At 45.8% G+C, this 71796-nt stretch overlaps 1 protein-coding gene across 1 annotated transcript; it reads left to right on the top strand.

Moving 5' to 3' along the window:
• Nucleotides 1–21512: 21512 nt before the first annotated feature.
• On the top strand, nucleotides 21513–51162 carry BST1 (bone marrow stromal cell antigen 1). The gene is made up of 9 exons (XM_062212886.1): nucleotides 21513–21871; nucleotides 23068–23194; nucleotides 24821–24956; nucleotides 28817–28899; nucleotides 33037–33113; nucleotides 33447–33539; nucleotides 37968–38054; nucleotides 39641–39700; nucleotides 50403–51162. Exons 1-9 carry the CDS (start codon nucleotides 21696–21698, stop codon nucleotides 50527–50529), a joined length of 966 nt encoding a protein of 321 aa, XP_062068870.1. The 5' UTR covers nucleotides 21513–21695; the 3' UTR covers nucleotides 50530–51162.
• Nucleotides 51163–71796: the final 20634 nt, after the last annotated feature.

The raw sequence follows: 71796 nt of genomic DNA, 5'->3' as shown, positions 1-71796 counted from the left end.
TGGTCAGGCAGTGGGTCCCCGCCCCCACCTGGGGAGGCAGCAGGTCATGGTCAGGCAGTGGGTCCCGCCTCCACCTGGGAGACCTGGACTGAGTTCCTGGCTCCCAGCTTCATCCTGGCTGTTGCAGGCATTTGCAGAATAAACCAGCACACAGAAGATCTCTCTGTTTCTACTCCCCCAGCCCCCCAATACACACACACTCTGTTTCTGTCTCCTGCCCTTCAAATAAATAAAAGTAATAAAAAATTTTAAAGGAAAGAAAAAATAAGCCTAATTTCCCTGAAATTAACTCCAACGCATTACTAACAGGAAAAAAAAAAAATAGTGCAACAGAGAAGTGGAAAAAACATGTTAAGAGGTATTTGATTGATAGACAAACAAGAAATATAGTCAACTCTAATTTTATCTGGAAAATACACTTAAAACGATAAGATTCCATTCTTTTCCCAACAGACTGGCCGATAATAACAAGTTTTGGCAAGGATGTAGAACAAGAACTCTCATACACAGTGTCTCAGCTTGTTTCTGTTGTTATTAACACAATAAAACAGGCTGGGTAAGTTATAAAGAAAAAGAGGTTTATTTTGTCTCACAATTCTCATCCAAGGCCAAGGGGCTGTCTGGTGAGGACCTTCTTGGTGGCAGAGTCCCGAGGGAGGGCAGGGCAGGGCAGGGCATCACACAGGGAGGGGCAGGGACCTAAGCAAACTTTTACAGCAGACCTACTCTTGAGAAATCTATTAACCATTAATCAATTAACCCACTCAGGAGAGCAGAGCCCTCACTCTTACAGGACCCACCTCTTAATATCTCAAATGAGGATTAAATCTCAACATGGCTTTCAGAGGGAACAAACCATAGCACAAAACTAGTAGGATTATAAACTGACCCGGTTACTTTAGAAAAAATATCAGAATTACTTAAAGAAGCTGGACATGTGCATAATCCTATCACCCAGCAATTTTACCCGTATTAGTTGGCTAGAGTTGACATAACAAATACTATAGACTGGGTGGCTATTAAATAACAGTTCTGGACGCCAGAAGTTCAGGTTAGTTTCTTCTGAGGCCCCTACCCTTGGCTTGCCTACTGGAAGTGGCCTCACATGGCCATTCCTTTGCGCATGTGAATGTCCATTGTCTCTGTGCATCCTAATCTCTTCTTACAAGGGCACCAGTCAGGTTAGATCAGCGCCCCCACTTCATCTTAACTGAACCATCTCCTTAAAGACCCTTTCTCCGAAACAGTCACACTCTGTGGTTAGAACTTCAACACATAAATTTTGAGGGAAAACACTACCTCTCGGCACATTAGCTTGAGAAAGTTTTATATATATTTAGAAACACTGGAAATAATGGGTAATTCAAATGTGGTGTATTTCTAAAACAGAATACTATACAGCAGAGAAAAAAGAATAGTACATGTGTTACACTTACAGTGTTAAATAAAGTTATATAAATAGTTAAATAAAGTTATAAAAGCATACAGGCAATATAGATTAAGAAGGGACCCGTATCGCTTGCCTTAGGGCTATAGTAAACTAAAGAGCAAAGTCTTGGATAGCAAAATTCGGGGCAGTGGCTTCCCTGGGGAGGAAAAGGGAATACATTCAGAGACCCAGAGGCTTTAAAATGAATTTTAGCGTTGTTGCTTAACTTGCAGTTGGGTATATTTTGCGACAGAAAGTACCGCTTCTCTGTCCTCTGCTCTACGGCCCCTGGCATTTCCAGCGCTTCCCTTCCGGGCACACTTGCCTGTACGCCAAGGAAGCGACTCCGCTTCCGGGCCAAGGTGTCCCTGGAAAAACCCAGCCGGTGTTCACGGCCCCTCCAGCCCAGGCCCGCAGCTCCGAGGACGCCCGCCTCGCGGCCCGCACAGGGCCGGCGTGTCCTCCGGTCACTTCCTGTGGGCCACGCCGGTCCTCGGAGCAGCCCCTCCGCGCGCTGCGGCTCGTCCCGGCCCGCGGTCAGCCTGGGCGAAGGCGCGGTGAGGTCAGGCGAGCTCAGCTGGGACCGGGAACCTGCACGGCCCTCACGGACCCGGCGCCGCGCCCTGCTGGACCAGCACGGGGCGGACACACGGATCCACGCGTGTGCAGCACACACTGGCGTGTGACACAATGGTGACACGCACGCCCGTGTAGCTGCAGACACACTGGGTTACCGCCATGACTGCACACAGTAAGCTCTGCGAGTAACCGTGCCCAAACTGAGTTTAATTCTCTACAATTCTTGTGCAAAAACCTAGACGTCCCTTGGGAGCGTACTGACGGGCAGGGCGCGGGACGGCGGCCGGGGCCGGGAGCTGTGCTTCCCGCGCCCAGGCTTCTACAGCGGCGGCAGCCTCCCCTCCGCGGCCACCGCGCAGCGACCGAGCCCGCACGCGCCCCGCCGGCGCCCGGCTGCAGCGGGTCAGACCGCCCCAACATTCAACTAACTCCCGCGGGACAGGCAGATACCGCGAGACTTCCACAAGCGCGCCCGAGAAGGCAAGGCGGGTCCCCGGCCGCGGCCGCGTTCTGCGCATGCGCAGAGGGCTGCCCTGGCCCTTTTCCCGCTGGCTGTGGGCTAAGGGGAGGCCGGAAGTGGGGTTTCCAAGGGGAGGCCGGAAGTGGGGTTTCCAAGGGGAGGCCGGAAGTGGGGTTTCTAAGGGAGGCCGGAAGAGGAGTTGCGGGGTTAGGGTTGGGGGATGTAGTGGGCCGCGGCCCAGCTGCCGACACGTGCAGCTGGAGGCGCGGGGGTGGCCGAGTCGTGTCGGCTGGGCTGGAGGCGAGAATAGCGAGACATTGCAGGGTTTTATTTTATTTTACTTTTTGCGAGGAGATAGGTTCTGACGTTGCTCAGGGGCCGAGTCGAGGCGTGCTGGAGAGCGCCGCAGTCGGGTCTGCTGGGAGATACTTTAATGTGGGCGGAGGGTCAGGCCGAAGTCTTTGAGTCGCCTGCTCCTAATCTACTTAGAGCTGCTGATGAGCCCAGTGTAATACTGATGAAGACGGCAGTACCGGAGACCGAGGGCCATGGGCTGAGTGTGACAGGTGGGCAGTGCCTTCCGGAAGGCGGTGAGCCCTGCCAATCCTCTTTTGAGATAGACTACCTCAGACGGACGAAAGGTAGAGACAGAACTAGCATCCTTGTGTACCCACCACCCAACTGACAGTAACTGACGGTGTGAGTGATGGAAGTCCTGTGTCAGCGCCACCCCCGCCCCATTCTGCTCTTGCCCAAGGTAGCCACTTTCTGCGGCATCTTTATGTGTCTGTTTACAGAACCACGTTTCTACCATTTCTTAACTTTGCAAGCTGCTTATTTGAAAGAGTATCGTTGATGATCGCAGTATACTGTGCTGTTTGCATTATTTTAATGATTAGTCATGGGTATATCCTTTTGCAGCCAGTTTACTTAGTAAACGTGGTTTCTAAGACTTGCCAGTATTGTGATAAGAGATAGAAGAGCATTGAAAACAGATGAGAATCCTTACTAGAACTTTTAACTATGGGAATTAGAGTCATAGTCGTCTTTCATCTATACAGGGCAACTGTATATCTGATTCAGACTGTTTCAAGATTACCGTGAATTGCTCTCAAACTTTCTTATTCACTAAAAAGGGTTAGGTGCTGTTGTTTTTTTTCCAGCAGTGTAGTTCTGTTCAGATATGTTGATGATGCACATCATGCTCTCACATCCAAGAGGCACCTGCCATAGACTCTTTAGTCCTGCTAATGTCCTTGGCAACCAGAGTACATAAAAATCTTTAAAGAAAAGCTTTGCCTCTTTCAGGCCAAGGTTGACTATTCGGCACATGTCATCTTTCAAACATTTAGCCAAGATTAATCCAGGGACTTCAACCAATTTCCTCCCAGGTGCCCACCTTTTAAAGTATAGCTAGGTATCATATTCAGTGGTTCTGTAGCTACTCAACCATAGTTAACACATTTATTACTTTGACTTCCTCAGAGAACTCTTGGTCTGCCTCATTTGTAGTAAAAAAATAACCTTTTGGGGAACACAGAGGGCAAAACTATACAACTTTGTAACCAGAGCAGGAATACAAAATAATGGTTTTAATGTACCCAGGATTTGTTCCAGTTGGGCATGGTAAGACATGCAGAAGTGAAAATGAGTATCATGAAGAAAGAAGTATTTATATCTGCAGATTCCTATAAACAATACAGGGTGCCCTGTACCATGCTGCGATGCCACACTGGGAAGCACCAGGAGTTAGTAGTTTGATGAAGCACAATAGAACTGCTAGAAAAGTTTAGTTTCATGGGAAAGAATGGGCAAAGCTTAGGTAAGCAAGTTCAGTATTGACTAGTTGAAACAATTTCAGCTGGCTTTGGGCATAAGAGCTTTCCCTGGTTGCCTGGTACCTGGCCCTGCAGTGATTAGAACTGGGCATTATTGGCCAGGCTTGTAAGAACTCACTGGTGAAATCTGAAGTTACTGGATGCATAACAATCAGCCAACACTTGGAAAAGCAATACCTTCCCAGTCAGCAACGCCTCACACAGAAATCAGAGCATTGAGAGTATAGAAAATAAGAAAAGTGGTTAATGTAAAAAACCCTAATAAAAGTCTTAACACACTAAATATGTGTTGAATTCCTAATAAATAAAATTTTCCTCTCCCCAAAAAGTGAGATTGCTTGATGGAAAAGTAGGTAAGGAAACTGTTGTGTTGGTGGCAATAAGACCCAAATACACTAAAATTGAAGAGAGCAATGCAATAAGTGCACAGAGTTAAGCTTGGCCTAGCTGTACTCGTCCATGGCTTGCTGTTTTCAGCTTGTGAAGGTACTTTGCAACTCCTGGTACCAAATTCCAGATTACATACACCATTATTTACCAGTCTTTTCCTTTTTTAATGTTTTATTTGAGAAGGAGGGAGACAACTCGTGTCTGCTAATTCTCTCCCCAAAATGCCTGCAAAGGCTGGGGCTAAGTTGTGGTCACAGTCTGGAACCCACCACCACCTCCTAGGTTCTGTCTTGCAGGAAACTGGATCCAGGAGTTGGAACCAGGAATCAAACCCATGTACTTCAGGCATCTTAACTACCGGGCTCCTACTTACCAATTTTATTTTATTTTATTTTTTTATTTTTGACAGGCAGAGTGGACAGGGAGAGAGAGACAGAGAGAAAGGTCTTCCTTTTGCCGTTCGTTCACCCTCCAATGGCTGCCGTGGTAGGCGCGCTGCGGCCAGCGCACCGCGCTGATCCGATGGCAGGAGCCAGGTGCTTCTCCTGGTCTCCCACGGGGTGCAGGGCCCAAGCACTTGGGCCATCCTCCACTGCACTCCCTGGCCACAGCAGAGAGCTGGCCTGGAAGAGGGGCAACCGGGACAGGATCGGTGCCCCGACCGGGACTAGAACCCGGTGTGCCGGTGCCGCAAGGCGGAGGATTAGCCTAGTGAGCCGCGGCGCCGGCATACTTACCAATTTTAATTAAGATGATTTGCCCTACATAAATAGGCTTAAGCCTGTGTTAAGATAGTGATAAGACCAATAGGTCTTTTGTTTCCCCATGCATGATCTTGGGTATCATAAAGGTCTTTAGCCAGCAATAACATTACTCTATATTATGATGCCTTAATATCATGTCTCTGGTCTTATTCATGGGTCAAGGATATAGTACAAGAAAGTTCTATAAAAATATAGCATCAGTTGCAACCAGATAGTTCACCTAGCCATGGATAACCTCATTGGATCTTCACTAGATCAGATCATTAACTGGCATTCTTAAAAATTATTCCCATCAAAAAAAATCTAAGAAATTTTCCAACCACTTCAAGAAGTTCCTGTACAAGCCAGCAGTCTGTCAGATCAGCTAGTTTGTGTCATCATCAGCTAGACACTCAAATCACCGACACATCAGTGGGCACAAGCTGTCTCTTTTGTCAATGTTCTTCACATTATATGTATGACCCATTAGTGAGCCATGGAATCAGTTCTAAGAGTTATAATAAACATTTTTTGAAACAATATCAGAGTGCTTTTTGTAGATTCTTTGCCTGAATTGTACACATTGCAAAAAATACCAAGGTCAATTTTTACATCTGAAAAAGATATTAAGATATGACGAATAGAATATGTATTGGCTAAGAAGTTATTTTCAGTCATTTGCTCAGTGGTATTTTATCTGGTTTTTATAAAAAAAGAATGTTTTACAGTCTAGTTTTTTTTTTTTTTTGACAGGCAGAGTGGACAGTGAGAGAGAGAGAGAGAGAGAGAGAGAGAGAGAGAGAGAAAGGTCTTCCTTTGCCGTTGGTTCACCCTCTAATGGCCGCCGCAGTAGCGCGCTGCGGCCGGCGCACCGCGCTGATCCGATGGCAGGAGCCAGGTGCTTATCCTGGTCTCCCATGGGGTGCAGAGCCCAAACACTTGGGCCATCCTCCACTGCACTCCCTGGCCACAGCAGAGAGCTGGCCTGGAAGAGGGGTAACCGGGACAGGATCAGTGCCCCGACCGGGACTAGAACCCGGTGTGCCGGTGCCGCAAGGCGGAGGATTAGCCTGTTGAGCCACGGCGCCGGCCTACAGTCTAGTTTTATAGTAACATGATTTGCAACTCAATGTGAAGTCTGAAATATTCAACTGAAATTCAGTTGTAAATTTTGAGTTCATTTTTTGGAAAACTTATCTGGAGTGTATATACATTTGAGTTAGTAGCATTATAACATTGTAAGCAAAATGGAACAAATTGCCATTAAAATGGATCATTTATTTATTAAAAGAAGGAAGTAATGAAGTGAAAAACACACAGAAGCTTGTTCAAGTTCGACTCTTAGATCTGGAAATGTGAAGTGACAATACTGAGAAAAGTAGTGACCATAATCTGCTAACTTCAGCTTCAGTGGAGCCACATTTCAAAGAGAAAAAAGTAAGTGCAAGATGTTATAATGAAGATTGCTTAAAATATGGCTTCATCAGCCGGCGCCGTGGCTTAATAGGCTAATCCTCCGCCGTGAGGCGCTGGCACATCGGGTTCTAGTCCCGGTCGGGGCTCTGGATTCTGTCCCGGTTGCCCCTCTTCCAGGCCAGCTCTCTGCTGTGACCCGGGAGTGCAGTGGAGGATGGCCCAAGTGCTTGGGCCCTGCACCCGCATGGGAGACCAGGAGAAGCACCTGGCTCCTGCCATTGGATCAGCACGATGTGCCGGCCGCAGCGGCCATTGGAGGGTGAACCAACAGCAAAAAGGAAGACCTTTCCCTCTCTCTCTCTCTCTCTCTCTCTCTCACTATCCACTCTGCCTGTCCAAAAAAAAAAAAAAATATATATATATATATATATATATATATGGCTTCATCAAATGTGAAAAACCCTATGAAAATGACAGACTACAGTGTGTTCTTTGTAATAATATTCTTGCAAATGAAAGCTTGAAGCCTTCAAAATTAAAGACTTTAGAAACTCAGTATGCTGAACTTACTGATAAGCCTCTTGAATATTTTCAAAGAAAGAAAAATAGTATAAAATTGTCAACACAACTTGTTAGTTGTTCTGTTAGTAGGAAAGCATTGCTTTCATTTAGCTGCTTATCGTGTGGCACAAGAGAAAGTGGTTCACACTGCTGCTGAAAAATCATTCTACCAGCATGTTTGGGTGTTGTGCATGCAATGCTTGATGATAAATCAGCTGATAAAGTAAAAGCTATACCTAATGATAACACAACGTCTCTTCACATTTCTGCTATTGCAGAACATTGAGAATCAATGCTTATTTCTTGCTTACAGTCTGGTATAGATGATGCAGTCCAGCTGGATGAAAGCATTGGTTTTGGAGGATGCACGACTCTTTTAGTTTGTGTCAAATATGCATGGCAAGATGATTTTTGTGAGGGATTTTTTGCATTTTTTTCATTTAACTTCACATGTGAGTGTAATAGATATTTTTATGGAGTTAGAAAAGTGCTTTGTTCATCAATATAAATTAAGCCGGAGGCCGGCGCCGTGGCTTAACAGGCTAATCCTCTGCCTTGCAGCGCCGGCACACTGGGTTCTAGTCCCGGTCGGGGCGCTGGATTCTGTCCTGGTTGCCCCTCTTCCAGGCCAGCTCTTTGCTATGGCCCGGGAAGGCAGTGGAGGATGGCCCTGCACCCACATGGGAGACCAGGAGAAGTACCTGGCTCCTGGCTTCGGATCAGCACGATGCGCTGGCCACAATGGCCATTGGAGGGTGAATCAACGGCAAAAGGAAGACCTTTCTCTCTCTCTCTCTCTCTCTCTCTCTCTCTCCTCTCTCTCACTATCCACTCTGCCTGTCAAAAAAAAAAAAAAAAAAAAAAAGCCGGAAAAACTGTAAAGGAATTACAAGTGATGCAACAGCAAGCATAACTGAAAACAAGGCAGAGTAATTAAAAAATTACTAGAAGTTACCAATGATACAGTGTGGAATCATTGCTTTACACATTGTGACGCTTTAACATCCAGAGAAATTCCACAGAACTTTATGGGAGTATTAAAAAATGAAGTGAAGTGAAATTGTTATTTATTAAAGGAAGTTCACCAACTAGCCGACTTCAGACATTTTGCTCAGAGACTGGAACTAATCAGATTCATTTATTGTACCAGACCAAAGTTCATTGGTTGTCTCAAGGGAAAATACTGAGCCGAGTTTATGAACTCAGGAATGAGATTCATGTTTTTCTCAATGGAAAAAAAAATCTCATTTCACAAGTGTTTTTGAAGATGATATTTGGGTAATGAAATTGGCATATTTAATCGATATTTTTGGTATTCTTAGTGAGCAAAGTTTAAAATTACAGGGGAAAAAACAGTGATATATTTAAACATCCCAAATGTATCAAAGGATTCCGAAAGACATTATTGTCTTGAAAATAATCAGCCTAGTTACTACATGTTTCCAAGATTTTTACAACATATTGAAGAAAATATTATTACTGAAAATATTTTGAAAGCGACAAGATTAGAAATACTGTTGCATCTCACTCTCTATTTCAAACTTTTAACCTTTCCTTTCCAGAGAGCGATTTGAGACTTTAAGGGAAAACAGTTGGGTAAAAATCCATTTGCTTTGTGAAACCCTGAATCAGTGATCGAGTTAAATTTGGTGCCTGAAAAAGAGAATGAATTACTACAACTTGGTTCTTCCTATTCAGCATTTTGGATTTCATGTCAGTATTTTGGATTAAGATAAGACTTTCCTTTGCTAAGTAGAAAGAGTGTTCTGCTGTTACTGCCATTCACAGAACTTGCTTTCTAGTTTCACAGGTTCACAGATAATTTTTCCCCAAATGGATTATAACCAGGGCTGCACTCTTATGTAACTTAGATGATTTAAATATGAGATAGGAGGCTTTTGACTTGATGAGACTTGATACTCTAAAGGACTGAGACTTTGAGGGACTTTGGGTGAATGAATTTTAGGTGGGATGGATGGGAGTCTTTGAGGGCCAGAGGCTGAACATCACCCCTACCCACCCAAGATGTCTACATCCTAATCCCTGAAAGTCATGTTACCTCACATGTTAAAAGAGATTTGCAGAAGTAATATATTGTCACAGAAGGACACAAAACCTCTGGGTCAGAAACACAATTTCTCACTTACATAAAAAGAAGTAGTCGAAGCAGCACTATGTATCGGTTCCTTGTGTTCCAATTCCGTTAGACAAAGAGTTTGCATGCAGTGGGTTGCACCAGAGAAGAAGAGCTCCAAATTTTAAGAGACTCTGGATTTCTGTGGAGCTGTGGCTTACTGACCCATGTTGTCCTCCAAAAGGAGACCACTCTCCTGCAGTATAAGCAGATGTCTCTGAGGAGGAAAGAAAAGAGAGGCTTTAATCTCCCTGGAAGCCTGTACGGAAGATGTCTCCAGCTTCACTATACTGGAATATTTCCTTATACAGACATTTTTCTTAACTTGGATAGAAATACCTTTATTCAGGATTTAGATTATATACCAATGTGAGCTATTTACAGAAAACTGTTCTCCAACACTTAATTTCAAACATTACATGGGGAAAAAAATCTTACTTTCAATAGAATAGAAAATCTGAAAAATAAAATATTACAGTAGGCCAGGCATGAGAGCAGATGGCAAAGAACTGCCACTAAAGACCACAATAAAAATAAAAATCATTGGGGCCAGCACTGTGGCCTAGCAGGTGAAGCCACTGCCTGCAGTGCCAGCATCCCCATATGCACGCCGGTTTGAGTCCCAGATGCTCCACTTCCGATCCAGTTCTCTGCTATGGCCTGGGAAAGCAGTAGAAGATGGCCCAAGTCCTTGGGCCCCTAGACCCACGTGGGAGACCTGAAAGAAGCTCCTGGCTCCCGGCTTCAGATCAGCACAGCTCCAGTCCAACTGGGGAGTGAACCAGTGGATGGAGGACCTCTCTCTCTCTCTCTGCCTCTCCTCTGTCTCTGTGTAACTGACTTTCAAATAAATAAATAAATCTTTTAAAAAAATAATAAAAAGGTAAAAATCACCTTGTGGGATTAGGGAGTACCCAAAGAAACAGAAGTTGAAATTAGTTTGAGAAAGATGGGTTGTACAATATAAGTTGCTTCATCAGCTGCAACAATATGACGAAGTAACATTAAGTAGTGCCATTTGTGGGAAGCTTACAGAGGTTACCTGACAAAATTAGTTTGTATAAAGTAAAAAAGGCAAAGCAATTTGCCACACATTTAATAATTATTCCTGGGAATATGGCCATAATTGACAGGTGTTAGACATCACCAATCATTGGATATTGGATGGCTCAACTATATACGGAATGCTCACTTACTAGGTATTACGCACAATATCTGTTTCAGTGGAGCATTCAGCCCTGGTGGCAGAGTAATAAGAGTTAGTAATCCAATTTAATTATTAAAAATTATATACTCCAGAGAAAACAAATGAAATAAAAGGAATAATAGTGGAGGACATACCCTAAGGGGGTTAGGAAAGACCTCTTTAAAGAAGCAACATTTAAATTAGTCTTATTTTAAGATTTAAAATAAAAAAAAGATTTAAAATAATAGCTATAGTAGATCTTTTAAACCTAATTTAGATCCTCTTCTCTGCTTAACTCCTTGAATTGTTCTCTATGTAATGACAGAAAGACAGAGGCCTGAGAGTGGACTATGGGGCCCTTCAAGATTTGGTCCCCAGTACTGTCCTGCCCTGCCTCCTCACTAGTCTTTCTCTGGCATGTATCTTACAAATATTATAAAGCTTATGTCAGATTTATCATCCACCTCTCCCTCTCACAACATAGGCCCCACTGTGGAATGGTCTGTTTTGTTCACTTTTGTATCCCAAATGTCTCTAGGATAGTTCCTGGACTTTAACAGAGGTTCATAAATTTTTGTTCAATGAGCATAAAATCACATTATGGTTTTATTAATATTTAAATATAAAAATCAAAGCATAAAAATTATCACACACAACAAACATTTAAATACAACAGAAAAAATATTATAAAATAAGTAATACAAGAACTAGGTAGGGCTTATTTAGTGAGATGGATATGCTTTCCTGTTTATAAGTTCATTCCAGTCTGGAACACAGGAAGATAATGCTACTTGCATACCTGCTGCACCATCCAACCCATTTCTTTCGTTTGTTCTTAACTTGGTTAAAATGGAAAAACCTAGTTCACACAAACTAGGCATGATAGCAGGCATGAGAGCAGATGGCAAAGAACCACCACTAAAGACCACAATAAAAATAAAAATCATTGGGGCCAGCACTGTGGCCTAGCGGGTGAAGCCACTGCCTGCAGTGCCAGCATCCCTATATGCACGCCGGTTCAAATCCCAGATGCTCCACTTCCAGTCCAGCTCTCTGCTATGACCTGGGAAAGCAGTAGAAGATGGCCCAAGTCCTTGGGCCCCTGCACCCATGTGGGAGACCCAGAAGAAGCTCCTGGCTCCTGGCTTCCGATCAGTGCAGCTCCAGCTGTTGTGGCCAATTGGGGAGTGAACCAGTGGATGGAAGACATTTCTCTTTCTCTCTCTCTGTCTCTCTTCTCTCTGTGTAACTCCTTCAAATAAAAATAAATAAATCTTTAAAAAAAAAAAAGAAAGAAAGCAACAAGAAGAAAGCGCGTCACTCCTTCAATATTTTGCTTGGAAATTTCAAACATATAGTCGTCTCCCTTTGCCCATGGTTATACTATCCATGGTTTTAGCTACCTGTGGTCAACTGCAGTCTGAAAACATTAAATGAAGGGTGGGTGTTTAGTTAAGAGCTAATTAGGATGCCCAGGTCTCATATCAGAGTTCCTGGGTTGGATGTCTGGCTCTGCTTCTGACCCCAGGTTCCTGCTAATGCACACCTTGGAAGGCGGCAGTAATGGCTCAAGGGATTGGGTTCCTGTCACTCATACCAGAGACCTGGATCCCACCTTTGGCCTTGTCTCGAGGCTGTTGTGGGCATTTAGGGGATGGCCCAGCAGATGGGAGCTCTGTTTCTGTCAACAACTTCTTCTTCTTTTTTTTAATATTTATTTATTTGAATGGTAGAATTACAGAGAGGCAGAGAGAGAGAGAGAGAGAGAGAGAGAGAGAGGTCTTCCATTTGCTGGTTCACTCCCCATTTGGCCACAACAGCCAGAGCTGCACAGATCTGAAGCCAGGAGCCAGGAGCTGCTTCTGGGTATCCCACGTGGGTTCAGGAGCCCAAGGACTTGTGCCATCTTGTACTGCTTTCCCCGGCCATAGCAGAGACTTGGATTGGAAGTGGAGCAGCCAGGACTTGAAACAGTGCCCATATAGAATGCTGGTACTGCAGGTGGCAGCTTTATCTGCTACGCCACAGCACTGGCCGCTCTGTCAATTTTTTTTTTAATGAAAAGAATATTAAGTAAAAAATTCCAGAAATGAACAGTTCATACATTTTAAATAACTTTTATTATACTATACTATAATTTATTTTAGTAGTATTCATCTTTTACTGCATCTAATATATAATTAAGCTTTATCATAGATATGTATATACAGGGAAAAATAGTGTGTATATAGGGTTCATTATTTATCTGGTTTCAGGCCATCACAGGTTGCTTTGGAATCTATATCCAAGGATGACAAGACACTACTAGTTGATTGCCAGCAAGTTATTTTCTATATAATTATATGACATAATTTAAAGTTTCTGTCACTATATATTCTCAGTTTCCTCTTGAGCCTTGACATCAAAGTATCTACAATTCATGATGATTTGAGTGTTATTCTAAGATCATTTGTTTGGTCTACCATGCTCCCTATCTGATATTTAAATTCCTTCTGAACCCTCATTGGCAGTCTTTAACAGTCATGTGTCTACTAAAAGTCTATTCAATGCAATTTAATGTTTTTCTGTCATGTTCTTAAAAATTATTCTATTATGAGGCCAGTGCCGTGGCTCACTTGCTTAATCCTCCTCCTGCGGCACCAGCATCACATATGGACGCCGGGTTCTAGTCCTGGTTGCTCCTCTTCCAGTCCAGCTCTCTGCTGTGGCCCGGGAGGGCAGTGGAAGATGGCCCAAGTGCTTGGGCGCCTACACCCGCATGGGAGACCAGGAAGAAGCACCTGGCTCCTGGCTTTGGATCGGTGCAGTGTTGGCCGTGGCAGCATTTGGGGAGTGAACCAATGGAAGGAAGTCCTTTCTCTCTCTCTCTCTCTCTCACTGTCTATAACTCTACCTGTCAAAAAAAAAAAAAAAAAAATTATTCTGCCTTCTACAAATTACCCAAATCCAAGCCTTTGATATTTTAAAGGTTTGTGACAGCAGAGTTATCATAGTTCTGGGTCGGAAAAAATCTGATGACTGAACTCACCTATTCTCTACTCTCACGTCTTTGGGGTGCCCTCTTTGTGGACTCGGATCAAGGTAAGCCAAGAACAGGAATCCTGTGTGTGGCAATGTCCCAAGTTCAGCCTTGAAACTGAAGGAAAAGGGCAAGCAGAAAGAGGGGGAGTTCCAGGTCTGTATTCGTTTCCTATTACTGCTGAAACAAGTTGCCACAAACTCAGTGGCTTGAAACGATGCAAATTTGGTTATCTTTTGGAGGTCAGAATTACAAAGTTAGGCCTACTGAGCCAAAGATGTGGGTAGTGTTCATTCCTTCTAGAAGTTTCCAAGAAAAGTGTTTCTTCACATTTCCAAGCTTCTAAGGTCCACCTGCATCCCTGTATAATGGTCCCTTCCTGTATTGCCAAAACCAGCGGTACAGTAGCTTCAAGAACCTGCCTGCTTCCACAATCACATCTCCTTCTCTGTGTCTTTGATCCATCTGTTTCCTTCCTACCAGGACCCTGTTGATTCCATTGGGCGCATTTTAGATTCTTAACCTGATCACAGCTGCAGAGTCCCTCTCACTCTGTAAGGTAACATACTCACTGGTTCTGGGAGCCAGGACGTGAACATCTAGGACATGTTTTCTGGAGCTATTCTTCGACCTCCCAAAGTAGACCGTAAACAAGGAAAATAGGAGATGGTAAGTGGCAAAAATCTTCAATGAATAGCAATAAAAGATGCTATTCTAAGACCTTTAATGCAGGATACCCTCATTTCATCCTCTAGTTGCTAAAAATTCTGCCCAACAAAATAAACAGTTTTCAATAAGGAAGCTCGGGAATTACTGATAACTTTTCATGTTCAGGAGAACAAAGTCCAAATATCTAACCATTGTGCCCAAGGCTTTTAAGATAGGACCTTAACTCTCCTGTCAAATGTCAATCTGGACCCTGTGTACAGCCAAACTAAATGCTCAATCTTCCCCAGGCTTTGCTTCAGGCAGTTAATTCCATCTCACATCTGTTTTGCCTGAACCCAGTATGTCAGCAGCCTATTCCTTATTCTAGATCTGCATTTTTTTTATGTCTCACTTTTTTTGTTCAACATATATATGTATTTTTTTGATTCACTAGGATATGACTTTGTTCCTTTGTATTGCTCAATAGTGTTATATTACTATCACAATTTAACCTATTCTTATTGGACATTTAGGTTGCTTGCAATATTTAGGCCTTACCAATTAAGCCTCTACAAATATTTTATACACAAATCCTTGGATGGATACATACTTCCTTTTTTTCCCCTTGGTAAATGTCTATGCATGGAATATCTTTGGTGGGTGCTGTGGTTTAGGTATGGTTTGTTCCTCAAAGGTTCTTGTCCTGAAAGTCTGCTTCCTAGTATGGTGGGTTTTTTGTTTTGTTTTGTTTGTTTTTTAAAAGATTTATTTATTTATTTGAAAGGCAAAGACACAGAAAGAGAGGGAGAGGTAGAGAATCTTCCATCTTGCTAGTTCACTCCTCAAATGGTCACAACAGTTAGGGCTGGGCCAGGCTGGAACCAGGAGCTTCTTGGTATATCAATTTGCTCTTTTATGAATTTGACTTTTGGTGTTATTACTAAAAACCCTTCACCTACAAAATTTTGTATTGTTATATTTTATATTAGGTCTATGATGTGTTTTTAGTTATTTTTTGTGTATTATATGAGGTTCATTTTTTGTCTATACAGGTGATTTTTTTTCTATACAGATATTTTTCTATACATATTTCCTTGTTGAATTACCTTGGCATATTTATTGAAAGTAAAATAATTGGGGCTGGCACTATGGTGCAGTGGGTTAATACTTTGCCTACAGCACTGGCATCCCATATCTAGTACTGGCTGCTCCTCTTCTGATTCGGCTCTCTGCTGTGGCCTGGGAAAGCAGTGGAAGGTGGCCCAAGTGCTTGGGTCCTTTCACCCACATGGGAGGCCCAGAGGGAGCTCCTGGCTCCTGGCTTCGGTTTGGCTCAGCTCCAGCTGTTGTGGCCATTTGAGGAGTGAACCAGACGATGGAAGACCTTTCTCTCTGTCTCTCCCTCTCACTGTCTGTAAGTCCACCTCTCAAATAAATAAATAAAATCTTTTTTTTAAAAAATGAAAATAAGTTAATTATATATGCATGAGTCTATTTATAACACCGATGTCAAGCTGCCTTTATTAGTGGTTTATAGTAAATTTTAATATCAAATAGTTAAGTCTAAAGCTTTGTTCTTGTTTCTTAAAATTGTTTTGGCTATTCTTGATCTTTTACTTTTCCATATAAATTTTAAAGTAGAAATTTTTACATTTTCATATAAACATGCTTTTTATTTCTATTTTATTCTCTTTTAAAATGATTTCTTTTCATTAAAAAGTTATTAGAAAGGAGAGAGAAAGGGAGAGATCTTCCATCTGCCAATCACTCCCCAAATGTCCACAGCACCTAGGACTGGGCCAGGCCAAAGCCAGGAGCTCAGAACTTCATCCAGGTCACCTTTGAGCCATCACTGCTGCCTCCCCTGGTGTGCATCAGCAGGAAACTGCATCAGAAGCACAGGGGCTTGAGAACAGAGGGAGCCTCTTCAATAAGTGATGTGACTGTCCCACCAAACATTCACCCTTAAGTGTCTATGTAAAAAAGAAATGTTTGAGGGGCCAGTGTATGGCATAGCATGTAATGCCACCATCCATGACACCTGGCATCCCATATGTGTGCCATTTTGTGCCTTGGCTGCTCCACTTCCAATCCAGCTCTCTGATAATGTCCTGGGAAAAACAGTGGAAGATGGTCCAAGTCTTTGGGTCCCTGCCACCCACATGGGAGAACTGGATGAAGCTTCTAGCTCCTGGTTTTGGCCTGGCCCAGCACTGGCCATTGTGGCCACCTAGAGTGTGAACTAGCAGAGGCAAGTTCTCTCTGTCTCTCCTTCTCTTTCAAAATAAATAAATAAATATTAAAATAAAATTATGGGGCCAGCATTGTGGCTTGGTGGTTAGGCTGCTGCCTGCAGAACTCACATCCCGTTTGGGTGCTGGTTCGAGTCCTGCTGCTCCAATTCCAACCTAGCTCTCTGCAAATGTACCTGGAAAAGCAGCAAAGGATAGCCCAAGTCCTTAGACCCTTGCACCCACATCAGAGACCTGGAAGAAGCTCTTGGTTCTAGGCTTTGGCCCGGTGCAGCCCTAGCATTTGTGGCCATTAGGGGAGTGAACCAACAAATGGAACATCTCTCTCTCTCTCTCTCTCTCTCTCTCTCTCTGTTTCCCTTTCCCTCTCTATAACTCTGCCTTTCAAATAAATAAAATCTTAATTTTTTTTGAGATTTTGATTAGAATGACAAAGATCCAAAGATCAACTCAGAGAGAACTGATATTGTTAACAGTGATGGATCTTTCAATCCATTAAAATGATATATCTCCCTAGGTAGTTAGGTTTCTTTCTGAATTATTTCAGCAGCATTTTGTAATTACAGTGTATGTGCCTCAGATATAATTCTTAAATTTGATACTAGTACTGGTTATCTGTTTTCTAAAAATTCATTACTATACACTTAAGATGTGTATATGTCCGTATCCTTGTTTTATTTTTCAATATGATTGAGTTAAAATATAGAAAATACCTACCTTAAAAGTTTAAAGACTTTCTACCAGGAAAATATCAACCATATATAATAGCAGAATTTTTTTTTAATGCACTCCCATCCACCTTTTACCCAATAGTGGTAAGCATTAACTCAAGGCTACTATTGACTTATCTATGCATGAATTCACTGACCTTTCTCCTCCTTCCTGGATTATTTTGAAGCTAATTCTAGACCTAATTTCATCTGTAAATATTTCAGTATAATAGATAAGGGCCATTTTTAAATTCAATACCACAATACCATTATTATTACTACAAATATTAACACAATTACTTAATATTTACACCATCTAATCAGAATTCAAATTTGCCTATTTGTGTCATTTTTTTTCATGGTTTATCTGTTCAAGCTGTTATCCAAACAAGCCCACAAAATGCACTTGACCCTCTAAATGTCTTTTCACTTAAAGATTCTCCTCCCTCTTTTTCTTTTCATTTAGTTGTTGAGGAAAGTGTCACTTGTCCTGAAGAACTTTCTCATTCTGGACTTTCTTGATTGCAAAAACTGGTTGGTGCTGTGCTCGTAAATGTTTAATGATATTTCCTAGTTGGGGTGAAATGAGGTAGAGGGACCCTACTTTGCAACTTGCTGATTTCTCACATAAATACTACTACCATAGCTGTTTCAAGCTGCCAACATGATGTCACTGAATGCAGAGTTGGGAAAAGATGCACATTGTGTAACGTTTCTACCACATAGATAAAACAGGTAAATATCCTCAGAGCACAAGTACTGGCCAAATGTAGTAAAATATTTAAAAAATGAGGGCATTTGGGAGTGTTTATTACCTTTGCTTTTGATATTTATTTGATTGTTAAGTGTATATGTACATATGTAAATAGATATGTACAACAAATGGCTCACAAGATTCCTGAAAATGTATCTGTCAAATACCTTCAGGCAGTTCCAGTACACCATGGCCTGTGATATTTTTTCACTTTTTCTTCAGGTCCCTGTGTTTACTGAATACAAGGAGTTAAATCTAAAATCCTGCTCATTTAAATTTTTTAAAAAAGATTTATTTGATTATTCTGAAAGTCAGAATTACAGAGAGAGAGAGAGAGAGGGAGAGACAGAGAGTCATCCATCCACTGGTTCAATCCCCAGATGGCTGCAATGGCCAGCACTGAGCCAGGAGCTGCATCTGGGTCTCCCTTGTAGGTTCAGAGGCCCAAACACCTGGACCATCCTCAGCTGCTTTACCCAGGCCACCAGCAGGGAGCGGGAATGGAAATAGAGCAGCCGGCCACAAACCAGCACCCATACAGGATCCAGCTTTGCAGGTGGTAGCTTCAACTGCTATGCAACAATGCTGGCCCCCCTGCTAGTTAAATCTAAAGGCTTGGTAGATTATGATACATTTACACTCAAGACAGTATTAGAAAAAGACAAAATGGGGGCCAGCACTGTGGCATAGTGGGTAAAGTTGCCACCTTCAGTGCTGGCATCCCATATGAGTGCCAGTTCGAGTCCCGGCTGCTCCACCTCTGATCCAGCTCACTGCTGTGGTCTGGGAAAGTAGTGGAAGATGGCCCAGGTCCTTGGGCTCCTGCACCCAAGTGGGAACCTGGAGGAAGCTCCAGGCTTTTGGCTTCAGCTCGGCCCAGCTCCGGCCATTGTGGCCATCTGGGGAGTGAACCAGCAGATAAACTTCTCTGTCTCTCTCTCTGCCTCTGCCTCTGTAACTCTGTCTTATAAATAAATAAATGGATAAATCTTAAATGAAAAAGACAAAATGAGGGAAAATAAGAAAGAGAAATATAAGAAAAGTAGAGACTATATGCATTCATGAATATATCAGAGGTGGAGCTATGTATTTCATGTTGCATCACACATCAGGAGAAAGTCATGTTGATGAGGGTTTATAAGGCATAGAAGACATTTTCTCTCATTAAAAAAAAAATCTCTTCCCCACAAATTGACAGTAAATACGATGAATGTAAACAAAGTGAAAAAGAATCCATGAAGGAAAAGAGAACAGGAGATTTGAGAACCAGAATTTAGGATGATGAAGGAGAAATGACTAGTGGAAGAGAAACCTAAGCTGGCTGAGAAGAAAGCTGTTTGAAGTCATAGGAATACCTAAAAGGAAGCAGGATTGGAAGAACTGTCTATTACTGAGAAGGAGGTAGGAGTAGAGACAGGGAGGAAACCAAAGGCATGGTTCAAAGTCTAAGAATGCCCTCTTTAGCCCTGTACAGCAGATTAGAACATACTCCGTAGAATAATTACATGTAATATTATGCAAAAGTCTTAAAAATATCTTGGAAAGTCCCTACGTGTCGCCTCAAGAAGCTGTTGGAAGATGTATGCCACGAAAGAAAAAGGGGAAGACAGGAGAAGTGGGAAACGGCATGCAATGCAGGAGAGATGGAGGGAGGCACCAGGGGGACAACTACACGGCAGTCAAAGGGGCAACAAGCTTAGATTGTGACAGGAAGCTGTACAGCTCTTGGAAGGATATCTCCAAGGGGGAGGGTGGAGGGACAGCCTGAAATATTGACTGATGTGATGATTTTGAATGCACCAAGAGATTTACCTGTCTTGCAGAGAATTTGCCATAATCTTAAGTACACATAGATTATGAAGGAAAGAAATTAATTAGGGAGGGGGGAGTGGTGTAGAGGGGCATTGTGGCCTAGTGAGTTTAAGCTGCGGCCTGTGACCCCAGTATCCCGTATGGGCCCTAGTTTTTGTCCGGCTGGCTGCTCCACTTCTGATCAAGCTCCTGCTAATGTGCCTGTGAAAGCAGCAGAAGAGAGCTCAAGTGCTTGGGCCCCTGCACCCACATGGGAGACTCAGAAGAAGCTCCAGGCTCCTGACTTCACCCATCGTGGCCATTTGGAGAGTGAACCAGTGGATGGAAGATCTCTTTGTCTCTCCCTCTCTCTGTGTAACTCTGCCTTTCAAATAAATTAAAAAAAAAAAAAATAGGGGCAGGCACTGTGGCTTAGCTGGTAAAGCCGTGCCTGCAGTGCCAGCATCCCATATGGGTACCTGTTTGAGTCCTGGCTGCTCCACTTCCAATCCAGCTCTCTGCTATGGCCTGGGAAAGCAGTAGAAGATGGCCCAAGTCCTTGGACCCTTGCACCTGCATGGGAGACTGGAGGAAGCTCCTGGCTCCTGGCTTTGGATCGGTGCAGCTCTGGCCATTGCAGCCATCTGAGGAGTGAACCAGCAGATGGAAGACCCCCTCCCCCCTTGGCCTCTCCTTCTCTCTCTGTGTAATTCTGCCTTTCAAATAAATAAAAAAATAAATCTTTTTTTGAAAAAAGGTGGTAAGGCAGGGAGACAATTACTATCTCTAGAGTACTGAAGAGATTTGCTACAGAGGAAATGTAATCAGAGAATGCTATAAATTCAGCCATAAATAACTTCCACAAGGTCATATCTAGCTAAATGCTGTGACAGAATGGTGTCTGGAGTGTATGGGTACAACAGGGTGCCTTTGGAAGTGTGGTGGGGTTAAAGCCAACATCTTTTGCATATGAGAAGTCAAATAATAATATTCAAAATGGAAACATCAAGAAATAGTATATAGGCATGCAATTTAGAAATGTGGAAGTAAATACGAGGAAAAAACTGTTGAAGGAATTAAAAATGTTTTATGGAAAGTGGACTTAAGGACAGGAGAGTATGGATTTTGGTTATAGAAAAAAAGAGATTCAAATAAACTAGTAAGGAGCCCCTGACCCCCATGTTTATCAAGCTCTTGCCAGGCCCTCAGTGTTCCTAGGGGTTGTTGGTGCACAGATCAAGGTCTTGGCCTTCCACGTGGAGCTCTATTAATCCTGGCTGTCTGATTTCTCACCCACTGGGAGCAGATTGTGATCCCAGACAAGTTCTTTAACTTCCTTGAGTTACCTCCTCTGCAAGAGGAGAGTTACCAATCTACTCGGAGGGATGTTAGGAAACGTTAAATGTATGTTGTACCTGCAGAGTGCTTGCCACATAGTAATAACTCAAGTAACAATGTGTTCCTTTTTGTGGTTATTTCCCGAAAACAACAAAAACCACTCCTCGGCCCGTGGGAAAAGGCCTTTGACAGAGGTGTCACAGTTGGAGCCAAAAAACTTCTGAAAAACAGAACCTACCCCGCCCTCGTCCCCAGCCTCGCTGCTTCTTTGGGGCTTTTGTCCCACGTGATGTTCCACACTAGTCTTGAAGTGCTTAAGAGAAGGGAGCGAGGGAGGTGTTAGGGCGAGAGTCCTGCCCGCGTTTGCTGTAGGGGAGCCTTCGGAGCTGCAGGGAAGATAGAGGGAGGAGACCGGGAGGCTGGAAGCTGAAGCCATTAGTCACCTCGATGGCTGCCCAGGGCTGTGCGCCGCGGCGGCTGCTCCCGCTGCTGCAGCTGCTGCTGCTTGGTGCGGGCGCGGCGGGCGCGCAGTGGCGCGGGGAGGGCACCAGCAGGAACCTGGAGAGCATCTTCCTGGGCCGCTGTGCGGAGTACAGCTCGCTGCTGCAGAGCCCGGCGGAGCGGTGAGCGGCCGGGGTGGGGCGGCGCGGCTCGGCGGGCGCCGGAAACCGGCAGAAAACCGCGGAGCGTGTGGGGCGGGGAAGCGGGGTCTGCACGTGTCGGAGCTCTGAAGGGAGGGAGCCGTGTAGGGGAGAGGCCCCAGAAGGAGAGGCGCAGTGGAGGAGTATGGGGTGTACAGCTGAGGCTGGTACTGTGTCTGGGTGAGGAGTGAGTTGTTTAACTGGGGGGGTCGGTCCACAGGTGAGGTTAGGAAGAGGTGAGTTCGAGTGATGGCCCATTGCCAGCCAGCGGATGCTTAGCCTGAGCCCGCAGACCCCGGGGTGTGGTCTCCACTTGGAGTTTCTTGAATCCAGGTCCTTTGGGAATTCAAGTTTCAGTTCCTCTAGTCTAGAGAACATTTCAGGTTTGGGTCCTTCTTCCCAGCACTGTGCTGCGGCTGATTTTTTTGTCCCTTCTTTGGCCCACGTTTTCCCAGTTTCATAATGGCCCTTTCTAGTGCCAGTTGTTCTTATTGTGAAGGACTTAAGACAAATAAAAAAGGGCAAAGAAGAATGTAAGGAGAACTTACAAATGTGGACGGAGGTGTTTTTTGAGAGCGCACATGGACCTCTGGAGAGAGGGCTGGCACCGGCAAGCAAGCTGAGCCTCACCTGCCCGAGCAAGTCTCACCTGCACTTGGTGCTCACTTCCGCTTTTACACGGATACCTCGTGTTAGGTGGCTTTCTAAGATTTATTTATTTAGTTGAAAGCCAGAGTTAGAGAGAGGGAGATACAGAGAGAGACACAGAGAGAGATCTTCCATCCGCTGGTACGTTCCCCAAATGGCTGCAACTGCCAAAGAAGCCAGGGACCTGGAACTCCATCCAGGTCTCCCATGTGAGTGCAGGGACCCAAGCTCTCAGGCCACCTTCCACTGCTTTCCCAGGTGCGTTAGCAGGGAGCTGGAGCAGCTGGAACCCAAACCTGTGGTTCATTTAGGATGCCAGCGTAGCAGGCAATGGCTTAATCCCTTGAGTCACCACACCAGCCCCATTGTCAGATTTCTAAGTCTGTCCGCTGAGCCATAGTCATTTGTTTTGTATTCTTTGATCTGCAGAGTCAACAGATAACAAAATCACATGTAAAGCCCTTGGAAAAGAGGAAATGCTTCAAGTCCCATTGTGGTGGTTTTTTTTCTTAACGTGTTCTTTTGCACAGGGAAAAGAACTGCACGGCCATCTGGGAAGCATTTAAAGTGGTGCTGGACAAGGATCCCTGTTCTGTGCTTCCCTCAGACTACGACCTTTTCATTAACCTCTCCAGGCACGCGCTTCCCAGAGACAAGGTAACTCTGCAACATCACCGTCTTGATGGAGGTAGATGGGCACAGGCGGCCATGAGGTCTGCTGCCCCAGCCTCCTGCAGTGTCCCCGAACACCCAGCAGCAAACTCACAATGCCCCGGCCCAGCTCCCAGCGGCCGTAGCAGCTTGGTCTCCATCAGTGATTCTGGGTCTCCTGCGTGCTTGTGGAGCGGGCACTTTCCCAAGTTAGCAGATCAACAAGGCTTCGCCACAAAGACCTGGGGACATCACCAGACCTTTCACACTGTACCTCCACATCTGGCCATTTCTGAGTGGCCTCCATTCCAACAGGGCAAGCGGCTGAACCTCTAGTGATTCAGAAAACCCCCAGTCTCAGTATCCTCCCAGGAGACCAGTCTCTTCTAATGCCTTAAGAGTATTCAGTGCTGGGGGCTGGCGCTGAGGTGCACTAGGTTAATCCTCCGCCTGCTGCGCCGGCATCCCATATGGGTGTCGGGTTCTAGTCCTGGTTGCTCCTCTTCTAGTACAGGTCTCTGCTATGGCCTGGGATAGCAGTAGAAGATGGTCCAACTGCTTGGACCCCTGCGCCCACATGGGAGACCAGGAAGAAGCACCTGGTTCCTGGCTTTGGATCGGCGCAGCTCCGGCTGTTGCAGCCATTTGGGGAGTGAACCAACGGAAGGAAGACCTTTCTCTCTGTCTCTGTCTCTCACTGTCTGTAACTCTACCTGTCAAATAAATAAAATCTTTTTTTTTTTTTTAAAAGAGTATTCAGTGCCGGTTTCCTTAAGAAAACCGTGTCTATATTCTGTACTTCAAGGTCTGATAAAGTGGAAATAAATGAGAAAATCAACATAAAATGCTTGAGTTTGCAGCAAGTTAGGTACTATTTTTTATTTCTCTGACATAATCATCCTTTTAAAAAATTATTAATTTTTATCTACTTGAAAAGCTGAGTGAGAGAGAGAGAATCAGAGAGAGAAAGTTCTTCTATCTGTTGGTTTATTCCCTAATTGCTCACAACAGCAGGGCTGGACTAGACCAAAACCAGGAGTCTAGAACTCCATCTGGGCTCCCACGTGGATGGCAGGGACCCATGTGTTGGAACCATCATCCTCTGCTTTTGCAAGATGCATTAACAGGAAGCTGGCTCAGAAGAGGAGCTGATGGGACTCCAATAGGCGCTCCGAAATGGGATGCAGGCATCTAAGCAGTGGCTTAACTTGATGCACCGCCGCCTGCCCAACATACTCATTCTTAACCCGACTCTTCCGTGTGTGTCAGTACTCCTGATTGGACCACCCGGGTTCAATTCCCAGCTCTGCTCCTGACTGCAGCTTCCTGCTAATGTAGACCCTGGAAGACAATGGCGATGGCTCACAGTAGGTACGTTACGTTCCTGCCACTCATGTGAAATACCTGGGTTAAATTTTGGACTCTCAGCTCCTGGAGAGCATTTGTGGAGTGAACCAGTGGTTGGAGTGCTATCTCTCTCTTCCTCTCGCTCTAGCTTTCTGTTTCTGCTTCTCAAATTTTAAAAATGAAAAATCAACCAAACTGGCTGCCTGACTTGTTCTGATGATAGTAAGTCATTGAAATTCCTTTTGCTTTTAATATATAGTAAAATTTTGTTTTGTTTTTCCTTAGTCCCTATTCTGGGAAAATAACCACCTGCTTGTTACTAGCTTTGCGGAGAACGGCCATCGCCTTATGCCCCTATGTGATGTTCTGTATGGCAGAGTTGGCGACTTCTTGAGCTGGTGTAGACAGAAAAATGGTTCTGGTAAGATTCCTGCACAAATAAAGTAAGAGCTCCCACTTGCTCTGCATTAACCACTTGGGACAAATGCTCTCAGATGCACTTATTTCACTTGATCCCCCCCAGATCCTCTGGGGTAGGTGGTAATAATAATTAATAATAATAACAGATGGACAGTACTTACCTTTTGCTAGATATCAAGCTGAGCACTTACAAGTATTAGCAGACTTGATCTCCGTAACAGCCCCAGGAAATACTATCGTATTCCCTATTTTTTTTTTAAAGATTTACTTTATTTATTTGAAAGACAAAGTTACAGAGAGAGGTAGAGGTAGAGAGAGAGAGAGAGAGAGGTCTTTGATTTGCTCATTCACGCCCCAGTTGGTCACAATAGCTGAAGCTGAGCTGATCCGAAGCCAGAAGCTTCTTCTGGGTCTCTGACGTGGATGCAGGGGCCCAAGCACTTGAGCCATCTTCTGCTGCTTTCCCAGGCCATAAGCAGAGTGCTGGATCAGAAATGGAGCAGCTGGGACTTGAACCGGCGTCCATGTGGGATACCGGCACTGCAGGCTGGGGCTTTAACCCACTGCGCCACAACGCTGACCCCCATAATCCCTATTTTGACAAATGAAGAAACTGAGGCATAGTGGCTAAGAAACTTTCTCAGTGGCTTGGAGCTAGTAAGCAGCAGAATAAGTCTGACTACCACGTTCTTTTCCAAGAGCAGAAAACAGGCTGAAGGGAATTAAAAGGCAGGAAGTGGTGGGACCATGGTTGGACCCTGTTCTGACAGATTCCAAGGCTGCCCAGATAGTTCAAGATTAAAATCACAAGGAAAGTTAGAGGCACAAGAGCTGGCCCGATGGTACTGAAAACACTCCTGAATCACTCAACTGTGGAGCCAGGAGTTGGTGGTACAGCTGTCCCTGCCTTTCGGGAGCTTCTGGCCTTGGGAGGGGCATCTCCTGCAGTGAGGTGTGCTCCAGAGCAGGAAGGACTGGGTGCTGAGGAGCAGAGAGACACAGCAGCCTTGCCAGAGCACCAGCGACACCGGAGAGGCCAACAGCGAGAATTCCCAACGTGAAGACTGTAGACTCCCCTACATCAGAGGCACTGTAAGAGTTCACCTAGTATCTCTTCTGCTTATTCCATTCATTTACCCAACTAAAATTCATAGAGTGCATACTATGTGTCAGGTTCTGCTCATCAGGACACTGGGAACACAACAGAGAATGAACCAAGAAAATAATACCCTACCCTCAGAGAAAGGAGATAAATATGTAGTCTGCCCCGAGATTATAAGGACTATGGAGAAAAACAAAAGAGGTAAAGAGGATGGGAACTGCTAGGTGTCAGGGGAAGGAAAGTGTTGCTGTTTTACCTAAATGCCATTGGATGGCCTCACTGAGAAGCTGATATTGGAGCAGAGACCTGAGCAGATGAGAAAGCATTTCCTAGTGGGAGAACAGGAAGTGCAAACACGGGTGCAAGTGTGTCTGGCATATTTAAGGAATAGCGAGGAGGGTCGTGAGTTACCAGGAAAATAGGGCTCTGAGGCCAGAGGAATAAAGGAGGGCCAAGTGGCACTGGACCCTGTGAGAACAAACTTTGTCCAGTGCAGGTCAGATGGACCTGGCCATTCTTCTGATAGAGAGTGACCAGGAAGCCTCAGTTTGATGCACCTGCAGGGGGTGGGGAGAATGGGAGAAAAGAGTGATTGAAAAAGTATGAAGAAAGAGTTTTCCATGGGGCTGACGCTGTGGCACAGCGGGTTAACGCTCTAGCCTGAAGCGCCCGCATCCCACGTGGGCACCGGTTCGAGACCCGGCTGCTCCACTTGCAATCCAGCACTCTGCTATGACCTGGAAAAGCAGTAGAAGATGGCCCAAACCCTTGGGCCCCTGCCCCCATGAGGGGGACCTGGAAAAACCTCCTGGCTCCCAGCCTCAGATCAGCGCAGCTCTGGCTGTTGTGACCAACAGGGGAGTGAAACATCAGATGGAAGACTGCTCTCTCTCTCTCTCTCTCTCTCTCTCTCTCTCTCTGCATCTCCTCTCTCTAACTGTGACTTTCAAATAAATAAATAAATATTAAAAAAAAAGAAAGTAAGAGTTTTCCAGAAAACCCTAGGTTATTCCTCCCTTGGTTCTCTCTGTGCCATCCTAAATGGTCTTCATTTCAGAAGGAAGTGAGGTCCAGCAGTTTGGGTCAGCCTGAATAATGATATGTTCATAGCAGAGAACATGGTGGAGCCACCCCCAGTGGTGATGGGGCTTTGTAGTTATTGATCTGGAAGGATGTTTGTGACATATGTATATCTTTAACAGAAAGATCAAGCTACAGAATATAGTGGTTGGTATGCTGCCATTCAATTAAAAATATGTATACACATTACATTTATGAAAATATATACATAGAAAAAACCAAGATGGTAAGCCCAACCTGTTAATAGCAGTTCTTGCCAGGAATATGAGATCATACTCTTTTTTTAAAGAATTTATTTGACAGGTAGAGTTATAGACAGTGAGAGAGAGAGACAGAGAGAAAAGTCTTCCTTCCATTGGTTCACCCCTGAAAATGGCTGCTACGACCAGAGCTACGCTAATCCGAAGCCAAGAGCCAGGTGCTTCCTCCTGGTCTCCCATGCGGGTTCAGGGCCCAAGCACTTGGGCCATCCTCCATTACCTTCCAGGGCCACAGCAGAGAGCTGGACTGGAAGAGGAGCAACCGGGACTAGAACCCGGAGCTCATAGGGGATGCCGGCGCTGCAGGCAGAGGATTAACCAAGTGAGCCATGGCGCTGGCCCCTCTTGTCGTGTATCCTTGTTTAAAAATAAGTTATATGTATTCCCTGTGAAAATATTTTGAGATAAGTAGATGATGGTATTACTAGTTGTTCACAGTCTAAACATAAAGACACTATAGAATAGACAAATGAAGAAACTAATGTTGGGACAAATCGCCCCTTAAGCCCTGGCTTCCAGAAATTGGGGAAGATGTACTGGGAAGCTAGGGAGTTAAATTCTAGCCCTCAGGGTTAAGAACCATCTGTGGATGAGCCTGCAGAAGTGGGATGTTTACCTGCAGGGAGTATTGCTTGAAATATGTTCAAATCTAGAGTCAAAGGAGTAATTACCACTTACTGAAGTAATGGTTAAATAATGGTCCTGTCTTAGCTAATGGATTCTGCCTTGGGGGACTGCTCCTTAAACATATTACCAATCAGGAGATTTGCACTTCCCCCATAACACAGCACAGTGCACATCTGCCCCATTGGGAGCACTCCCTGGAATGACTTTTCAATTGGCCCTTTCTCTCTCTCTCTCTTTTTTTAATAGAGTAGATGATGAGCACATCCCCTATCCCATAGAGCTGATGAATTGTGTCCTTAATTTTTTAAAAATTTAATATATTTTAGCATTGGCATATTTTTAAGTGTCATAAAATCTCTATTTTCTCATTAAGAAATATCAACTTGTTGGTTTCTTTTTCTTGTGTTTACTTCTAAGACCAGGGCTAACAATTGGATTTTCTCGCAATAAAGCAAAATTGCTCGTTTGTTTGCTTGTGGGGCTTTTAAAAGTCACTTTAGCAGAGCTGCAGTTGAGAAGTAAGCCAGCTAGCATGCGTATGTCAGTGTGCTGCCGGGCTCCCCCACGAGCCAGCTGCTCAGTTCTCTGCCTGCCGCACATCCGTGCTGAGCAAAATGACAAATGCTCAGATGTTTTGTATCATGGATTAGATGGGAGCCCATGCAAGTTAAATATGTGCATACTGTGCAGAACTCAGGTTAAATATATTCTGTGGTTGCAGAAGATATTTTAAATTAATTCTACCCTGATATAATCTCTGAAATGAAATGTATTTATCTATTTCCCCCGTAGGACTCGATTATGAATCCTGCCCTTCCTCAGAAGACTGTGAGAACAATCCTGTGGACTCCTATTGGAAAAGGGCATCCATCCAGGTAGTCCCGGGCGAGGTGGATCAGTGGCCGGCAGATGTGGGACTGTGGACATGGGACAGAGCGGCTCAGACGGCGATTCTTATCTGTCTTCTCCGAGCCTCACTTTCCATGTTCATTCTCTCTGCTCCATAAAGCTGTGACAGTTAAAGGAGATAAAATATTCAGATCTAATGCAGGGCCTGGCATAGAGGAAAACATTTGGTAAATGTTAACTATAGATGAGGCTATTACATAGTTGTTATTATTTCTGCTATGTCATGGTTATTAGCATTTCAAATTAGTGTGACATTTTTATAATTGAGTAAAATGGGTGACTTCTGCCTAGTGGGAGACCCTGGGACAGCTGATCTAGATGTGAGGGTCAGAAATGTACCAAAGACTGATACCAGGATGATAGAAAGTGATGGGAGGCTGAAGATGACTTGGAGACCCAGAAATGGTTGCCTAATGTAGGTTTGTTCCTCAGAGAATATTGTGGCCAGAATCGATGGTAACATCTATAGCAATAAAATGCCAGCGATTACAGCCAACATTCTCTGTCACCAGGGTTAGATTAAAGATTAGAAAGAAAGAGGATGATCAGGTCCGTAGCTCAGTGCCTTGACTGGATTAACCTCATTGTCCTCCTTGTCAGGATACATCCATCCACCATCACAACCCCTCTTCTGGGTCTATCCTTACCTCTTTTTTTTTTTTTTTTTTTGACAGGCAGAGTGGATAGTGAGAGAGAGAGAAAGGTCTTCCTTTTTTTGCCGTTGGTTCACCCTCCAATGGCCGCTGCGGCCGGCGCATCGCGCTGATCCAAAGCCCAAAGCCAGGTGCTTCTCCTGGTCTCCCATGGGGTGCAGGGCCCAAACACCTGGGCCATCCTCCACTGCACTCCCAGGCCAGAGCAGAGAGCTGGCCCGGAAGAGGGGCAACCGGGACAGAATCCGGTGCCCCAACCGGGAATAGAACCCAGTGTGCTGGCGCCGCAAGGCAGAGGATTAGCCTGTTGAGCCACGGTGCCAGCCTATCCTTACCTCTTTGATCCATCTTCCACTTCGGATCTCCAGGTATCCCCTGGGTCTGTTGGTCAGCTTAAGAGGGACTTCGGTTCTACCCTCTGCTATGGCTGCAGTCTGGAGCCAAGCAGAAGGTCCCCTCTGGCAAAAACATGGTGTTCCGTGCCTTGGTTCTCACTGCCCATCTTTGTGAAGACTTACTGGGAATCAGGAAGTTATGGATGTGTCGTCACTTGAAAGCGGGATCGTAGCAGTAATGGGGGTGCTGCTATCAATGTTTTGTGGAAAGGAACAAATACTCTGCCTGGAGAAACTGCCAGGTCTGCACCCCAGACCACCTCTGCTGTGTCCTCCAGGTCGGCAATGGGATCTAACGCCAACATTTTTTGAGCCTTTATTATACGTGGGTAATTGAAGCCAGAGAAGAAGTAATTCAGTATAGTGATGAGCGGAGGGTTTGAAACACCGCAGATATGCCTTCAGTACATGTCTATAGTTATACTTTAAGTATTTTCGGCTTTACAACAATTCTGTGTGGTAGACTCTCATTACCCTTGTCCTGTAGATGGGGAACTTGAGGTACAAAGAAGTCAAGAAACCTTACTGGGGCTGCAGTGTTGTATCTGCGTGCATTTTTTAAAGATTAATTTTTTATTTATTTTAAAGGCAGAGTAAGAGAGGGAGAGACAGAGACAGAGAGAGAGGTCTTCCATCATTGGTTTGCTCCCCAAGTGGCCTCAACAGCCAGGGATGGGCAAGGCTGAAGCCAGGATCCAGGAGCTTCTTCCATGTCTGCCACATGGGTGCAGGGACCCAAGCACTTGGGCCATTTTCCACTGCTTTCCTAGGTGTATTAACAGGGAGCTGGAACACAAGTAGAGCACCTGGGACTCAAATTAGCACCCACGTGGAATGCTGGTACTGCAGGTAGAGGCATAACCCACTCCACCACAACGCCGGCCCTTGCATGCATTTTTAAACTTTTTTCTTATTATCAATGTAGTATTTACTAAAGATAGATAATAAGAAATTACTTATTACATGCATTGTGGCATGGTGGGTAAAGCCCCTGCCTGCAATGCCAACATCCCATATGAGAGCTCTGGGTCAGGTCCCAGCTGTTCCAATTCTGAGCCAGGTTCCTGCCAATGTGCCTGAGAAGGCAGCAGATAATGGCCCAAGCACTTAGGCCCCTGCCATCCGCACAGAGACCTCAGTGAATTTCCTGGATCCTAGTTTTGGCCTGGCCTAGCCCTGGCTGTTGCAGGCTTTTAGGGAGTGAACCAGCAGATGAAGATTTCTCTTTCTCTGTCTCTTCCTCTTTCTGTCACTCTGACTTTCAAATAAATATAAAAAATGAAAAAGAGAAATTATAGAAAATTAAGTGAAGAAATTCACCATCCATATTCCTACTAGTTAAAGGCCTCTGTTAGCATATTGGAAGGATTTCTTTGGTGTGGCTGACATGGATTACAAGGTTTTGCTGCAGCTGGCATTGGACATCGCTTTCCTGAAGAGTAGACCCAACCACATCGAGCTCAGTGATGCATAATCCACCCTCAGCCCTGCCTTTATTCTGGTATACATATTTTTATGAGGAAAGTTACATGTTCCAAGAGGATTCTGAGCTGGGGGTTCTCTGGACTGTCTGTCACTTGGGAATTCATACTCAGCACAGCACACTCTGTACTACTGATCTTTCATTGGCTTTAATGTAAGCACTTCCTGTGCTAGTGTACATACTTTATACTTTGTACTAATGGCCAGTGAATGTTTCAGACATGTAAATTCCATCCTGTCCCTCCCATTCGAGTATTCAAGATTGGTTGCAGTATTTTTGTATTACAAACAAAGCTACACTGCACATCTCCGTGTACAACATTTGTGGTCCTTTATGCTCTTTGCCAAACATCACTTGCTTGCTTTTTCCTGAGTCTCCTGTTTCTTGTCATTATTTACATGTGGCTATACTGGCCATTTGTGAGTGAGGGTGACATGTGTAACTTCTGAGTAGAAGCCTTTAACAACCAGTCTGTGGGGCCAGCATTGTGGTGCAATGAGGAAGCTGCTGCTTACAACATCAGCGTCCCCTATTGTAGCTCTGATCTGAGTCACTGTTGCTCCACTTCCGATTTAATGCACCTGAGAAAGCACTGGATGATAACTTAAGTACTTGGGTCCCTGCCACCCACTTGGGAGATGTAGATGGAGTTCTTGGCTCATGGCTTTGGTCTGAGACCATCTGGGGAGTAAACCAGAGGATGGAAGATTTCATATTCTCTCTCTCATCTCACCCTTTCTCTCTGTCACTCATCCTTTCAAATAAACAAACAAGAAAAATTTTTTGAAAAGAACTGGTCTATGATTTATTACCTCTCCCTCGTTGCTTCCCTGAAAATCAGCAACTTTGCAGATGGAGCCATTTTCTCAGTTTGGGTCCTAGAATGAAAACACACGAGCAGAACCCCAGTGGGCTTGAGGTAACCACATGGGGGAAGCGTGAAATACGTCTTTGTTGCTTAATGATGCAATTTTGATGGGCTTTGTTATGGAACCATAACCTAGTTGATATGATGAAGCAATGCTGGATACTTGGTATCATCTATTTTTTAAATTTATTTAAAAGATTTATTTATTTGTTTGAAACTCAGAGAGACAAAGACAGAAAGAGAGGGAACTGGTTTACTTCCCAAATGGCACCAATTGCTAAGGCTAGGCCAGGCCAAAGCCATGAGCCTATAATTCCATCTGGGTCTGCCATGGGCATCATCCTCCACTGCTTTGCCAGGCATATTAGCAGGGAGCTGGATTGGAAGTGGAGCAGCTGGGGCTTGGACCAACACCCGCTTGTGTAGGATGTTGGTGTGGCTGCTGGCAGCTTAATCCACTATACCCAGTGTTGGTCCCCTAGTGTCATCTTTTTAGGGTAATTTCCCAGACACAAAACTACTGAGTATGTGAGTTTTCAACTTTCAAAGCAGTTTGCTTTCCAAATTCAACCAGTTTGCATTTTTTTGAGCCATATGAAATACAAAATTTATCATATCCTTGCAAGTATTGAGAATTTTCTATTAAAAATTTCATCTCATAGCAGAAAAATGATATAGTTGCTCAAAACACTTGTTTCTTGCAGTATTCCATGGATAGTTCTGGGGTGATCTACGTCATGTTGAATGGTTCAGAGCCAAAAGGAGCCTATCCTGTCAAAGGGTGAGCATTCCAACATCAACAAACAAACAGAGACTTCCAGCATGATTGCTTAGTTGTTCTGAATGGGGGCTAAAGAGAATCATCCTAACCATCAGCTTCATGCTTGCTTTTCTAAATGCAGGTAAAGGAAAGTGATGGAATAATCTGGTGATTAGAACCATATATAGTTAAGCCATTAACAGCTGATAAGTGCATAAAAAATAAGCAACCTAAAATTAAAAAATAAAAACATTCTAAAAGCTTTGTTGAAAACTGATGTGTAAATCAACTAACAACTGAAATAGAAGTACCATGTTGTTTCAGAACTTTAAGAATGTCCTCCCTCTTTCTCAGGTTTTTTGCAGATTTTGAAATTCCATACTTGCAGAAGGATAAAATCACACGAATTGAGATCTGGGTAATGCATGAAATCCGAGGACCCAAAGTGTAAGTTATGCTGCTACTGACGATGATAATGTACTTTCTGGGATGTGACATGATCAAGAATGTTTCACATTTTCAGTTTTGTAGAAATGATGTCATTTCCCACTTTTTTTAAACAAAAGACTTTTTATTTTATTTTATTTTATTTATTTGAAATGCATAGTTACAGAGAGAGGGAGAGAGAGGGAGAGAGAGAGATCAATCTTCCATCCACTGGTTCATTCCTGAAATGGCCACAACAGCCAGGGCTAGGCCAGTCCAAAGCCAGGAGCCTGGGACTTCATCTGGGTCTCCCACATAGGTACAGGGGCCCAAGCATTTGGGCCATCTTCCACTGCTTTCCTAAGCCATTAATAAGGAGCTGGATTGGAAGTGGACCAGCCAGGACATGAACTAGTGCCCGTGTGGGATGCTGGCATTGCAGGTGGTGGCTTTACCTCCTATGCTACAGTGCCAACCCCCAACCTTCTCTGGTTCTAATTGGTTGCTAGAGAAAGACACAGGCTTGACACAGGAAAAGCCATTAGCCAAGGGGAGAGAGAAAACCTCCTTTGTTCCGATACTCCTCTCAGCCACAGACAATTGTCTTCTTTTCTGAGTGATCTGGGCAGCTTTGGATAGGTGAGTTTCTCATACATTTGTGAGGATCAAAGCCAGTTTCTCTTTCTGGTCATTTGAAGTCCAGAAGCCCTCACCAGGAGTTCTCAGAATCACGCCAGGAGTTCTACAATGAAGACATCGTCCTTGGAAAAACAGCTCTGTCATCATTGACCAAGGAGACACTTAAAAAAATTTATTTATTTATTTATTTATTTGAAAGACTTAGAGTCACAGAGAGGCAGAGGCAGAGAGAGACAAGACAAAGAGGAGAGAGAGAAAGAGAGAGAGGGAGAGAGAGAGAGAGAGAAAAAGAGAGAGAGAGAGAGAGAGAGAGAAAGAGAGGTCTTCCATCTGCTGGTTCACTATCCAAATGGCCTCAAAGGCTGGAGCTAGGCCAATCTGAAGCCAGGAGCCAAGAGCTTCTTCTAAATCTCCCACATGGGTGCAGGGGCCCAAGGACTTGAGCCGTCTTCTGCCGCTTTGCCAGGCCATAGCAGAGAGCTGGATCGGATGTGGAACAGCTGGGAATTGAACTGGCACTCATATGAGACGCTAGCACGACAGGCCAGGGTTTTAACCCACTGTGCCACAGCACCGGCCCAGGCGACACATTTTAAGGTGTATATTTCCTGGGAAACCACTCGAGTTAATATACAAGTTCAAGCTCAAGCTCAGTCTTCTTGGCAACAAAGGGCACTGTCAGCACAAACTCACATTAAAAACAAAGCCGAACTGTAAGTTTCACAGATAAGCCAGAGAGGCCACAACCTAATTACATCTGGGCTGCCATATCAGCTTCACAGACACGCAGGGGCCTTATTCTTCAGAGGGCTGACGTCACGTGGGGGGAAGGATTGTCCCCTGAAAGTATTTCCAGCACAACCTCAGTGAATTCCTGTTGCCAGCCCCCAGGACTCCCTAAGACTCCTCACACAATGGGGGTTCTGTTTTCCCGTCTCTTGGGCAATATAAATTATGTAAGTTCCACCATCTGTCTCTTAGGCAAGAGGTTACAGTAAGTTGGGGACTAGGTATTACATAAGTTACACCAAGATCTGGGTTTCCCTTCCTGGAAGACAAATTATATTTATTGTTGCATGAAAAATAGCATGTATTATTTTTCTTGGTTTTGTGACAAGTTACCTTTGTCTAGAAGTTATGCTCACTTGTTGTCTTGGTGTATCTATCAAGGAAAGCTTGTCCTTTGAACCTGCTTTCCGTGACACAAGGAAATTATAATTCAGTAATATCGCAGCCATCATGAGCTAAGAAAGCAGCAGTCTTGGACTTCTCAGATATTAGAGATAATGCATGAGGACTGTATAAAGGTACTTCAGAAACTCTGTAAGAAAATGGAGTTAAAAGGTAAGTTTCTTTTGGAGCAAAACACCTTGAAACCCATTAAGTTCTTATAACACACAGTTTTCCATGAATATTTTGAAGACCCTTGAATGCATAGATTTAAATATTTTTTTGCACCAAAATAAACTTATCTTTTAATTCTGTTTCCATGAACTTTTGAACTACTCCTGTAGTTAATAACATTGTTTTATATTATAGATTGTTATTAAATGGATTTTAACTGCTCTTGTCACAAAAAACAGGGTGACAGATGTATTAATCTGCCTTATATAGTGACCATTGTGCTGCCTAAAAGGGTCCCATAGCATCTTGTTGTAAACTTCAAATATTCAAAATAAATATTATTTAAAAAATAACCCACCCATAGGCAAAGTGCTAAAAGCAACATGGTAGTACCTGATTGTGTGGAGGCCTCTTCTGGCGCCTTTCTTTAAAGAAGCAGTGGCATAACCCACTGACTGACCTCTGGGTCCAGGCACGCTGCTCTTCTGTTATTGCTTCCCAAGAATCCTACGTGGTGACCCAGAGATGGCAAGGTTCCACAACACGATGTGGCTGCACACTTTGTGCTCCCCATCCTGGAATCCCTGGAACCCCACTTCTGTGAAATCTCCTCGGACTGCTGGCTTCCTCCCCCTGCGTTCCCTCTCTGTTAGTTTTATAGTGCAGGTGCTGCTTACAAACACCGTCCCATTCCAGGGGAACTCAGGCAGGGTGCTGCCTGCAAGAACACAGATGGCAGCATTGTGCCCACCTCCGTGTGCTTCTGTCACATTGTGCCCACCTCCGTGTGCTCCTGCTTAACTGGGACCATCAGGAGGCAGGAGTCACTGTTGGAGAGAGTGAGGGAAATGGATGCTCTCCAGGGTGCACCATGGCAGTGCGTATGAAGAGCCTGAAAACGGCACCAAAGCCTGGGCACCAGAAAACCTACTTTAAGGAATTTATGCCTCAGAAACAATGAAGAACATGTACAAAGATGAAGTTTCAACAAGGACTGCTGTAGTGCAAATGGTGTTGAAATGTGGGAATCAACCTAGATCTTCAACAACAGGAGGCTGGTTGTGTGAGTTATGATCTGTTTATGGAAGGAAGACCATGCAAAAATTTAAAATAATGACAGAGGTGTGTGTCACAACACATACAATGACAAAACACATCATTCTGACTTTTTTCTTTCCTTAAGTAGAGAACTTTCACCTAAAGGTATCACGTGATGGCTTCTCTTGGGTATATCCAAATGGTCAATATTACTGCCCTTGTATTTGGGAGCCACGAGGATTACTTGAACAGAAGCACTGGGTTTTCCTACCATCAGTCTGAAAAGCAAGGCAGTGCGTGACTTATGGACAGGTGCACACACAGCATGGATAAAAGCTGTAGAAATGGGTGAATCATGTCTGCGTATACAGAAGAGGGACAGTGTGAGATTTCATCATACTTCTTAGAACACTGACCAATTTAAAACTTTGAGTTGCTTATTTTTGGAATTTTCCATTTCATATTTGCTGTGGTTAGCTGTGGGTAACAAAGTGTAGAAAACAACTGTGGATAGGAAGGATTGCTGTGCACGGAAATGTTAGCAGCAACTCACTGTGGGATGTGAGATCTGGGGTAATTTTTTCTTGTGTTTATTTGTACTTTTGAGTATTTTTAAATTTGCGTGCTTCATTATTATTTTAGGCTTAAAATTAATGTTATTTTAGGCTTAAAATTAATGTTGGATAAGTTGGTAATTGGTATTGTGCCAGGCCCCTGGGGCACAACACAGATACTCATGGCTAAGGTGGTTGTGGTTCTACACTGAGACAGATAACCGTGCACATGCTCCAGCTCAGGCCTCTTCAGTGTGTATGACCCCTGCAGCTTCAGACTTGGTGTTGTGTCCTTGGAGCATCCTTTCCTGGATGCTGCAGGTCTACCGGAAGCAGTGCTTTTTGGACAAGACACTTTCTCTTACTCCCGCATATTCCTTCTGAGAGAAGAATATCCACGTGCACGCGGTCAAAAGAAATTTTATTTTTTATTTTTGAAGATTTATTTATTTTTATTTGAAAGGCAGAGTTACAGAGAGGCTGAGGCAGAGAGAGATGGAAAGAGAGAGAGAGAGGTCTTCCATCCTCTGGTTCACTCCCCAGATGGCTACAACGGCTAGAGCTGCACCAATCCAAAGCCAGGAGGCAGGAGTGTCTTCTGGCTCCCATGTGGGTGCAGGGGCCCAAAGACTTGGGCCATCTTCTACTGCTTTCCCAGGCCATAGCAGAGAGCTGGATCAGAAGAGGAGCAGCCAGGACTCTAACCAGCACCCATAGGGATGCTGGCTCTGCAGGCGGCGGCTTTACCTGCTACGCCACAGCGCCAGCCCCCAAAATAAATTTTAATTTACCCAGCAATGATTTCCTCTTCTTCCTACTCCTCCTTCCCTCCTTTTATTTATTTATTTGTAAAATAGATGTTTTTATGTCTTAGGGAATCTTGCGGAGAGGGCACCGTGAAAATTCTGGAAGAGAGACTGGAGGCCATGGGGTTCCAGTACAGCTGTGTTAATGATTACCTGTAGGTGGTATTTGTAATCAGTGTGCATGATCAAAGGTGGAGTATTGATTTGGAAGACAGGGGGGTGGTGGTCTTGTTTCTCAAAGATTTATTTATTTATTATTTATTTGAGAGGCCAGAGAGTTGCCATTTGCTAATTCTCTCTACAAATGCCAGCAATAGCCTCTTTACCCACAATGCCACAGCACCAGCCCCGTGGTGTTTTTTTTGTTTTTTTTTTTTTTTTTTTTTTTTTTTTAAATAAAAGCAATTCGTACTCTACAGCCTCTCAACAATGGAGAAAACTCTGACTAAATTTCCACATTTATGACCACTATGTTCTTGTCCTGGAACTCCCCCAGAAGAGGCTCTTTTCTCTACAAGAGCAGGTTTTAAATCATCAGGCCACACTCTGGTGGTCAGGCTAGGGCCCAAGATCTCCACCCCTCGCAGCTGTCCTGAGTCTTAGTCTGCATTCCCTCCTCTCTGGGCTTGTCCATCGTCCCTGCCCCTTCCCCCAGGCTGGCCACAGGACCCTTTCCAAGCCTGTCTCAGCTTCTCCTAACTCCGAATTCCTTACTCCGCTTAGGTCCTTTCTCTCCTGTGGAAGGGTTGTTTGATATTGTTCTCCAGGGATCACAGACTATACAATAAAGGATATAACGTAGCAAAATTACGAAAGTTAGCAAATCAAACTCCGATCCAGATGTGAGGACCTCCTGCCTGTCACAGTTCAGGCAGCGTTTCCTTCTGTCCCATGCCAGTGGAAGGTTTTCTCCACGACTCGCTAATTTGTGTGGGGCTGGATTGCTTCATTGCCTATCCGCCCTCCTCATTGGTTTCTGCTGGTACTGCATTGAGCCACACTGAGTGAAACGATGCTTTTTTTGGGGGGAGGGGGCATAAAACAACAAATCACTCTCGCAAAGAAAACACCTGTAAATGCATAGACTATATTTACCAAGCAGTAGGCAAGACCAGGGAAGGAGCACAGAGCAAGCCATGGAGTAGACAACATGACTTTCCTGTTCGTGTAGAGTCCCCCGTGGCCACCCTGCCACAGAGGTCCTGTCCTGGCTGTCTACCTGATGCCCGGGGTTCCACTGTCAGCTGGCTCTCCTCTCCATCACTGCTTTCCCTTCCCTCCTGGCCGCCCCAGAATCTCACATCAGTTGAGCTTGCTCCACTGAAGCCTAACCACTGTCCTCACGCACAGGTCTCAGGTTAACCCTTTGGCCCAGAGTATTTATGAAACAAGTGATTACAAGCTCAGCTCAATCAGCCTGCAAAGTTCCAGTTCAGCTTCATAACTCGCTGCTTTGAGAACCAGGGCAAATTACTATGATCAGCTTTCCCAACTGCATATTGGAGACGAAAATAGTATCTTTCCATTTGGTCCTTGTGTTAAGTGACATGATATGTGTAAAATGTATAATCACGTTTCTTGGCTTATAGTAAGTCTCAACAAATGCTGGCTAAGATTTTAAAAATAAAATTTGTGTAATTTTTTGAGAGCAGAGACTTTGTATCTCTAAGACTGCCACACATTATACATGTTTGATAGTAAACATTCTTTAAATAATTCCTTCGCTACTTTCTTTCTATAGGCCAGTAAAGCTCTTAATGTGCGTGGACCACAGCACTCATCCTGATTGTGCCTTAACTTCGTAAGTAAATGCCTCAACCCAAATTTCCTTTCTTTCCCAAGATAACCAGTCCTTCGTATTACAGTGAATTACAGTATGATTTTACACCCACCCCCTAAAACACCAGCTATGGAATAATGTTTGTTGTTTTGCACTGTACCTCTCTTGTTCTCTTGAGCCACCAGGTAGGTGCAGGTTGAGTAGACATCTGCTGAGCTGAGCCAAACTCACTGGATACTGCAGGTGAGGCACATGGGACCCTCTGTTCCACAGCACTTGTTTCGGCAGAAATTCCAGGAGCATCTCTTAACATTTGTTTATTTTTTTTTCCTTTTATGTCTGTTCATATCCTTTGTCCTTTCCTTTCTTCCTCCCTCTTTCCCTCCCTTCCTTCCTTCCTCCTCACTCCCCCTTTTTTTCTTTCTTGTTTATTTATTTGAAAGAGTTATAGAGGGAAAGACAGTGGGAGAGAGATCTTCTATCTGCTGTTTTATTCCCCAGATGACTGCAATGGCCAGGGCTGAACCAAGCAGAGGCCAGGAGCCAGGAGCTTCATCTGGGTCTTCTGTGTGGGTTTAAGGGGCACAAACACTTGGGTCATCTTCTGCTTTCCTCAGACCATTAGCAAGGAGCTGGATTGGAAGTAGAGCAGCCTGGACTCAACCCAGCACCCATATGGATGCCGGCATTGCAGGCGGTGGCTTTACCTGTTATGCCGCAGCACTGGCCAATATTTGCTTCTTAGTCCTAATCAAAATTTCTAGTTAATTTATTGAAAAGATAACATAGGATGAAATTCAGAATTATAAAATGGAAGAGTAAGTGAATGACTTCCCATTCTCCATGTCTGAGTAACTCAGTTCCCTTATCCAGAGGCAAAGGCTGTTTCTAGCTTCCTGCAGGGTATTGTGTGCCTGTGGCCTCAGACAGACAGACACACACACCCACACACACTGTCCGTATAAATGATGGGTGTGCGTAGGATGCTAGGCCTTACTTTTTTCACTTAACAGCATGTTGCCATGTATTTTATAAAATAAATTCATTGTGTATGTTCGAGATGTACATGATGCTATTGGGTACCCAGAGATAGTAAAATGGTAACTATAATGAAGCAGATTATCATCTCAATTCTTTGCAACATGAGCAGTTAAAATCTACTTATTTAACAATAAATCTGAATACAATAAAATTTTAACTTTAATCCTCATGTTGCACATTGCATCTGTACACTTGATTGTCCTGTCTGCCTAGCCCTCCCATCGCCTTTTCCCTGCCCCATCCTCGTAGCCACTTTTCTAGTCTCTGTGTCTGTGTATTTTTCATTGCAGCCTTATTCACAATAGTGAAGATACGGAAACAACCTCAATGTCCATTGATGGAGGAATGGATAAAGAAAACATGGACTATTATTTGGCATTTAAAAAGGAGATCCTTCCATTTGCCTCAGTGTGGGTTGACAGACATTATGCTAAGTGGGATGAGCCAGCACAGAAAGAAAGATTGCGTGATCTCCTCATATACGGAGTAAAATACTCAGATGCACAGAGATGATGTTTCCATGTTTGTAGAGAAAGTTGCTCGTTCCTCTTGGCAGCTCTGGCTCTGTATGAGTCTGTTATGTGCAAATATGGTGATTTAACCCCATTACCCGTAGTTGGACATTTAGATTGTTTCCAATACTTAGCCTTATCAGTAGTGAATAAGAGGATGCCTATTGTTTTTAAAGATTTATGTGTTTATTTGAAATGTAGAGTTACAGAAAGAGAGAGAACAAGAGAGACAGAGATCTTTCATCTGCTGACTTACTCCCCAGATGGCCGCAACAGCTAGGGCTGGGCCAGGCTGAAGCCAGGAGCCAGGTGCTTCTTCTGGGTCTTCCATGTGGGCGGCAGAGGCCCAAACACTTGGGCCATCCTCTGCTGCCTTCCCAGGTGTATCAGCAGGAAACTGGATCGGAAGTAAAGCAGCAAGGACTCAAACTAGCGCCCCCAGGGGATGCTGGTGTCACAGGTGGTGGCTTAACTTGCTGTGCCGCAATGCCAGCCTGGAGGACGCCCATTTCTTCAAAGTGATTTCTTTTAACAGTTTGGTTCCTTCCTCACATAAGTTTTAAAATCAAACATACTCATATGTTACCAGTCCCAGTTGCAAGTTTGTTCATTTACTTTTGGTTTGGTCCTCATTTCATGCAATTATTTGTCTTTTCATACAAGAAGCAGTCATGCTGTACGAGTTGTCTTGGGGTAGACTTTCTTCACTTGCCGGTATAATGGCATCTCCCTTTGAAATCTATTCGTACCCTCTGTCCCAGTCTGGTAGTGGCTGCAGAGTTTTCTATAGAATGGCTACACTACCATTGTAAGTTGTAGGTTATTACAGTAATAATATTGTTTTTAAAAAACAATGTTGAAATATAATCCTTGAGATCTTGTGCAAGTGTTTGTGTGGATACATTACCAGGATTGGAGTTGCTGGCTTGAAGGAGTATGTACAATATTTGAAGTTGTGCATGTTATGTGAATTTTTAAAAAAGATTTATTTATTCGTTTGAAAGTCAGAGTTGAAGAGATAAAGGGAAAGACAGAGAGAGAGAGAGAGAGATATTGATCTTCTGTCTACTGGTTCACTCCCCAGATGGCTGCAACAGCCAGATCTGGGCCTGGCCAAAGCCAGGAACCAGGACCTTCTTCTAGGTCTCCCACATGGGTAGCAGGGGCCCAAACACTTGAACCATCTTTGGCTGCTTTCCCAGACACATTATCAGGGAGCTGGATTGGAAGTGAAACAGCCAGGATAAGAACCGGCACCCACATGGAATACCAACATTGCAGGCGGTAGCCTCATCAACTGTGTCGCGATGCCAGCCCCAGTTCTGTGAATTTTGATAGGTTTCCAAAAGGCTGCACCTGCACACACTTCTACCAACAGTGTATGATGGAGTGCTCTTTGTTTTTTTTTTTAAAGATTTGTTGGGCCAGCGCTGTGGCTCACTTTGTTAATCCTCTGCCTGCAGTGCCAGCATCCCATGTGGGCACTGGGTTCTAGTTCCAGTTGCTCCTCTTCCAGTCCAGCTCTCTGCTGTGGCACAAGAGGGCAGTGGAGGATGGCCCAAGTGCTTGGGCCCTGCACTTGCATGGGAGACCAGGAGGAAGCACCTGGCTCCTGGCTTTGGATCGGTGCAACGCTGGCCGTAGCGGCCAATTGGGGAGTGAACCAACGGAAGGAAGACCTTTCTCTCTGTTTCTCTCACTGTCTATGACTCTACCTGTCAAATAAAAAAAATTAAAAAGAAGATTTGTTTATTTAGTTGAAAATCAGAGTTACACAGAGAAGGAGAGGCAGAGAGGCAGAGAGAGAAAGAGAGAGAGAGAGAGAGAGAGAGAGGTCTTCCATCCACTGGGTCACTCCCCAATTGGCCGCAAAGGCCGGAGCTGAGCTGATCCAAAGCCAGGAGCTTCTTCTGGGTCTCCCATTCAGGTACAAGGGCCCAAGCACTTGGGCCATCTTCTACTGGTTTCCCAGGCCATAGCAGAGAGCTGGATCGAATGTGGAGCAGCCGGGACTTGAAGCGGCACCCATATGGGATGCCGGCACTGCAAGCGGTGGTTTTACCTGCTACACCACAGTGCCGGCCCCTGGAGGGCTCTTTGCTCTTCCTCCAACACTGGGTTATATCTGTATCTGTATCTGTACCTATAGCGATACCTACATTTAGCCAGTTTTAGGAGTTAAAGCATGGTGCTTTGTTGTTTTAATTTGTGTTGCAGGAAGACTTCTGATCCTACCACCTAAAATCTCTTTCCCTCCTTTCCTATCTGCTAAAATCATACTTATCCTTGAGAGCCCAGTCCTCTGTAAGGCTTTGCTGGTTCTCTGGGTGGATTAAGGGAACTCCCTTGTCTTTACTTCCAAGAACTTTGTACACCATTTGAGTAGCGTGTCTTGCTCTTCCTAGTATGTTACGGTTCATCCCGTGCCATCTGTCTGCCTTACTTGATTTGGAGATTGCATTCCTGTTAGTGTTTTCTCATACCAGTTGAACATAGTAGGCCCTCCATAAACACCTGTGGGATCCATTCTTCCACCCACAAGGAGGAGAGAATGAGTCAGGGATGGGCATCCACTGTACACCAGGTATTTGCCGTGTGCGCTACATAAAATATTTTGTTCATCATTATAATTAGTCCATTAGATAAATATAGAGAGCTTGTTATTCCCATATGGATCTTCCTTTTCTCATTTAGTAGTAGAACCCTTGACTTTTAGTTATATCCATGGCTGAGAGCATTGTGTGTGCAGCCTCCCCTCCCCTCCCACCATGGCTGATTGATGTGTGCAGCTTCTGGGTTAAGCACTCAGAAGGAAGGGATGTGAATTCCTTTCCCCCTTTGCTACTCACTGGTAGATGGACTGAGAGCATACAGTGGTGCTTTGTCTTCAACGGGGCATGGCAGGGTCATATAACAGAAAGCAGCTAGAGAACCATACCAAGAAGTCACTTTGTCAGCCCCGGACAGTCTCTATCCAGACACGACCATCTGTCTTCTCTAAGGCATAGTCACTTAGGGTCATTTTGACAGGAAGCAAACCTGTATCTGAACCAGTGCAGGCAGATTCTATTATCTTCCTTCAGAGGTGGAGAAACCCTGGCTTGGAGAAGTTAATAAAGGACTTTCCCAAGGGCACCGAGCAAGGGAGGGCAGAGCCAGGATCGGAAGGACCTCCTCAGCTTAACAGAATTCACTTTGCCAGACGTTGTGCTGTTTGAACTGGAAATTGAGATGGCAGATGCCCCATCTCCAGCATGTACTTTAGGAGTTCACAGTCCACGGTCTAAGTCCACTCCCTGCGCTCTGCTCTTCAGGCCCTGTGAATTTGGCATGCGTTTTTGAGTCTTCTGTTAGAACATAAAGGATAGTTTATGGACCTGGTCTTCTGTTCCTCTCCTGAAAAGGAAGTCCACCCTCACATCCCTGACGCTCAAAACCCTTCAAGTTTCCCTGCTTCCAGCCTGGCCTTCGCGGCTCTTCATCCTCTTCCCAAACACGTCACCCACCGGAAATGCGATCCGGGGCTGGTTTCGATCCATGCACGTCAAGATGTCGTGTGCCTTCCTGCCTGTAATCCTAGGGGCCCTCATTCTTTTGGCAGGCATGAGAGCCCTGCGGTTGAACTCTGGTCGCCTGGAACAGGCAGCTTTCTTAGCTGCAAAGCCTCAGGAGGCCGCCATGACTCAGTCTTTAAAATTGCAGCCTCCACCCCACAACTCCAGCTTTTAAATTCTTTCCTCCTGCTGCTCAAGTTTTCTTTGTTGCAATGCTTGTCTTCTTCTCACTGTTGACTTACATGAAGTTTGCCTTTTATTGCCCAAGTGTGACCTGTTAAAACATCCACTCTGAGGGCCGGCACTGTGGTGTAATGGGTGAAGCCACCACCCGTGGCGCCAGCATCTCATGTGGACACCTGTTCAAGTACCAGCTGTGCCACTTCCAATCCAGCTCCCTGCTAATGTGGCTAGGAAGCAGCAGAAGATGGCCCACATGCTTGGCCCTCTGCCACCTGTGTAGGAGACCTGGAGGAAGCTCCTGGTTCCTGGCTTCAGACCTGCCCAGCTCCAGCTGTTGCAGCCATTTGGGGAGTGGACCAGAAGATGCAGTATCTCTCTCTCCCTCTCTGTCTCTCCTCTCTCTCTCTAACTCTGTCTTTCAGATAAATAAATCTTAAAAAAAAATCAGCTCTGGGACATCAAAGACTTGGGCCTGTTCTGCTCACTTGTGGATATATCCTCAGACTCTAGAACAAAGCTTGCAATGAATGAATGAATGAACAAGTGATTGCCTTCTGCCCTGAGGAGGCGTATGTTTTGCCTGGTCCAGGCCAAAACCCAAGCTGGGAACTCAACCTGGGTCTCCCACAGGAGTCCTTGAATCATCATCTGCTGCCTTCCAGGACACATGGCAGAAAGCCTTTTTTTAATGATTTATTTGAAAGTCATAACTAGAGCGAGAGAGAGAGAGATCTTCCATCTACTGGTTCTCTGGGGCCACAACGGCCAGGGCCAGACCAAAGCCAACAGCAAGGAGCTTCTTATTTGCAACATATTAGGGAACTTGGGGTACGGGAATAGCTGCTGGGTTAGTCCTATTATCTCAATATATAGTGTAACTTTTAAAAAATATTTATTTATTTGAAAGGCAGAATTAGAAGGAGAAAGAGAAAGAGATATGTCTTCCATTTGCTGGTTTTCTCCCCAAATGACTGCAATGGCTAGGGCTGGGCCAGGCCGAAGCCAGGAGCCAGGAATTCCCCAAATGGCCACAACAGCCAGGGCTGGGTCAGCCCAAAGCCAGGAGTCAAGAACTTAATCCAGATCTCCCATGTGGGTGCAGAGGTCCAAGCACTTGGGCCATCTTCCTCTGCTTTCCCAAGCTTGTTAGCGGGGAATCGGATTGGAAGTGCAGCAGCAGGGGTGCGCACTGGCTGCCATATGGAATGCTGGCATTGCAGGTGAGTGGCTCAGTCTGCTGCACCACAATGCTGGCCCCTTTATGACTATTAAGTAACTCATTATAGACTTGAGATTTTTAGTTTAAAGCAATAAGAGAATTTTGCTAAGTTTTTAATCAGTACTGGAAATTCTTAAAATAATCAAGATTAAATGTTATGCCTTCATTAGATTTTTAAGATCAAGTACAGATGGTTTTGCTTAATGTCATTTAAAAATATTTTAAATGTAATATTTTAAATTTAACGTAAAATAATGACTTTGAAACACTCAAAAGAATTAAATAAGTGTGAAGCACTCCTAGAGCTTATTCTCAGGCAGGTATTTGACCTAATGGTTAGGGTATCCACTCCATTTTGGAGGGCCTGGGTGTGTTTCCTGGCTCTTGCACCTGACTCCAGCTTCCTTCTACTGCAGGTGATAGTTCAAGTAGTTGGATTCTTGCCAGCCAAATGGAAGCCCTAGACTGAACTCCTTCCCTCTCCTCCTGTTTCTTTCCCTCCTCACAACCCCCCTTCCCCACATACAGCTGTTGAAAGCATTTAGGAGTGAATCAATAAATGGGAGCTGTGTGGGTGGGTGGGTGGGTGGGTGGGTGTGTTTCTCTCTCTCTCTCTCTCTCTCCCTCTGGGTCTCAAATTTTAAAAAATGTGTTTTTTTTTTTTTTAAAGTAAACACTTGGAGCTGGCACTGTAGCATAGTGGGTAAAGCCACTGCCTGTGGGCCTGGCATCCCATATGGACACCAGTTTGAGTCCTGGCTGATCCACTTCTGATCTGGTTCCTTCCTAATGTGCCTGGGAAAGCAGCAGAGGATGGTCCACGTGCTTGAGCCCTGCTCCCACATGGAACACCCAGAAAAAGCCCCTGGCTCCTGGTTTCAGATCATTCCAGCTCCAGCTGTTGTGGCCATTTAGGAAGTGAACTAGGGGATGGAAGATCTTTCTCTCTGTCTCTCCCTCTCTATCTCTGTAAGTCTTTCTTTCAAATAAATGAATAAATCTTTAGAAAAGTACAAAATTTAAATGCTTGTGTTAGATTTTCAAAGAGAACAATACAATTCATAAATAGAAATGTGTATGGAGAAGTTAGACTTTTAAAACTTATATAGTTTTTTTTAAAATTTTTTTTTTGACAGGCAGAGTGGACAGTGAGAGAGACAGAGAGAAAAGTCTTCCTTTTGCCGTTGGTTCACCCTCCAATGGCTGCCGCGGTTGGCGCGCTGCGGCCGGCGCACCGCGCTGATCCGATGGCAGGAGCCAGGTGCTTATCCTGGTCTCCCATGGGGTGCAGGACCCAGGCACTTGGGCCATCCTCCACTGCACTCCCTGGCCACAGCAGAGAGCTGGCCTGGAAGAGGGGCAACCGGGATAGAATCCAGCGCCCCAACCGGGACTAGAACCCGGTGTGCCGGCGCCACAAGGCGGAGGATTAGCCTAGTGAGCTGCCGCGCCGGCCAAAACTTATATAGTTTTTTAAAATATTTATTTATTTGAGGGGCCGGTGCTGTGGCGCACTAGGTTAATCCTCCGCCTGCGGCACCGGCATCCCATCTGGGCGCCCGCTTCTAGTCCCGGTTGCTCCTCTTCCAGTCCAGCTCTCTGCTGTGGCACAAGAGGGCAGTGGAGGATGGCCCAAGTGCTTGGGCCCCTGCACCCGCATGGAAGACCAGGAGGAAGCATCTGGCTCCTGGCTTCAGATCAGCGCAGTGCTGGCCGTGGCGGCCATTTGGGGAGTGAACCAACGGAAGGAAGACCTTTCTCTCTGTCTCTTTCTCACTGTCTATAACTCTACCTGTCAAATAAATAATTTTTTAAAAAAGATTTATTTATTTGAAAGACAAGAGTTATAGAGAGAGGTAGAGACAGAGAGAGAAAGGTTTTCCATCCGCTGATTCACTCCCTAGATGGCCACAATAGCCGTAGCTGTGCCGATCTGGAGCCAGGAGCCAGGAGCTTCTTCTGGGTCTCCCACGTGGGTGCAGGGGCCCAAGGACTTGGGCCATCTTCTACTGCTATCCCAGGTCATAGCAGAGAGCTGGATCGGAAGAGGAACAGCCAGGTCTCGAACCGATGCCCATATGGGATGCCAGTGCTTCAGGCCAGGGCTTTAACCTGCTGTGCCACGGCACTGGCCCCTAAAAGTATTAATTTTTAAAACTGAAGTAACTGCAAATAGTGCATAAAAGATACCATTAAGGACAGCCTCACATGGACAAGAACAACTTTTTAAGTTAAAACTGACAATGATTAGAAATGAACACTGGCAGGTGTAGCAGGATGACGGACACAAATGATGGCCCCTGGTCTGGGAAGGTGCTCTCCAAACCACTGACTGTGGTGACCTCCTGGGAAGAGAGTGGAGACTAGAAAAGGATGAAGAAGACTCTCATTACTGCTGTCCTTAGTTCTGTGTTGTTTTCTCTTCTTCTTAATTGCATATTTCAAAACAGTCATTAGGGAACAATAAATATTTGAGGTGCTGGATGTACCAATTACCCTTATCTGATCATACATGTTGTATCCAGGTATTGAAATGTCACACTGCCCCCCATGAACACATAAAGTTACCATGTGCCAATTAAAATAAAAATAAGTGTATTTTATATAAGTTAATTATATAAAAGCAAAGGTAATTATCAATTTTGAGTGAGTCAAGTTGGAAAATTAACTAAAGTGCAGTTGTGAAAAATGTCCAGCAGGAGGAGCCATAATACAAATTTGTGGGTGAAATTCTGCATTCAAGTGGAGTCTGGAACTTTTAAGAACTGGTTATCTTCTTAAAATTGTATCTATGAAGTACATGAAATCTATTCTCTTTGTATTAATAAAAATTATTTTAAAAAGAACTGTCCACTATGTTAGAGCCATAGGTGTATTTGCAAACCAACATTAGATGGTTTCATAGTTTATTATTTATTTATTTATTTATTTATTTTTATTTGAAAGTCAGAGTTACACAGAGAGAGAAGGAGAGGCAGAGAGAGAGAGAGAGATCTTCCATCCGATGGTTCACTCCCCAATTGACTGCAACGGCTGGAGCTGCGCCGATCTGAAGCCAGGAGCTTCTTTCCAGGTCTTCCACGTGGGTGCAGGGGCCCAAGGATGTGAGCCATCTTCTACTGCTTTCCCAGGCCACAGCAGAGAGCTGGATCGGAAGTGGAACAGCTGGGACTCGAACCCGTACCCATATGGGATGCCAGCGCTTCAGGCCAGGGCATTAACCTGCTGTGCCACAGTACTGGCCCCGGCTTCATAGTTTAAAATTTTTATCTTTGAATTGGTTTTTAAAAATTCAGTAATCTGGGCCGGCGCCGCGGCTCACTAGGCTAATCCTCCGCATTGCGGCGCTGGCACACCGGGTTCTAGTCCCGGTCGGGGCACCAGATTCTGTCCCGGTTGCCCCTCTTCCAGGCCAGCTCTCTGCTGTGGCCCGGGAGTGCAGTGGAGGATGGCCCAAGTGCTTGGGCCCTGCACCCCATGGGAGACCAGGATAAGCACCTGGCTCCTGCCATCGGGTCAGCGCGGTGCGCCGGCCGCAGCGCGCCTACCGCGGCAGCCATTGGAGGGTGAACCAATGGCAAAAGGAAGACCTTTCTCTCTGTCTCTCTCTCACTGTCCACTCTGCCTGTCAAAAAATAAAAATAAAAAAATAAATAAAAATTCAGTAATCTGTTTCAAAACGTGCAGCAGTCAGACACTATTTCCTATGAATAGTAGTCGTGTTTTGGCCAGGCCTTCTCAGTGTCTTACATCAGGACAGGTTTTTCCTCACCAGCTAATAAACTCTGTTGATGCAATGTCCACCATCGGGCACTTGGCTAACATGATGGTGTATCTGTCAATGCGGATTCACCTACAAGGAAGAATGAATTCATTCCATGTGTACCAACGTGCAAGTGTGTCCAGTCACCATGTAAGGTGAAGAAAACAAGTTACAGATTCCATTTGTGATTAGACAAAATACAAAACAAAACCTCAGAAAAACAAAAACAAAAAAACACCTGGATGTGTGCAGGATGTTCCTGGAAGGACAACTTCAGTTATCAGCAGTGATTCTCTGTGGAAAGTGGGAATGGGGAGACTAGAAGAATTTTGCTTTCACTTGATAGCTTTCTGTGCTATTTAAGATTGTCTACCTGTGCATTATGTTTTTAAAAATAGGGACCATACACCAATACTGACATTCATTTCTGCATCTTTTTTTAAACTTGCAGGGCAGCAGCATCTACTCAAAGAGATGGCTCATCACTTTATACAGACCGAGGGGCCACCCTTATCATGGCTCTCTTAATGGCCTTGGCTTCAGGCGCTCAAATGCAGCTAGAACCTCCACTCTCCTAACTGGCCTTCAGCCCAACGCCTACCCCTGCACAGTCACCACTCCTGTGTAGTCCAAGTGACCCTATGGTCTAAAGAAGCCACTTTCTGTGAAAACAGTGTCCCGAAACGGTATTTCAATAACTCATGTGCTCAAGATTTCAGAAAAAAAATTAAACTAGTTCTATTTAGTATATTATTTTCATAATGCTACAGAACATTGAGCTCAAGATTGTAATGTAATTTTATGTAATCAAATATTTTTAGAATTTCTAATAGAACTATATTTTACCTTTTCTGTATTTTTCTACATACCCAGCATTGCATGCTACATGCTTTTTATAACTTGAGATTTGTGCACATTATGTAAATGTATAGGTATCTGGTATGCCAAAATTTATATATGATACTCATTTCATGGTTATTTATAATGAGGGAAAGACCCAAAATGCCCAATAATATTTACATCTTTACAGAAACTGTTTGGCACTGTTCACATAGGAAAATGTTAATGATAAGTGTGAGAGATAGGATATAAAACTATCCATATAATCAAATTGTCTAAAATATAGTACAAGTTCAATAATTCCCTTATGAGTGTGTATATGATGTGCATGTACTGTAAATGAATGAAAGGAAAGATAATAAACAATCATCTCTGGGTAATGGTGTTGTCACTGCTTTGACTTTCAACTTCTCTGATCAGCAGAAGAAACACACACACATGCACACACACACATACACACAATGTGTGTGCGGAAATTAGACCCAACACAGGACAGCCACAAAAGAGAAAAGCAAAGCCAAAAGCTTGCCTCAGACACTTCTCTGCTCCATTCCCTGTCTGGCCTGAAGCAAGTGTGTGTGGTTAAGCAGACAGGTGCGGGTGCACTGGCTCTGACGCCCAGGGCCCAGCAAGTGGCTGCTCTTTCACAGCCTGTGCTGTCCTGGTGGGCCCTGCAAATCCCTGTTGGGAAGGGGACAATGGCCCGGATGGCCCCAGGCAGGGCTGCTCTCTGCTCGCTGTCGCTGGTGTCTGGGAGATGCCTTCCTGAGGGCATTTCTGCTCCATTCCTGCGGGCAGCCCGAAATGGGAAGCTGCAGCGTTTGGTGATCGCTGTGTAGGACACACGTGTGCAACCCAGAGATCCTCTCGACATGGCCCCGAGCACGCCTCAGCCTTCTCACTGAAATGATCCAACACCTCCTTAACCAGTCTGCTCTGCCTTCTGCCTCTTCTCAGTTCCCCCTCATCGCCCACCGTGACCCTTCCCTTGTGGGGTCTGCACACGGGCCTGCTCAGTCCTGGGATTGGCTCGGCTCTGGCAGAAGGGGCCAGGCTATGGGGCCATTGCTGTCAGTGCATCATCACCAGAGCCAGCATTTCCCGAGTCACTCAGGGATGCCATGCAGCTCCCACACCCAGCACACACCCAGGCACCTGGGGAACAGTGGTTTCCCCTCACTCCACCAGGACACTCACACCCAGCGTGGGGGCCGGCAGGGACTGGGAACCAGGTCAAGCCCAGGAGGGCTAAGGAAACAGACTTTGAGAAGTGAGGCTGTTAAAGGAATAGCATCTGAGATGATGTGATGTGGTAGAATGTTCCGCAGGGAGCCCTGGAGTGCTGGTGAACACAGGTCAGCTTCTGCGGGAAGCAGTGTCCAGCTGGGTGCCAAGCAACTGAGTTGTTTGCAAAGCCCAGACAGGGCCTTTCTCCTTCCTCAGGGCCTTTGGACGTGCTGGGGTCCGCACTGCTTTCCCTGCGTGCTCCGCTGTCTGTTTGGCTTTGAGACCCACGCTAAGCATCACCTCTGTGGCCCCCCCCCCCCCCCCCCGACAGCTCCTTCCTTTCCTTCCCCAGCCCCCGGCCTGGGACTCTCCCTGGTCTTGTTGATGAGTCCTTGTCTGACTTCATCCTGGGCCTGTGGCTTACTTGACCTGGGCAGCCCTGGCCTTTCTGTGCCTGGAGGGGATGGATGCTCCTCACGTGGCTTGGGTGATGGAGTGGACGTGCACGTGCACGGAGCTCCAGAGAGATCACGGGTGAGCTCCGCGTTTCTTCACGCTGAAGGGCTGATCTTTCTTTTCTTTCGTTGGCAGCGGTCAGACACGGTACAAGAGAGGATTAGAAGCAGCACGTGTGCCACTCTGCTCTGCAATTACGCTGGACTTCAACAGAACATTCGAAATGTGTGGTATCACCAGTGTGTGCGAGGTAAGTGGCCCGAGACCTCCCAGTGGAAGACAAAAGCACCCGGCCAATTTCCAATTCACAGGGTGTCTTGGGACCAGCTGGCGCCTCTAGACAATCCCACCAAAGGCCCAGCCAAGAGGCGTCTCTGAGGCCAGGCAGGGGGAACACAGCGTCCGCTGCCTTCAGGTTGCCTGGGTTACCAGGCAACCAACAGTCGCTGGCAGCACGCTGACTTGTGACTTCATTAGATGTGTCATTTGCAGTTCCGTGGAAGAGTGAATACCTTCTTTCTTAAAAATAACTGCTTTTTTTTCCCTCTTGAATATATAAAAAAAAGACTTGTTCATGTGAAAAAAAATTTGCTTAATATAGAAAAATTGGGAACGAGAAAATCAATGTCACCGGTCACACTACAGGCATAAGACTTTTCCTGGAGGGATTCATATACCATTTGTATTTATAAACACAGGAAGCTGCACTTGGCATCAGGAGTGCGACCCAGAGCAGGATCCTGGAGCTGCGCGTTTAGTCCTGTTTACAAGTGAATTCGCTGATTTGCAATGTGGCTTTGCCAACACATCCTTGGCCTGTTTGCTGCTGTTCCAGCCTCACTTCTCCAATGCTGCCGGAGCAAACATCCCAAGCAAAAGTCCTGACTGTGTCATACCCTCACTTATGCAATCAAATACATGTCTTTAAATTCAGGTTCTGTTCCAGGTCTTTCCATTTGCCCCTGAACTGCCTTGTCGTCTTCTGCCCCAGGAGACCACTCCACACTTTCCATGGACCTCCTCCCTGCTCCACAGTCTCCGTACAAGCCTCTGTCTCTGTACCTCTGCTCACCTCACCTACTTTTTGAAGCTGTTCTTTGTCCCAGTTTCTTTTTTTTAATTTATTTTATTTATTTGAAAGACAGAGTTATAGAGAGAGGCAGAGACAGAGAGAGAGGTCTTCCATCCGCTGGTTCACTCCCCAGAAGGCCACAACGGCTGGAGCTGTGCCAATCCGAAGCCAGGAGCCAGGAGCTTCTTCTGGGTCTCCCACATGGGTGCAGGGGCCCAAGGACTTGGGCCATCTTCTACTGCTTTCCCAGGCCATTGCAGAGAGCTGGATAGGAAGAGGAGCAGCTGGGACTAGAACCGGTGCCCACATGGAATGACGATGCTTCAGGCCAGGGCGTTAACCTGCTGTGCCACAGCACCGGCCCCCGTCCCAGTTTCAGACACAGTTGCTCTGGTGCCTCTCCTGAGGACAGTGGCTTTACCCATTTGCTCTCGTCCATCACCCTGACCACTCATGCCCCAGTGGGCATTTGGTGAGTGAAGGAATCAACAGTGAATTCACATTTTTTTTTTTAAATATTTATTTCTTTTATTGGAAAGACAAGGTTTTCATCCACTGCTTCATCCTCAACATGCCTGCAACTGCCGGGGCTGAGAACTGAGAACTCAATCCAGGTCTCTCATGTTGGAGGATGGGATCCAAGCACTTGAGCCACCTGCTCCCTCCCAGAGTGCACATCAGCACGAAGCTAGAATCAGAAGTGGAGCTAGGATTTAAGTCAGGCACTCTGATGTGGGATGCAGGCAGCACAAACATCATCTTAGCTGCTGTGCCAAAAACCAGCACCTGAATTTGCATTCAAAATGGAGCAAAATCATAGTTTGGGAAACCATGGGAAAGATCACGGCAGCCCAGTGTTGTGTCTACAAGAATGGATTCTGAGACCCCACAGCCTGGCCCAAGTCCTGCCTTTAACACTTGCCAGCTCCGAGGCCCCAAGCAAATCACTTCCTGTCTCCGAGCGGCATCACCTTGTTCTAGGGAGGGATTAAAGCCCCTTGCAGCCAGGGCTGCTTCCACAGCAGCACCAGTACACATGGTGCCACCTGCCATTAGCCCCCTGTAACCAACAAACCTGGGCTTTAAAACAAACTACAGGGATTTGTCTTCTTTGCCCAGATGTTCCCGATTCCTCACAGCATGGGTATTTGGGATAGTAATTCCTGTTTATTCCTGAATATGCTCATTTCTTTGTGATTTTAGAGTGAAAAAAAGCTCATAATTAAATGAGCCAATGTGCACAGAGCACCTAGAGCACTGTGAGGCGTGTTGTGTTGTTGCCATTGCTCCTGGAGTTGATGGCTGTCTCAGCACCATCCACAGGACAGCTCACCCTGAAGGTCAAGAGCTACTGTGCAGAAGGCATCATGGAAAATATTTTTTTGAAGACTTAATTTATTTATTTGAGAGCTAGAGTTACAGACAGAGAGGGAGAGACAGAGAGAAAGGTCTTCCATCTGCTGATTCACTTCCCAGAAGGCCACAGCTGTTGGAGCTGCACCAATCCGAAGCCAGGAGCCAAGAGCTTTTTCCAGGTCTCCCACATGGGTGCAGGGGCCCAAGGACTTGGGCCATCTTCTACTGCTTTCCCAGGCCACAGCAGAGAGCTGGATCAGAAGAGAAGAAGCCCAGACATGAAGTGGTGCCCATATGGGATGCCGGTGCCACAGGTGGAGGCTTAGCTTAATATGCCTCAGTGCTGGCTCTGGAAAATATTTTCATATTAGGCCTCTTTGAATCCTTTGCAGACCCTATGAAATAAGTTCTATTATTATCCCATTTTACAGATTAGAAAACATTGACATACACAGAGTTTCATACTTGGCCAAGGTTTAGAGAGGCGGCAGCGAGCTTCTGCAGCCTTATATTCTTATTACCTCTAAGATCCCAGCATCAGCACCACACGTGATACACAGTGGGGACTCAGTGCAGATCAGCCGAGTGGGAGACCAAGTGTGTGAGCCAAAGATGCGCTCACGCAATAGCACAGAGAAAGAGACTCGGTGGTGAGTGGGAGAACTGACTCAGGTTTTGTTCTCTTGCTCTGGGCACCACTGTCTCATGGTAGCCATCCTACACTCGGCCATTGCCCCCCAGGTCTCACACTACAGATTCGACAACAAAGAACTTCCAGAACCTGAAGACGAAACTGAGAATCATGATGAGGAAGGTATTGACAAAACACAAAATCTATTAACTCCCCAAATTTCTAGGGCTCTGGTGGGACACGACTCAATGCAAGCATGGTTTAATCCATATGGATGCCCTCAAGAAGCTTCAGAGGCAAAAAGATAAAATAGAAGCCTGCACTTTAAAAATGGCAGTCTTAGCAAACCAGCAGAACAATGTGACCACACAAAGATGTAGAAGAGACTTGTGCTAAACTGAACACCAGCTTTCTCAGTGCCTTCCTCTGAATAATGGAAGTCGAAGCTTGCAAAGAGTGCTGAGTGGGTGTGGGGGAACCAGGGCAAAGCAGGGTGAACTCGCCTCTAGTGCTGAGTTTTCCATTTTATTTAGCCTTTTGAAATTCTTCAGGGCGAGAAAGTGGAGCTCAGGAGAATGAACCTTCGTGAAGGAATTCGCAGTGTGGGAACTTAGCAGGGTTTTGAAAGCCAGAATTCAGCTTCACTTCTCAGGAGACTTTCGGCACCGAAGAGAAGGGCAAGCTGGAGACTGCTGGCGCCAGCACACCACGATTGTTGGGACTGGGAGCTGCCTTTTGAAGACCTGTCAAGGATTCTGACTACACACATTAGTAACCGGCGCAGCCAGTTGTACAATCTGAGCTACGCCTCGTTCAACACAGCGATTCCTTACTTAAAATGAAGCCTTATGTTTTCCTGGTATTGCTACTTAAAAGATGTCCCCATAGTAAGAGATGTCTATGTATCAGTCAATTTTCTTAGCATTATAGGAATACTGGGTTGTGTTTTTTCCCCAAAATAAATAGAATGCAGCAGGTCCTGTAAAGCATCTTTATTCATTGTTGTGTGATTTGATCCTTTGGAAGTATTTTTGTTACATAGTTATCAAAAGGTAGCTGCCAAAATTACCCAAACTCTCTACTGAAATGATGTTTATTTGAGAAAAAAAAATGCATGTTGAAAAGTGAGTCCCGGTGTGTATCCCTGTGCCCCCATGCAGATATATCAGGGGTTTAGTTTGGCTTGTACCAGCTGCACCTGCCTGATTTTGCGATAGGAAAAGTGATGGAGCTCCAGGATGGTGCTTGTAAAAATCTCACCATTTGGAAATAGACCAGAAGTAAAAGATTTCAGGAGAATATATTAAACTTGTTTGAATTTGGTGGATATGGCGAGCTGCACAGAATTCTAATCAGAGTGAAGTCGGTTGTTACTCTGGGTGTTTACGTGTGTGATGAGGATTGCACAGGGTGCTTTGGGACAGAAGAGTAGGGGACCTCTCTTAGACTGGCATTAGGCAGGAAAGACTTTCCAGAAAAAGTGACCTCGAGACTGGAAAGACAGAGCTATTTAGCCAAACTGCAAGCTTGTTCAGGCAGGGAGCCTAACTTGAGTTTGTACAAAGGTTTACGTTCTCAGCTACGGAGTTTGCTTTACCTGTTTGCATGCTTTTTAAAAAAATTTTATTATACTCAGCCAACATTTTCAGATTATATTGATTACATTGTCCTTAGAGGGGCAGTGACTGTTTGATGGTGACATGATCTCCGAGAACAAGAGAACGTTTGAGTTTGGCTCTGACACACCAATGAGTTGCTCTACAAGGCTGCTGCAGCCATTTCAGTGCAAGTGTGAGGGATGAGCTGTAACTCAGCTGGTGGGTTGTCAGACTCCCCAGTGGAGGTCATTCCTGTCTGCAGAGAAGGTGGGCAGACAAGGGAGGATGCCACCTGGCCATGTGATAACCCTGCCTGGGTGGAAAGTGTAGCCCAGAATTGTTTCTGGGGTACTGTTAGGAGCTCTTCCCAACCCGGGAGGAGGTTGGAAACAGCTGAGGCACAGAATTAGGGGAAGGTACTGGGACCTTCTGTTCACAGCTGCTCGATGGCATGTGGAGATGACATGAAGTTTTACTGGAACTTGGCCACACTCAGTGATTTGTGCTTTCTCTCCTGTTACTTTCAAGGTATGATGGTAGAGTTAAGCAATTTCTTTTTTTTTAAAAAAATTTTTTTGCAGGCAGAGTTACACAGCGAGAGAGAGAGAGGAAGAAAGAGAGAGATAAATGTCTTCCTTTTTCCATTGGTTCACCCCCCAAGTGGCCACTATGGCTGGTGCGCTGCACCGATCCAAAGCCAGGAGCCAGGTGCTTCCTCCTGGTCTCCCATGTGAGTACAGAACCCAAGAACCTGGACCATCCTCCACTGCACTCCTGGGCCACAGCAGAGAGCTGGACTGGAAGAGGAGCAACTAGGACAGAATCTGGCGCCCCAACCGGGACTAGAACCTGGAATACTGGCACCACAGGCAGAGGATTATCCTAGTGAGCCACAGCGCTGGCCGAGTTAAGCAATTTCAAGAGAGGTTAAATTCACAGGAGCCTCCTGTCATCTGGCATAGTTCATCCAAGGTTTGCTTTCTGCTGGGCTGGATTGATGAATTAAATGAGAATATGATGGAATTGCCACCTTGAATTTTTTTCTTTCCTTGAACCTAAGCTCTTTTGAGTTCTAAGCTCTTGCCTTGCACTTGGAATGTGGTGTTGCCTCCAGAATGGAGGTCAGTTTCAGGGGCATTCACCTGTTTTTCCCTACTGTAATGGCTCTGACTCCACAGGCAAGGAACCAGCGTGAGATGGGGTTAGGGAAATGACCCCGGGCCACACAGTGATAAACTAGTCCACGAGTTGATTTGTCACCTCGCCTCAGTAAGCTCTTATTTAAGTGAGAGAGGCCTCACTTGTGCTATTGGTCTTGGAGTAGTGACAGCACATACTCGGTAATCAATCATCACCAACGTGAGGTCACTCTAACACATACTCCTGGTCCCTTTGAAGAAGTGCCAGGGGAGGGAATCACTACTTCATATGCTTGTGGGCTCTTCCTGCCCTGGAAGTAACTGGCTCTGGACCTGAGATTCTAGATGCGGCCTAGGAACCCGCTGGTGCATTGTGATTTCTGTTTTCGGTAGCGGACTTCAACCTGGCGCTCATTTGCTCTTGATCAGTTTTGAATGAACTAGACGCCAGGAAGATACAAGCAAACAACAAACAAGGAAACACCGACACAAAATGCAACCAGAAAACCCCACAGCTGAGTGTTACATGTAATCCAATGAACTCTAGTTATACTGGTGTAAAAACCCCGCCCTGTATCAGCCTCCCATTCTTGAGATGTGCTATGAGTGATGACTCAACATGGGAGCTAACAGTGATGGCCTTAGAACTGCCCAGGGCATGAACTCATTGGAACTTCATAATGGGATTGAGAAGTTATTAATATTCCATTCCCATAATTGTGTGAGAAAACTCAGGAGGTAAGAGAAGGAAAGTAACTCACCAAAAGCCCACCCAGTGGTATGGTGGAGCCCCAACCCAATCCCAGGTAAATGCACCCTTGTACCCTCCACCTTGCTGAGCCGTTCGTGCACTCCTTGTTTCCCAGAGCCATCACCATCACCTCCAGGAGTGCGCTTCAAATGCTTCTTGGAAAAATGGAATTAAAAGGTATGGGTGGGTTTTTTGGGTTGCAAAAATCTTTTTGAAAGTATATATATGAGGGATCTTCAAAGAGTTCATGGAAATGTGTATTATGAAAAGATGCATGGATTTCAGTGCTGCTCGTCACCGGGCAGCAGGTCCGGTAGAGCTCCTCAGGGCCGAGCGGGATGCTGAGTGTCGGCGGCAAAGGAACCACACCAGAGCCAGGAGATCAGTCAACGCCCAGGGCGCAGCCGGGTTCTTGACTGTATTGGGAGGGGAAGAGCTTTTATAGACATAGAAAGGGGGCTGTCCAGGGCACAAGGGAACCGAGCCAACCAGCTGAAAGGTAAGGCAGGACATGAGCCGGGCACGCCCTCAAGGGCCCATCACAGCCGAGGACACATACTGTTCACGAGTACGGAGGTCTCCGGTCAGGCTAGGTGCCTCCCCCGGGGACCATCTTGGATTGTTGGAAACGCTGAGTCACTGGGATGCCGAAGTTCGGCAAACTCGAGCAGAAGCTCAGCGGCCTTGCCGAGGGAAGGCTTAGCAACTTGGTTTCCTTTTCGATTGGAGGCCACCCCGCATTTCAGGTGTGTGTGTGTGCAGCAAAACATTGTTTTTTAATTTGAGAGAGGGAGTGAGAGTGAGAGAGAGAGAGAGAGAGCCAGCCAGACACAGAACTCTCTCATCCATTGGTTCACTTCCAAATGCCCACAACAGTCGGGGCTGGGCTGAGATGAAACTAAGACAGGAACTCAGTCCAGGTCTCCCATGTGGAAGGCAGGAATGCAGTTATTTGAACTATCACTGCTGCTCCCCGGAACCTGTATTATCAGAGACCTGGGGTTAGAACCAGAGCCAGGACTCCAAACCCGGAACTCTGATACAGGACGTGAGTATCCTGACTGGCATCTCCAACCACTAGGCTAAATGCCAGCTTCCAAATAAACGTCTTGGAGTACAATTTTTCTTGAATTTTTAGAAGTGACTTTATCTATGGCAAGCTTAATTAATGTTTCTTTTAAAATTACAAAACAAATTCCATTGTCCAGAAATAAATGATCTTAACTGGGAGTACCTTTTTGTGTTCACATGTAGCTTATATTTGAGCACTTACCAAGGTCTGGGACAAGCTCTGGTGCTTCGTGTGTATTTACTCCTGTTCAATTCTCTGATTGGGAGGCCCATAGGTTGACATGGCTCTAACACTTTGGCTTCCTACTGTAGGGGAGAAAGACTTTCTTTTCCTCATCCATCATTAAGCTTGTGGCTGAGATCCTGATAATAAAAGACAGATTAACAAAAAATACACATAAATTACATGTAAGTTTTGTGTGACATCATAGTGTGAGGAGTTATAAGGGTTAATGGGCAGTTAGGAAGGCTCCTGTGGGAATAAAGAAGCAGGTGTTTGTAAGAAACCTGGCCAGCTGATTAGACAATGACATTGCCCACCCACACCTCCCAAGTGGAAAGATTGACAGGGAAGACAATGGGTCTCACATGCATAGGTAATCCTATGAGGAATTGGGCTCTGGTATCACACCAGAACACACCACAAAGCAACATGTCTCAAGTGCTTAACAATAGATCAGGGAGGCATAACCAGCCTTAATTGGTCAGGTCCACACTATTTCTCAGCTGTCATATCTCCCAAGTGGTGGTCAACATGGTAATGTTTGTTAACTGGTCAGGAACCATGACCGCCTTGCAAGAGACATAGAAAAAACATGGTCCACTAACGTATCAAAACTATGTAGAGGGGCCAGTGCAGTGGCACAGTTTGTTAACGCCCTGGCCTGAAGCGCCATCATATGGGCGCTGGTTCGAGACCAGGCTGCTCTGCTTCCAGTCCAGCTCTCTGCTGTGGCCTGGGAAAGCAATAGAAGATGGCCCAAGTGCTTGGGCCCCTGCACCCACGCGGGAGACCTGGAAGAAGCTCCTGGCTTTGGATCGGTGCAGCTCTGGCCATTGCGGCCATCTGGGGAGTGAACCAACAGATGGAAGACCTCTTTCTCTCTCGCTCTCACTCTCGCTCTGCCTCTCCTCTCTCTGTGTAACTCTGACTTTCAAATAAAATAAACAAATCTTAAAAAAAAATAAACTATGTAGAAGAATAGATCAATTGACGTGCACTTCCTACATAAGCTCCTAATACTCAGACCTGGATGGACACCTCCCTTGGGGAGCCCTCCCAGTAAGCTTCTTTCTCTGTGTAACTGACTTTCAAGTAAAATAAATAAATCTTTAAAAAAATTAAAATCTACTTTCACTTGCTTTGCTCATCCACATTTATCATCTGCATCCTAATTCTTCACACCGTAAGGCAAAGAACCTGCTCTGAACTCCTATAGTAACAGTCCTTGGAAACGAAGACCCGAGATGCAGGTCAATTTGTATGTTTTATGATTGGGTGTCATGGAGACAGTTGCTGAGAGGGATGATTAGAAGACAAAAGGATTTTCTCTAAAGGGATTGCCCTGGGGAACTCAACAAGGCCTGTCCAGACACTCCTCTGTGCTCTGATGTCCTCAGGGGCACAAAGGTGCTGTTTCCAGGTACTGGGAGGACTCCCTCTTCCAGTGGGCTCCCCGCTGAAGGCCTGCCCCTCTAGGCTGGGGAGGGTGTAGAACAGTCCCAGCACCACACAAACGTCTTGCCCGGAAGCCCACCCACAGCCCTGGAGTTCTGCGTCCTCTACCTCAGGCCTCCCTCCAGGCAGTGTGGCTGACTTAAGTGAGGCCAACAACTGGGCTGTGAAACTACAGTTTATTTTCTCTTGCTGGTCCTGTTCACAGACTACAAAAGATGTCCGACCAGTGACAAAGACTCTCTCCTTGACCTAACTCTGGTTTAGTGCCTCTGAACCCTCAAGGCCCCCTGATGGAGTTCTGCTCATTGCACCTTGGTAGATTTGAGAAGACAGCGGGAGCAGGAAGTTCTGTCTGACCTCGTCCCATCCTGTCCCCTGAAGCAAGTCATAAGAGTCTCCTGGGAGAAGGGCCCAGTCCATACCCAGAGGAAAGGTCCGTCCTTGTCTTTGAAGATACCAGGACATATGGAAGAATGTGAACGATGCACCCCACTGTGCTACAAGAGATCACACCCCTTCTGTCCCAAGCATACTTGCCCAATTTAGCATAGAAACACACAGGCCAGCGCGGTGGCTCACTAGGCTAATGCTCCGCCTGCGGCGTCAGCACCCCGGGGTTCTAGTCCCGGTTAGGGTGCCAGATTCTGTCCCGGTTGCTCCTCTTCCAGTTCAGCTCTCTGCTGTGGCCCGAGAGTGCAGTGGAGAATGGCCTAAGTTCTTGGGCTCCTGCACCCGCATGGGAGACCAGGAGGAAGCACCTGGCTCCTGGCTTCAGATCGGTGTAGTGCGCCGGCCATGGCGGCCATTTGAGGGGTGAACCAACAGAAGGAAGACCTTTCTCTTTGTCTCTCTCTCTCTCACTGTCTAACTCTGCCTGTCAAAAAAAAAAAAAAAAAAGAAGAGAAAAAGAAACACACAGGTTTCCAGGTTCATTGGGTCTTCATTTCTGGTGTCGTGCAAAACCTAAACAATGTGTTTCCTTGCAGATGTCTCGGGCCCTTGGCCCGTTTAGTCCACTTCTGGCAAGAATCCCATTGGGTCTGTTTAGTGAGAGTCCCTCCCCCCTGGTTTCTAATCAAGCACCTGCAACAGGAATCCTATCAGGCTGGGTTGGCCAGAATTGCTCTATTCCGTGGTGTCTTTGCCATTTCCATCCATCAGGCACTACATTGCTCTGTGGCTGCAAATCTCCCCTTGTTCTTGTGTTTGCAACAGAGCCCCTGTCCACAGAGGCTTCTCCCCTGCTGCAGTAGCTCCTGAGTGACGTTTCCTGTCTTCACAGTAACTCTTGCCTGCCTCTGGCCATGTGTGTGTGTGTGTGTGTGAGAGAGAGAGAGAGAGAGAGACGTCAGCAACATCTGGAAGTACTCTCTTCCTTTCTCCTCAGGGTTTGGCTGACCTCTCTTTCTCCAGAATGTTCTAATTTAACTCCTTTTATACCTAAGCAGGGTCCTGCTCAGACTCCCAGGGCTGGTAGACAGATTTCCATGCCAACAAAAGAAAATGCAGACAGAAATTTTATCCAAACTTCCTTTTCTGACTAAAGTAGAGCCTCTGAAAATTCAGCTACCGAAGAGCCCATGAGAGTATTGTAGGCATGGAAAGCCAAGACACTCTGGGAAAAAAACAAAACAAAACAAAAACCTAAATGAAAGATCTCTGTGAGTGAGATCCCAGTGGAAAGAACGGGGCCATCAAAGAAGGAGGTACCTTTCTCTGAAGGGAGGAGAGAACTTCCACTTTGACTATGACCCTGTCTAAATATGATCAGGCAAACTCAAAATGCTTCCATAGCCTTGGCAACTCATGACAAGAGCCTAGGGTGATAACTGATGCCATAAACAAGAGTGCCAAATTGTTAAGTCAACAGCGGGAGTCACTGTGCACTTACTCCTCATGTGGAATCTCTGTCCTTAATGTGTTGTAATATGTGAATTAATGGTATAACTAGTTCTTGAACAGTACTTTACACTTTGTGTTTCTGTGTGGGTGCAAACTGTTGAAATCTTTACTTAATATATACTAAATCGATCTTCTGTATATAAAGAGAATTGAAAATGAATCTTGATGTGAATGGAATGGGAGAGGGAGCAGGAGATGGGAGTGTTGTGGGTGGGAGGGAAGTTATGGGGGGGAAAAGCCACTGTAATCCATAAGCTGTACTTTGGAAATTTATATTTGTTAAATAAAAGTTAAAAAAAAAAGAGAAAATTTAGCTACCATTTAATCCCTCTCTGAATTTCCTGTGAATCCAGCTGCCAGAGACGGATTGTTAAGTCATTAGCATGCAAAAAAGGAATCTTCCATACCTTCTTATCAAAGCCCTCAACCTTCCCCATTCCTTATTTTGCAACACAAACTTCTTACCACTGTCTCTACAGTGATTTATTTTGTTAATTTGTCTGCTGTCAGTTAATTTGCAGGCCCCTGACCACAGAGTTCCAGGTAAAACAGGAAAAAGATTCCCCCAACACATGAACACACACGTGTGTGTACAAGCACACACAGATATTTATGCACATGCACACATTTAATAATACACACAGGGTCACACACAGAAATATGTACATGTGTGTATAGTTACATATATGTGTCTACCTAAAATTGAGTTTTGTAGATAGAACTCAATGCAGTGATGGGAGTTTACAATCACCTAAGAAGCCACGCTTCGAACTCTCATCTGCGTGGACGCTTCAGCCCAGGCTGCCCTGTTTATCCGCTGACATTCCTCACTGTGCCTCATCTAAGAACAGAGATGGTGATTAAAGTCAGCATCTTCAGGAATCTGTGACCTCCCGCCTGTCTCATGTGACCCTGCAGACTGGGATGGGCTCCCTGTAGTATGGGGAAACTGCTAACACCAAAGTTGAGTAGTATTTCCTCACAGTTAACTTGTCAGTGAATGTCAATATTTCACCAGCGTGTCTTAGCAGCTCCTCTGGGCAACACCCGCCAGTGTCCCATTCTTGGGGCTCATCCTACCATTTCTATTGGCGGTGGAAAAGGTGATGGGGTTGACGGCGAGGGCAGGGAAAGTTGCCAGCACTGCCTGGCTTCTCCTTTTGCTTTTTCAATTCAGTATGTGCGGGCACTTTGCTGGAGCCCTTCATTCAGTAATACTTGCTGGGATCTGCTAGCCATCGCGCTAGGCTCTGGGAAGACAAAGGTGAATCCAAATGCTCTCCTATGCTCAAGTGTTCTAGGGTTTGGGGAAGACAAACAGTGACATCTAATTGAGAAGAGAGTGTGTCCAGAGGCCATGAACTAGGGAAACCAACACTGATAGGACGGAGTAGCGTGTGGAGTGGTGGATGGGTAGGTGAGCAGGACAGAGCAGTATTCAAAGAAGAGGGGACACGTGAATAAACCCATCAGGGGACATTGTGATGGATGGTGCTTGAGTCCCGTGACCACCCGGGACCAGTGACTATAATTAGACTGGCTGACCGTTCTCATTGACCTGCTATGAGCAGGGCAGTGGCATCGTGAAAGAAGAGAGGCATTTGTGCTCATAAGTGGATGATAGCAATTCCACAAACCAAAGGTAGTACTGGTACCCAAAGGGAGGGTGCCGGGCCAATGAGAGCATCTTACACACCACACCCACTCTTCCAAACTCAGGTGTTGCATGGGTCTCTGCCTTTCTTTTCTCCTCGCAACACACACAATCCGGCGCTTCTCATCTATCACATATCGTGCCAGCCTCTTTCTTGCAACAACCCAGGGCAGGGCAGAAAGTGGGTTAAATGAGACCAGGAAGTAAATTGCTGGGAGTTCGTAAACATGCAAAGGAGCAACAGTTTTTTCCCCCCAAGGACAGTGGGGCACGGTGAACCGTGGCAAAGCCGTGACGAGAAAGGTGCAGGATCGCAGTTGTGCTTCAATCATGGATTCTTTCGCCATTTGTTACTGGGCGCCTGTGGGCTCCAGGCACTGTTCTAAGTGCTGGGGTGACTTAGTGACTCGATAAAACCTCCTGTCTTCGTGGAGTGCACATTCCAGTGGCTGGGGTGGGGGGAAGAAGCAGTAAGTAGCTGTGTAAGCAAATGCTTTCATTTTAGAGAGTGACGCATTCTACAGAGAAAAATACAGCCGGGAGGGCAGACAGGAAGGGCTGGGCTGTGGGCTATGGTTTTAATGGGCAGGTCCAGAAAGGCTTCCCTGAGAAGACAATGTCTGAACAAAGACTTGGAGGAGTGGAGGGACCAAGTCTCGGTGCCAGCTGGGGAAAGAATAATCGAGACAAAGGCCCTGTGAGGGGCATGTGTGTGAGCTAATGGAGGGAAGAGAACCGTCCAGATGGGGTTGGACCCTCAAGGCCATTTCTCAGAATTCTCTCTGAATGGGGTAGAGAGCTCCCAGAGGCTTGTGGGAAAGAGCTAGGGGCCATAGCATACTAATGCCCTAAAACTCAGGTGGGGGATAGAAACCCAGCAGAAATCACTAAGGAGATACAGGGCTTACCCTGTAAGTTTCCTCTGGCTGCGTGGCACCCTCTGTCTCCATGTCTCTGATATCAATGCCGCTTGAGACCCTCTGCACCACACTCTGCTGAGATTCCAGATTCCACTTGTTCCAGCTGTTGTCATCATTGCCTTGTCTCCAGGGGCTCAGCTATAATGGGGCCTAAGACATGCAGCTCCCAGAGATCCATCCCAGGGAGGAATTGCTAGAAGAGGGGCTCTGGGAATGGGAGAGCTGTAAAGCTGTCAGTGTATCCGTAGTGGAGCTTGGTTGTGGGGTGTGCATGTGGGCGGCTGGAGACCAAGCACTCTGGTTAGCTCACGGTAGTGCCATTTGGTCTCCTCTGCCCCTGGTAATTATCTTTAGCATCCCTGTCTGTTAGGGGGAGCGCTAGGGAGAGTCGTGGCGAGCACTGTGGCGGGACCCAGCTGTTGGAGTGTGACCTGGCCCTGGCACAGCTGGACGGTCTCAGAGATGGTGGTCACTAAAAGGCAATGATGGGACAACTTTGTAGGCAAGGGGCCAGGCTATGCCACCCCAAGGTCAAGACGACTTGAGCAGGGCTTAATAAGATGCTCTTTGCAAAGGTGTTGGCTGGCTGCCCACTCAGCAGGGCCTGAAGGGTGGGGGAAGGGAGTGGCTGGGGGAACCTGGCAGGACAGTCTCATGGAGAGGCCACCTTGATGAGAGCGGTGACCTCTGCCCAGTAACCCAGGGGTCAGAGGTAACCCTCAAGGAGGAAGCAGCTGGTAACTGACCAAGCCCTGCTCTCCTCCCTCCCTCCAGGAGAGGCAAGGGGAGACGGACTGGGAGACTGGCAGCCAGGACCTCTGCAGGAAAGGGGCAGAAACGAAAGGCAGCGGGCAGGTTCTGGGGTGCACAGGTGCCGTGCTCCTGGGGGACCCCCAGAGCTATGCAGGTAGATCTCTTAAAGGGACTGATAGACCTCAAAACAAGTGGAGGCTTCCTGAGTCACTGAGTAGACGTTGTGGGAGTCCATGTGACTTCACTGTGAACTTGGGCCTCAAGGGGCCCAGGGAGCCAGGGCTGTTGGGTTTGGGAACATTCCAGGGTGTGCAGGTGTTTTACCGGGAGGCACGCGCATGCCCACCACCACCCTGTCTGAAGGCTACATAAAACATCTGCACCTTCAGCTGTGGGCTCTGACCTAGAGCCGCCCCCGCCCCCGGGGAGAGGGCGGCACGGGAGCGCCACCGCCCAGAGGGATGGTGCTGTCATCAGTCCCCTGTGGTGCTGAAAGACAGGAAAAAACAACCGCTGACGATACTGCTCGCATGTCTCATTTTGTAGATTTCTTAACCGGTCAATTGTTTCACACGCATGCTTGATAAGATGGAAAAACCAGGCTGTTCCCAATAGTCTGTTTTTGTAATAGATTCATTTTAGATTATATTTGGTGATTTTTATGTTATTTCTGAAAGGATTACATCTTCAGCTATATCTCTATATATCTGTTCTATATATCTATATCTATAGATATATATGGCTCAAAAATAGAAATAGTATGGAAAACACCTCACTCCCATGAGGCTTCGTCATCTTCTACAGTGAACAGAGATTCGTTTGGTGCGTGGCTCTGGAGGCTGCGGCACAGTGGCGTGGAAGGAGAAGGGAGCACTCAGGCGACCGAGAGACCACCAGCTCAGCCTCTTCTCAGGAGCCCACTCCCACAACAACCAGCCCACTCCCATCATAACGGCCTCAACCCATTCCTGGGGGCGGAGTCCTCATTTTCTCCCCGCCTCTTGATATTGTCACAGTGGCAGCCAGGTTGCAACTTCCATTTCAGATCAGAGCATCACCAGGCTACGTGTTCCATCCCCCACCTCTCACTCTGAGGACTGCTTGTTTAAAGATATTTGTGCAAATACAAGCGCATATGAGTACAGATTATCACTCTCTTCCTTTCCTTAGAGAAAGAGAGCATTTAATACACAATGCTGTGTACCCTGCTTTTATCACTTACTAATTTATTCTACAGATTATTTTGTACTGACTCAAGAGGTTCCTCATTTTTTTCACAGTTACATAATTGTTCAAGGGATATTAGGCTAATGCAGTCTGGTCATAGTGAGTGTCTACTCACTATTTGAGTTTTTTCAACCATCACCACCATTCATCAACAGAACTTTTTTTCCATCTTATAAAACTGAAACTCTGCCCCCATGAAACACTAACTCCTCATTTCCTCTCTCTCCGGAAACCACTGTTTTACCTTCTGTACCTATGAATTTGATACTTTTGATGCCCCGTATACACTTAAAATAGATAGCAAGTATTTTTACAGCAAACGTGTTTGAAAAAAACTTCCATTTTTTTCTGTGGTATCTGCAATTTTTGCTGAAGCAAAAATTTTCAAAGCAGAATAAACGTTCATGTACAAAATGTATAGTGTTCAAGGACATAAAAGGACGAATGCCCCCTGCCCTTCTACTCCTTGGATTCTCTGGGGGGCAGTAACTGTGAACAGACTCTCATGTGTCTTCCAGCTGTGTTCATCGCTCACCTTCCTTGTGTACACAGTCGTGAGTGTGTATGATCTCACCCACCATTCACAGAACTTGGAGCAATTCTGCACCGTGTTCAGCTTGCTTCAGTGCTGATCCTGCCCACAGCATTTTCCACTGAAAGGACAAGCCATAGGACATTCCCTCTCCCCCATCAATGAGCACCAGGTGCCTTCCAAGCTTCTGATTGTAGAAATGGTCCTGTGCTCCAACCAGCCTTACACACAGGTCTTAAGCCTATCAGTAGGATTCGCTTCTAGAAGTGGAACTGCCCAGACAAGACCTTTTTGGAGGGCTCAGTGTGGGCAGATGCTATCAATATGCCCTCTGAAGAGTCTGTTTCAACTCCCGCTCCTGCCAACCATGTATGTGAACAATGGCAGGAAGATCTTCGTAACCATTCTCACAGCTGGCGTGGAGGAACTGCTACGGAAGTGGTGAGCTCCCTGTTGTAAGAGGTGTGGAAGCAGGGGCCAAACAGCTGGTTGGTGTGGCCATTGTCCTAGCCAGGCCTCCAGACTCACAGAGGGAGGTGCGCGAGGTCACTCAGAGATGCTTTGTGAAATCGGAAAAGACCCCCTAAAATTTACACTGAAATGTGGCCCTTTAAAGTTCCCTAGAAATGCTATTGGGGTGCCACATGTGCTACCAGAATTTGGGGTGCCTTACGATTTCACCACGGGCTTATTACTAAATCCCCGATATTAATAAGCCTGAGAGGGTTCTTGCCTAATATTTAGAGAAGAATTCTAAATACCGGCACAGATAAATGAGGCAGCATGGTACGTTTTAAGCTTTTATTTAGTAAGAAAGATGCATAAGAGAGTGAGAGCTTATTTAGGGGAGAGAGGTGAATAGGGGTTCATACCAAGCACCAGGAACCAGCCACGTGGATGAGCATCTAGGCCAGGAAGCCTAGAGCATGTGGCCCGAAGGCCATGTGCCCTGGAGGCGCGGGGCTACAGCAAGCCCCTTTCTAGCAAGAGGACAGGGAAAAAGAGCCAGGCGGGCCACACCGTGTCCTGGCTTTTAACCCACTCCAAAGGGGAGTGGTTAATTAACCTGACTGGCTGGTAGGCACCCAGGTATGGCTAGTTAGGGGCATGCCGTCACACAGGGGTGTGGCAAAGGCGTGGTCTTCCAGGTCACAAATTTAACAATTTTAGCCTGTATGCCTGCCTACTTCATTCCCCCCTCAGAGACTCCAGACCCTAATCCTAAGGGGATGTTGATGGGCGTCGAGCCACCATCTTCTCTAGCTACTTCCTGCTGATTAGGGGCGCAGACCCTGCCTGTTCTCGGTCTGGAAGTCTCTGCCTATCTCTTCTAATGAGTTCCCTTCGTGAGCTGGAGCTCTTCCAGTCACCGCCATCCTCAGTGTCTCCTGCATGGCCATCATTATTCTCAGAAGCTGCTGGGTTCTGCTGGGTTATTTTAGATACAAATGAAGGTCCATTGTCACTCTGGAGTGACCGTGGGAGTCCAAAGCATGGCATGATGTCTTTCAACAAGGCTTTAAGCACCTCGTGTGCTTTCTCCATTTGGGTCAAAAAGGCCTCTATCCATCCTGTAAAAGTAACAATAAAGACTGGAAGGTACCTATAATTGCTTGTTGGGGGCATATTGGTAAAATCAACCTGCCAATCTACACCTGTTTATGTTCCCCTCCTCTGCACAGGAGTCAACAGGGGAGGTGGCCTTACATGGGGAGGGTTATTCTGTAAACATAGTGGCCAAGAGCGAGTTATGACCATATTTGGTCCCTTTCCTCCAAAAGCTCGGGAGACCAGTTGTACTAAGGCATGTCTTCCCAAGTGGGTAGAGTTGTGTAATTTTCCATTGAGTGGCCATCGCTAGCATAATTCTGTGATTTAGCATCCACTATCCATTTGCATTTTTAGTATAGCCTCGCTGTTGGGCCCATTCATTTTCAGGCTCCTTATAGTGAGATTCCTTAGCTACTTCCACAGATTGATGTATAAGGGCCATTTCCAAACTTTCCTGTGTAGCTGCTCTATCTGCTAACGCATTTCCCTGGTTAATATAATTATCTCCCTTCTGCTATCCCTTGCAGTGGATGGCAGCCACTTCTAAAGGCTCCTGCTTGAAGTAGAGCCGGTATCTCTTTTCCATATTTAACAGGGGAACTCTTTGCAATCAGTAAGCCCCTCTCTTTCCAGATTGCTGCATGTGCATGTAACACAAGGAAAGCATATCTGGAATCCGTATATATATTAACTCGCTGGCCTTTTCCCAGTTGTAAAGCCCTAGTCAACGCAATAAGCTCTGTCTTTCGGGTTAAAGTATTGTGTGGTAGTGCTTGGGCTTCTGTCATCTGCCTTTCTAACTCCTTCCTTCATATAGCTGCTGCCATCAGTAACCCATTCAGCATCTGGATTTTCCAGGGGCTCAGCTCGTAGGTCTGGCCTGCTAGAGTACACCTGCCTATTTCACTTTGGACCCTAGAGATTCTTTTTTTTTTTCTTTAAGATTTATTTATTTGAAAGTCAGAGTTACACACAGAGAGAAGGAGAGGCAGAGGGAGAGGCAGAGAGAGAGAGGGAGAGAGAGAGAGAGAGGTCTTCCATCCGCTGGTTCACTCCCCAGCTGGCCGCACCGGCTGCAGCTGAGCCGATCTAAAGCCAGGAGGCAGGAGCCTCCCCTGGATCTCCCACACAGGTTCAGGGGCCCAAGGACTTGGGCCATCCTCCACTGCCCTCCCAGGCCACAGCAGAGAGCCAAATTGGAAGTGGAGCAGCCGAGACTCGAACCAGTGCCCACATGGATGCCAGCACTGCAGGCGGGGACCCCACCTGCTACACCACAGCGTCGCCCCTGGACCTTAGAGATTCTATAATATAATGCCCACATCCTTACTCCAGGAAACATAGCTCAAAGTCCGGCAAATGCTGATGGACCATCAGCCTCTATGACACCTTTGTACAAAACAGGCAAGACAGCAGTCCATGCCTGTCACCAAAAGGGGCAGCGTTCCTCATCAGGGAAAACACTAGGAGACTAAGCCTTTTAAAGG

Source organism: Lepus europaeus, chromosome 16, assembly GCF_033115175.1.
Source record: "Lepus europaeus isolate LE1 chromosome 16, mLepTim1.pri, whole genome shotgun sequence".
NCBI lineage: Eukaryota > Metazoa > Chordata > Mammalia > Lagomorpha > Leporidae > Lepus > Lepus europaeus.
The sequence above is the reverse complement of the archived record's forward strand: the minus strand, read 5'-3'. Positions and strand labels throughout refer to the sequence as shown.

Excerpts from the sequence above, each read along its gene's own strand:
- BST1 (XM_062212886.1), top strand. The coding sequence starts at position 21,696 with ATGGCTGCCCAGGGCTGTGCGCCGCGGCGGCTGCTCCCGCTGCTGCAG. Across the intron at positions 21,872-23,067 it reads CTGCAGAGCCCGGCGGAGCG|GGAAAAGAACTGCACGGCCA; the intron begins GTGAGCGGCCGG and ends TCTTTTGCACAG. Across the intron at positions 33,114-33,446 it reads GGAGCCTATCCTGTCAAAGG|GTTTTTTGCAGATTTTGAAA; the intron begins GTGAGCATTCCA and ends CCTCTTTCTCAG.